Source organism: Hemitrygon akajei, chromosome 9 (genome assembly GCF_048418815.1).
Source record: "Hemitrygon akajei chromosome 9, sHemAka1.3, whole genome shotgun sequence".
NCBI classification, from domain to species: Eukaryota; Metazoa; Chordata; class Chondrichthyes; order Myliobatiformes; family Dasyatidae; genus Hemitrygon; species Hemitrygon akajei.
In genome coordinates this window covers 121339665-121411753 of record NC_133132.1, presented here as the reverse complement: position 1 = coordinate 121411753, position 72089 = coordinate 121339665, and positions in this window count along the sequence as shown.

Here is a 72089-nt window from a genome sequence, read left to right as displayed (position 1 = left end):
ATTCAACTTTTTTTCCCAATGTCCCATACACTTGTTGTAGCAAAACTACAACAAAAATAACAATTTTCACAACATATATCAGTGATAATAATCCTGATTCTGATTGTGATTGAATGGATGAGGAACCTCCAACCTTAGATACACATGTAACAACATGGTTCCAGAATAGGTGTTCAGAAATTTGTTGGGAAGAGTTCGTTTGCATTCCAAGATGCATTTGTCATTGGGAGCTTGTGACCTACCAGGTGTGTATTAAATACTGGATATATGATTTCAAATGGACCTTCGCAAGGAGCTTCAGCTCAGCACTGGGAGCCCCCTCTAGAAGCTAGACTTGAATTTATTTACCTAATCTCTTTGACTCCTAACAAAGCTCACAGTCCTTGCCCAATGTCCGCATCCTCTCAGTCCCAAGTGAAGGCACTCAACCCACACCCTGACTCCTTCCAAAGTCCCATAAAACTTGCAGCCTTGCTCCCTTATTTTCCTCCTTAAAACCTATATCTTTGATCCAAGCTTTGGCATCCACATATATTCTTAAGTAACTGGTTGTCACTTTTTATTGGACAATGTTTTATTAAAGACACTATAACTGTAAGGTATTCATTTGTAACATTTCATATTTGAAAAGACAGTAGGATTAGGGGCAGATGTTCAGTGAAAATAAATTTAGCTTAGGGTGAGAAAGTATCATGTCAATCAAGGACAAGATTTAAAGTCGATATTGTCAGCATTTTGAAGGAGCAAAGCTTTTGCTGCCTGAGAGTCAGCTAAAAGTTATGATTGACAGATTATAGGCTTTACTTCCTCAGACTTGAGCTATGATGGAATAAGTAAGCTTTCTCATCTATTTTTAATTTAGCACACATAAGCATTCATAAAATCATACTTACTGATGCTACAGATATCCCAAGCACTTTCTGTATTTTCCTGCTATTCATTCTGTTAGTGTACTACCAAGGAGACCTATCTAGCCACAGGATCTAGATGGGGGTCCCTCTGCAGTCTTCCACAGGGAAAGCCATTGCCAGGGTCAATTGCCTCCTCCCATTTGCAATTCAACTTCCTGAATATCAGAATGCATTCCGTATATGTAGAGACACATTGAATCTCCTCTGTGTGGCAATTCCAAGAAAAATGCAAAATACATTACCGGGATACAATGTACATTGGCTTTGCAGAAGTATTTGACTCCATCATACAAGTGGAGCATCCTTTTCAAATGTGGCTAGCTGCAGATATCTGACTCCATCTTACACCTCTTTCGTAATAGCTAAGTTGCCATAAATGTAGCTAGTGTTACTATAACAGATCTGCTCTCAATAGTGTCATGTGAAGTTGAATTATCACGCCACTGCATGTTTCGATTTTGGTGTGCAGCAATATTATGCCTCACCTCAAACAGGAGGGAGCTCACCTAAAGAACTACAATAAAACTCTATTAATCCAGTACACTTGAAACTTCAGCAGTGTGGATATTATTCCCACTGAGATTCCAACACATTTTAATTGATTTTAAAAAACTTTATGTACAATGTCCTGTGTATGTTACTCAAAATGGCTTCTTTGGTTTGTTACGAGTAGGAATGCTTCTGTGTCTGATAAGTGTTTCTCTCGCCGTTGTTTCGCTTTAGAATGGCTGATATGGTAATTGTATTCATTTGTTAATCAATGGGGAATGTTATTGTGTTTTGTGAGGCTGGGAACTTGGGGGAGGGGTTTTTCGCGGGCTTTTGGGGTGAAGAGAGTCGGGAGGAAGACGGACGAGGAAGGTGGACGTGCGCTGGACTGCTCGTGAGACCACCGGGGTGGTCCCAGGTGCGACGACGTGGCTGTCGGATGGTTCGTTGATTGAGCTCCGACGATGTGCACTACACTGACTGAACTTTGATAAGTTGGCGCCTTTTGTTTTTTTCTTTCCTTGTATATATATATATATTGTATTGCCTAATACTTCTTTAGTTAATGTTAGTAAACTCTATAAAGTGTATTTCATAACGGTATTTGGTGTGAAGTTGATACTGTGGACGGCGCGAGGCATAAACTCGATTCTCACAGCACCTGCGTGTACGGGAGGTGGGTTGGTGTGTGGCTGGATCTCCTTTTCCCCTAGACATATACCAGCCTTTTGGGTAAGTGTTACATTTGTGGGGTGCTTGTCCTGGATTGGATTGTCAGGGGCTGTGGAATCGCGCAGGCAGCAGAACGGAGATGGACAGAGATAAGATTGTTAGCTGGTGCAACGCGTTTTGGGAGACACGTTAGTGCGGGGGTTAAGTTTGGTGAAGGGTATGGGGCAGGTAGAATTGGTAGCTAGACGGTGTGGTAAAGAGATGGAGTCTAGCTGGGTGTTGGTTCGTACGAGTGCTGACGTCAGGACGTTGGAACTGCCGGCGACGGTCAGTGTTCCGGGGGAGGAGGGGCTGTGGGGGCTCCACCCCTTCTCTGAGGATGAGGCTGAGGAGACATCGGAGGAGGAGCTAGAGCTAGAGGAAAACCCCAGAGAGGTGGCCGGCACTAGTAAAGGGAGCAGGGAGGAGGGAGTCGTGACTAGGCCCCACCCCCCAGGTAGGGGAGAAGCCTCGGAGCTGGCAGCCGCACTTAACTCCCTGGTGGGAGTGGCCGAGAGGCCACGGCTGAAGCTGGGGGTGTTCTCTGGAGCCAAGCCTACTCCGGACGGGGAGGTGGACTATGAGACCTGGATCGAGCATACGTCCTTGATGTTAGAGGAGTGGCCAGGCTCGGAGGAGGAGAAGAGGCAGCGATTGGTGGGAAGTTTGAGGGGTTTAGCAGCCAAAACAGTCCGGGAGTTGAAAGCTGAAAAGCCTGGGGCCTCAGTGGAGGAATGTATAGAAGTTTTGGAGGGAGCAGTTGGGTTGTCAGGGGAACCCTGGCTGCTTTTAGCAGAGTTCCAACGCCTGGAACAATGGAGAGGGAAAAAGCTCTCCGAGTACATATTTAGGATGGAGGGGATGCTCTCCGGGCTGCGGCGCCGGGGGGTAGTGAAGGCGCCTGACGTGGCTAGCGTGAGGATGAGTCAGATATTCAGTGGCTCTCTGGAAGAGGACAAGGTGGCGTGGACTATCCGGCAGGCTTATAGGAAAGGCCCTCCTCCATCGTTCGGGCCACTGATTAGAGAGGTGCGGGAGGAAGAGAGAGCTTTGGGGCGGAAAAGGGGCGCAGGCCTATGGGAGCAATCCTCAGCGATACAGGAAGTGGTGGCTGGGTGGAGGAATGACAACCCCCCGGGGAATAGGGAACCCCCTCTGGAGGGGAGGGACAGGGAAGGTACCCACTCTCAGGGGCGACCAGTGCAGTGGGTTGGGAGCGTGAGTCGTCCTGGGAGAGGAGGGGCGGCAGGCAGCGAGTGGAAAGAGGGGCATTTCAGGCGGGACTGTGGGCGGCCGAGGGTGTGCTATAGCTGTGGAGAGGAGGGACACTTTAGGTGGCATTGTGAGAGACAAGGAGTTCCGCGGAGGACAAGCCCCCCTGCGACTAAGAAGGGAGAGGTGTCGGGAAACTTAGGAGAGGCTCAGTGAGGGAACGGACTGGAGCCTCTGGAGGAACACGTTCCCAGAGATCAGCCAGGGGACCACCGGGTGCCCACCCCTCTATTCCAGATGGGCTGGTAGGACCCCGTGCCAGTGTGGGTCTACGGATAGAGGGAGTTTACGCAAAAGCCGTTCTGGATACGGGATCGCAGGTGACCTTATTGTACCGGTCTTTCTACAACCAATATCTAAAGCATTTGCCCATAACCCCATTTGACGCCCTGCAGATTGGGGGTGTGAGCGAGGGTGGCTACCCGTACGATGGGTACCTATCGGTGAGATTGGAGTTCTCGGAGGGCGATGTGGGAGTGTCTGAAGCTATTGAGATGTTGGTGTTGGTGTGTCCTGACCCAGTGGAAACCGGAGGTGCGGCCCTCCTGGTGGGGACTAACTGCCCCGTTGTGCGACGGCTCCTGGGAGCTTGTAAGGATAAAGGGGGGGAAGACTTTCTTGAGACCCTCTCAGTGCATCCAGTGTTTCGAGCAGTGTTCGAAGAAGGGGTTGTCTCCCTAGGGCTGGACCCGGAGTGTAAAAGAGGGACGGTGTGGTGTACGCAGGCGAGGCCCAAGGTGATCCGACCAGGGGAGGTAGCACTAGTGATGGGGACCCTCAGATTCCCAGGAGTGCCGACGGGCGAAGCCCTGTTAGTAGACACCCCGGTCGATCTTGAAGGGGAGACACGATTTCCGGCGGGGGCACTGGTGAGGCCCGTAGTGCAGAGACCAGGGGTGGTACATGCGAGGCGAATAGCTATAAGTGTCAGGAACACCACGGCAAGAGAAATCACCTTTAAGAGGGGAATGCCGCTGGCACATCTGTTCCCGGTGACGGTAATGTCTAGCGCACCAGTGAGGACCCCTAACGGGGAGGGATCAGAGCATCGAAGGGAGCTGACCGCTGAAGTCTTTAACTTCGGGGATTCCCCTGTGTCACTGGAGTGGAAACGCAGGCTAGTGGAGAAGATGCTGAAGATGGAAGCTGTTTTTTCTCGGGGCGAGTTTGATGTTGGCTGCTCCAAAAGCACTCGCCACACCATCCGGGTGACGGAAGACACCCCGTTCCGAGAGAGATCCCGGCGGCTGGCTCCGGCAGATGTTGAGGACGTGCGGCAGCACTTGTGCAAGTTGAAGGAGGCCGGAATCATAGCTGAGTCCTGAAGTCCTTATGCGTTCCCAATAGTGGTGGCACGGAAGAAGAATGGGAGAGTGCGCATGTGTGTTGACTACAGGACGTTGAATCGGCGAACTGTCCCTGATCAATATACTGTCCCAAGAGTTGAGGATGCGCTGGCCTGCCTGAGCGGTGCGAAGTGGTTCAGTGTGCTGGACTTAAGAAGTGGGTATTACCAGATCCTGATGAGTGCGGGCGATAAAGAGAAGACCGCTTTTATCTGCCCGCTGGGGTTCTTTCAGTTCGAATGAATGCCCCAAGGCATATCGGGAGCCCCAGCCACCTTCCAGAGGCTCATGGAGAGAACTGTGGGGTATATGAATCTGTTAGGGGTGCTGGTGTACCTGGACGATTTGATAGTGTTTGGATCGACTTTGGAGGAACATGAGGAGAGGTTGTTGAATGTGTTGGGCCGGCTTAATGAAGAAGGGTTGAAGCTTTCCCTGGACAAATGCCAGTTCTGCAAGTCATCGGTTAGCTACGTTGGCCATATCATTTCGCGAGAGGGAGTGGCTACTGATCCAACCAAGATAGAGGCCGTGACCACCTGGCCGAGACCCCAGAAAGTGGGCGCTCTGCGCTCATTTTTGGGGTTCTGTGGGTATTACCGGCGATTTGTGAAAGGATACGCCAAAGTGTGTCACCCGTTGACTCAGCTGTTGTGTGGCTATCCCCCGGTGGGAAAGAAAAGGACGGGAGACCAGAGGCAGGACGCTGGAGGATACTGGAACCCGGCGGAACCTTTTGGCTCGAGATGGGATGATCAATGTGAAGAGGCGTTCCGATCTTTGAAAAGGGCACTGACCCAGGCCCTGGTGTTGGCTTTTGCCGATCCCCAGAAGCTGTATGTGCTGCACACGGATGCCAGTCGAGAGGGTCTAGGAGCTGTTCTGTACCAGGAGCATGGCAAAGCATTGAGGCCGGTAGCCTTTGTCAGCCGAAGCTTGTCGCCATCTGAGAGAAACTATCCCACTCACAAGTTGGAGTTCCTGGCACTGAAGTGGGCGGTGGTGGACAAGCTGGGCGATTACCTATACGGAGCCAAGTTTGAGGTGAGAACGGATAACAATCCTCTCACTTATATTTTGACTTCGGCGAAGCTGGATGCCACAGGACATTGGTGGCTGGCGGCCTTGTCGGTATATGATTTCAGCCTGAGGTACCGCCCCAGAAGCAAGAATGTCGATGCGGATGCTTTGTCACGTCGGGAGCCGGGGGAACAGGAGAGGGACGAGGAGTGGGAGAGTGTCCCTGCCCCTGGAGTGAAGGCGATGTGTCAGTTTGCTATCACCGTGAAGGCCGAGGGAAGAGGGAGGCTGGAACGAGCCATGGACCATTTGGGGGTTTTTGACGACACCATACCCCTAGCTTACTGTGACCTGACTGCACTGCGGACTAAACAGTTGCCGGAACTGAGTCCGGGGAAGTGGCAGCTGCTCAGCAAAATGACCCGGGCATTGGCACAGTGTGGAGAGCGGTCGAGAGGGGGGATGGGGCGTTGGCTGAGAAGGCGAAACACCCATTCGTGCCTCTGTTGTTGAAGGAGTGGTCTCGGTTGAAGTTAAAGAACCAAATCTTGTACCGGGTAACGGCGCCTCCGGACCAACCCCACTGTTGGCAACTGGTCCTGCCGGAGGAGTATCGACAGGCTGTACTCCAGGCCTTACATGATGATTCTGGACACTTGGGGGTGGAAAAGACCTATGGATTACTCAAAGACCGGTTCTACTGGCCCCAGATGAGGGGGGAAGTCGAAGAATACTGTAGGGGCTGCAGTCGTTGCATCCGGAGGAAGACCCTGCCCGCGTTGGCGGCTCCACTGTCGCACTTGCAGAGTGCGGGACCTCTGGACCTGGTATGTTTGGATTTCCTGTCGATTGAGCCTGACACCAGCAACACCGCGAATGTCTTAGTCATCACCGATCATTACACTCGCTATGCTCAGGCATTTCCCACTAAGGATCAGAAGGCGACGACAGTGGCGAAGGTGTTATGGGAGAAGTATTTTGTTCATTACGGCCTTCCCAGGCGAATCCATAGCGATCAGGGGCGGGACTTTGAGAGCCGCCTTATCCATGAATTACTGACTATGCTTGGGGTTGAGAAATCCAGGACTACCCCTTATCACCCACAGGGAGATCCTCAGCCAGAGAGGTTCAACAGGACCCTGTTGGATATGCTCGGGACGCTGGAGATTGGGCAGAAAAGTAGATGGAGTCGTCATATTGGACAATTGGTTCACTGTTACAATTGTACTCGCAATGATGCTACAGAGTATTCGCCCTATTATCTGATGTTCGGGCGGGAAGCGAGGTTGCCCATTGACTTGTGTTTTGGGGGTGAAGTGGGTGAATTACCCGGGAAGTCCTATCTAAAGTATGTGTCCGACATGAAGAGGGAGTTACAGCGGGCGTACGAGTTGGCCGAGGCGGCGGCTACCAAACAAAATCAGAGGAATAAGATGCAGTATGATCGAAAGGTGAAGTTTGTCCAATTATTCCTTTTACGGAATTTGGGACTCCCTGGTAAGCACAAGTTGACAGACCGATGGGCGGCCAGCCCCTATGTAATAGAGAGCCAGATGCCGAACCTGCCAGTTTACCGGGTGAAACCTGAGGATGGGAAAGGGCCTATCAAGGTACTCCATCGGAATCACCTGCTGCCCCTGGGTCAAGTGGTGCAGGTGGATATGGAGCCAGAGTGGGAGATTGCGCCTGGTACAACGACTCTGCGAGGGCGCGGAGAAAGGGAAGAGCCCGCTGCTGAAGAGCGGGGACGGGTCCCTCGGCCGGAAATGGCTACTGATTCGGAAGAGGACGACTCAGATGAGTGGCCCCTGTACCCATTCGCTGGTGCTCCAGTACCAGGAGAGGAGGCTCCTGGCCCTTCCCATACTGAATTGGGTGAGAGGAGGGAAGGTCTTGAGGGTCAGATGGAGAGGCAGCCAACAGTGGTGGGAGAGAGGGTGGAGCCCGAGCGTGAGCCGGAGAGATCTCAGGTGAGGGAGGACCCCCGTGAGGAAGGGGGTGAGGGTCTGTCAGGTAGACCTGGGGTGTCCGAGACAGTGGGTTCACAGGTGAAGAGGGAGCCCAGTGGGGCAGAAGGGGTATGGAGATCTCAAGAGGATTAGGTGCCCCCCGGAGCGGTTGACATATGTGGTACCAGGAGAACCGAGTGTGATTTCTACTGCTCTGGGTAGTTATGTCACTGCTTTTTGCACCTGGGTTGGGTTTTGTGTGTTGCAAGAAGCTTTGGGGAACTCTAGTAATGCCATGAGGGCATGACATTTGCTGGTGGGGAGAGAATGTACAATGTCCTGTGTATGTTACTCAAAATGGCTTCTTTGGTTTGTTACGAGTAGGAATGCTTCTGTGTCTGATAAGTGTTTCTCTAGCCGTTGTTTCGCTTTAGAATGGCTGATATGGTAATTGTATTCATTTGTTAATCAATGGGGAACGTTATTGTGTTTTGTGAGGCTGGGAACTTGGGGGAGGGGTTTTCGCGGGTTTTTCGTGTGAAGGGAGTCGGGAGGAAGACGGACGAGGAAGGTGGACGTGCGCTGGACGGCTCGTGAGACCACCGGGGTGGTCCCAGGTGTGACGACGTGGCGGTCGGATGGTTCGTTGATTGAGCTCCGACGATGTGCACTACACTGACTGAACTTTGATAAGTTGGCGCCTTTTGTTTTTTTCTTTCCTTGTATATATATATATTGTATTGCCTAATACTTCTTTAGTTAATGTTAGTAAACTCTTTAAAGTGTATTTCATAACGGTATTTGGTGTGAAGTTGATACTGTGGGCGGCACGAGGCATAAACTCGATTCTCACAGCACCTGCGTGTACGGGAGGTGGGTTGGTGTGTGGCTGGATCTCCTTTTCCGCTAGACATATACCAGCCTGTTGGGTAAGTGTTACATTTACATAGACTGATTATAAATCTTGGTGAACCTGGTAAGTTTAAAGAGAGTGTGGTAAACAGAACCTCACTACTTGTCAAGAGAACATGGGAAACAGATCCCAGTGAGTTTCACGTGAGTGTGAGAACTGGGGTCCCAGTGAGTTTCACGTGAGTGTGAGAACTGGGGTCCCAGTGAGTTTAAAAGCAATGTGGGAACTGGGAACCTCAAGAGTGAATGAGAAAGCCAGAAACAGGGCCTCTGTGTGTGAAAGATAGTGCGGGGAGTGGAGCCTAGGTATTGAAAAGGAGCTTAAGAATCAGGGCTCTGGTGTGTTAAAGGGAATTTGGGATCTGGTGCCCTGGTGTATAAAAGGCAGTTTGAGAACCAGGGTCTGCATGAGTGAAAGGGAATGCATGAAAGGATGTGGGAATCAGCACTCACTGAGTCAGATGCAGAATCTTCAGGATTTCTGAATAGTCAAATAGCAATTATCAAAGTTTTACTATCATGTGAAACTCTTTGACTTACATCACCTCGACTATGGAACCAAGATTACCTCAGCTTCAATCATGGAACAGCTGAGTACAGGCAATGATCATAATTGTACACATTTGGAGACCACACTGCAAAATCATCTCAAACTCATTCACTGAAACATTTGAGAGAAAGTAGCAGATCAAAGGTCCACTGTCAACCTTCTGACATAGTGTGCATTGACAATGAAGGTTCACAATATGAGCCTGGACAATACACACCACTTCCCATTTCTTGAGAGATATTACTCACCAGTTCTACCAGTGTGCCAGACAAGGCTTTAACTGTCACAGTGTCTGAACATTGAACCTGACAAAATATTCATGGTATGCCAGTTTTCTGAAAAAGAGGTAGCTAAAGCACTACAGAACATCTATGACCCTTCTCTCTGCAATATCATCTGAATCCACTGACCGAATAAAGGAACTAATGCCATGTCTCCTCCCAGGTTAACAGACTCAGCATTGATGACATTCCTTAATTACATTTGGTCAGCTCTGATGGGCAGGCCTCAGAGTTTGGATTTAGACCGTAAGACATAGAAGTAGAATTAGGCCATTCAGCCCTTCGAGCCTGCTCTGCCATTCCATCATGGTTGATCCCGGATCCCACTGAACCCCATACACTTCCTGCCTTCTCGCCATATCCTTTGATGCCCTGACCAATCAGGAAACTATCAATTTCCACCTTAAATATACCCACGGACTTGGCCTCCACCACAGCCTGTGGCAGAGCATTCCACAGATTTACTTCTCTCTGGCTAAAAAAATTCCACCTTACCTCTGTTCTAAAGGGTCATCCCTCAATTTTGAGGCTGTGCCTTCTAGTTCTAGATACCCCACCATAAGAAACATCTTCACCATATCCAGCTTATCTGTCCTTTCAACATTCAGTAGATTTGGATGAGATCGCCCTGCATTCTTCTAAATTCCAGTGAGTACAGGCCCAAAGCTGCCAAACACGCTGCATGGGTTATCCCCTTCATTCCTGGAATCATCCTTGTGAACCTCCCCTGGACTCTCTCCAATGACAACATATCCTTTCTGAGATATGGGGCCAAACTGTTGACAATGCACCAAGTGTGGCCTGACTAGTGTCTTATAAAGTCTCAGCATTATCTCCTTGCATTTATATTCTATTCCCCTTGAAATAAATGCCAACGTTGCATTTGCCTTCTTTACTACAGACTCAAACTGGGAGTCTTGCACAAGGACGCCTAAGTCCTTCTGCACCTCTGATGTTTGAATCTTCTCTCCATTTAGATAATAGTCCATGCTATTGTTCCTTTACCAAAATGCATTATCATACATTTCCCAACACTGTATTCCATCTGCCACATTTTTGCCCATTCTTCCAATTTGTCTAAGTCCTACTGCAATTGCATTGCTTCCTCAGCACTACCTATCCCTCCACCTGTCTTTGTATCACCAGCAAACTTTACCACAAAGCCATCAATTGCATTATCCAAATCATTGATAAACAATGGGAAAAGTAGTGGTCCCAAAACCAATCCCTGAGGAAAACTACTAGTCTTTGGCAGCCAACCAGAAAAGGCCCCTTTTATTCCCACTTGCTGCCTCCTGCCTGTCAGCCATTCCTCTATCCACACCAGTATCTTTCCTGTAACACCACTGGATTTTCTCTTGTTAAGCAGCCTCATGTGTAGCACCTTATCAACAACCTATTGAAAGTCCAAATAAATGACATGAACTGCCTCTCCTTTGTCCACTTGCTGGTTACTTCCTCAAATAACTCTACGGATTTGTCAGGCAAGATTTCCCTTGACAGAAACCATGCTGACTTTGACTTATTTTACCATTAGTCTCCAAGTACCACAAAACCTCATCCTTAATAATAGATCCCAACACTTCCTCAACCACTGAGGTTAGGCTAACTGGCCAATAATTTCCTTTCTTTTGCCTTTCTTCCTGCTTAAAGAGTGGAGTGACATTTGCAATCTCCCAGTCCTCCAGGACATTTGTTCTCCGATTTCCTGAAACAGAATTTTGTTCTGAGTTCTGTCACAGCAAGAGACTACCAGAGAAGCAGAGGAACTGATTCAAGGCCCCTTTCAAATCCTCCATGAAGAAAGGAATTCTGGAGCATTGCTTAATGGAGAGTGAGAGAGCATTTGGTATACCATTGAGAATCATGAGTCCATCCTTTGGGAACACAGAAGTCTGAGTTGTTTATGAAAGGATTATACCATTTTGCAGACTTGCCAACATCGTGTCATGTCAAGCATCTCATGCCCCTCCTGTGGAAGTGTCTGTGGATTTCACATGGCCTCATCAGCCACCATAGAGCCCTCAGAACTGGAGTGGAAGTGAGTCATCCACATCCCTGAGACGCTGCCATGATTAAGCTCAGTATGTGACTGCAATTTTGTTTCTTCCCCAGTCTCCTCCTGCAAGTATAGTCGGCGAGATCAGTCCATTTATTTTTAACCAAGTCGCCTTGCATGTTATGAAAGATTGCTGTCATTGCACAAAGATAATTAAATTTAGAATAAAGCACAGTGCCACAAAAATCACTAATATCCTAGAGAATATTCAAAGGTGTTTTTATTTCTCAGAAAATAGTGTATTTAAATAACTTATACACCAGCAAAATCCACAGTCAACTATTCTATTTCAACAGATTCTATATTGGCAAGAACTCCAGTCTGTTACATAACATTTTGTCACCACCCGAGATGAACACCATTGCTTCCTCCTGTAGCACATTCTGAGACTGACGACATCGCGCTGAAGCTAACTTTTGGCTGATAATTAGAGCAGACGTTTATTATTCTGGGATCTGAAGTGTTTCTTTAATTATCACTATTTATTATCTTCCCTACCATTTAAGCATACTGAGTGAGGGAGGCTACAACTGAGAGACAGAGATTTGAAACATTTCTGACAAAGATTTATTAATAATGGAATCATTATCATGTTGGATAGTATTGCTAAGCAGGTAAATTTATTGTCACATGTAAGAACTCGGAAGAAATACATAGAGGGAATTTAATGACATTCTGGATGAAGATCAGAGTATCACTAAGAGATGCTAAAAGGAAAAAAAATTCACAAAGTTTCTATGCGCAACTTTAAGTATGACCAGCTGTTCTGTTTTATTTAAAAACAGTAGCTTCCCAGTGTTTACTAAGCATCCCTATTTAATTTCACAGAATAGAGAGATTTGAATTTATAGTTTCTTCGCTGTTCTATAATTGGGCAGGAGAGGTTGCAGTACTACTTACACTAATGTTTCCCAACCTTTTTTTTAGCCTAATGCCCCCGTAAAGCACCTCCATATTTGCCAACACCCTCTAGGGCACATTATACTTTCTGGTGGCCCCATCATGTAAAAACATGCCTACCATATGCTAACATGAAAAAAATGATTCTGCTTTAAATTTTTATTTGTCTTTAAACCTGGCTTATATATAGTACTTGTGCGCTGTACGACAACTTTGATATCGATGTGATCCTTGAACTTGATGTTTTTTAGCAGGTGTTGAAATATCTGGTTCAAGTTGTGACAACAAAAGCCTTAAGGCTCCACACATAACCATGTCTGGGTTGTTTCTGTTTTTTATTGTGAGTATGTGGTTCACTGCACTGAAGCCTCTTTCAACAAGGTAGGAGGATGGAAATGCTATAAAGAGCAATTTTGCTCTTCTCCAAAGACCAGGACTTTATATGACAGTATAGCCACATACTAAAAAAGCCAACATTTTTAAAAAGCATTTTTGCTCCATCACTCTGAATTTTGATAATTTCTTCTTGCAAGCTCTCTTCCTGTTCTTCCATCTTACAAATAAATGGGTTTATTACCCAGTGCATAATTTCCAGATCGTTCAAATCCTTGAATTGATTGTGAATATCTTTCTTCAGTGACTACAGGTGTAAGCAGTACTTTTGCAAATCATCATCTGTGGAACAAAATGCAAGACTTCCCATGCAGGGAAACAGTGAGAATATTCTTCTCCCAATGGTTTGCTTATACATTTCCAATTTTCTGATAGAAGAGAACATTGCACTTTTTGCTTGGATTAAGTTGAAATTCTCACCCTGCAATTTCATATTTAGGACGTTCATTTTGTCATACAGATTGTCTAGGTATGACACATCTCTACATAGAAATGTCACAACCACGGATTCAGCAGCGCAGTAGAAATAGCAATTGTGCCGGTAACAAGAAGTTCAACCTTGCTTCCAAAGCTCTTGTCAACTTTGAACAAAAATTCAACCACAGTGTCAAAAAGATCAAATAAATGTTTAAAGCAGCAGCCTTTTGACAGCCACACACTTCGGTGTGAAGATGCAAGTGTTCTAACTCTTCTTCGGTATTTTGGCATAACTGGTGAAATATTCTGCTATTTAATGGATGAATTTTAGTTTTATCGATAACAGATATTACAAAAGGAATGCTTGGAAGAAAGTCACTGGCTGAGGTTTTTGGCTGTGAGATGTTGATGATGAATTACACAATGGATTGCAAACAGACTTAGAATTTCTTTTTATCATAAATGACACTAAACCAGCATGGTGACATATCATATATGGTGGTCTATCTATTGCACAAGAAATCAAACTTTTTTCCTCAATATACATTTTGAGCTCATCGTAGATTGATTCTCCATTGATATTGGTTTTTAACTTTTTACAAAAGAAAATCTCTTCATAAACTTTTCCATTTTTGATAAAACATACATAAACCATTAGCAATGCCTCATTGTCTTGCACAGTTGACTCATACAGTTATATCCCAAATTCTGTTTTTTGTAGCTCTGTGCATAGTTGATACTCAACATCTTCATTCATTTCATCAATATGATGAGCCTCAGAGTTATTACTCAAAGGAATCGATTTTAAAATACTGCTATCCATTTTAGGAACAGTGGTGATACAACAGGCATTATTAATCTTTCACCAATTGGGTAAGATTTTCCACACTTTGCTATCAGTTTGGAAACGTTATAAGAAGAAATGAGACCACTATCAAGGTCATTTTTAGCTTTCTTGGCAAATGATTCAAGTGTACAATGCTTTTCATCTGCTTCTTTCATCTTTTGGAATTGAGTAATACCATAAGTAACCTTTTCAGAATGTATTTTATGGAAGTGTTCCTGCAATCTTGATGGTTTCATGGCTTCATTAGACAGTACAGTATTACAAATAAGACACATGGGGCATCACTAATTTGACAGGAATGGAATAAAACCATACTCCAGGTATGTAACATTGTATTGACACCCTTTCTGTAGTTTCTGTTTCTGGCAGGATTAGAATTCAAGGCTTCATCACCCTCAGACTCATAGGTATTGTGCCGTACGTATTTATAGACATTAGCGGTGCTAAATTAAAATTAAAAATTAACACAAACTGGATATGCATATTGGATGTTGATGACGGCAGTGAGTTGACATAGATAGAATGATGGTTGCGGCACACAAAGGGACTGTGAGGCGAAGATGCAGATGATCACAACAGCGATTATGTTGACAACAATTCCGATTGGAATCTGAATGTTAGTTGAGATAGAGCTGGTGTTCGGCAAGTTTCCTTTACGCTATTCCATTTAGCACGATTGACCAATCATGTAAGGTCTTATAATTATAGTGGCATCATTACGGTGCTGCTTACCACCCCCACCCCCCCATCAAGAATCTTGAACATCTCCTGATGGCTTCTATTTCCCCTAACATTTCCCCTTACGACATGTAACTGCCTCTTTGGGGTGTGGTAGTGCCCCCATTGGAAATCACTGACTTACACAAGCCATTAGATCTCAGGTTCAGCTCAATACATATCATATATTTATTTCTGAATCCAACGTTACTGATTTTATCAGTAATCAGTTGCCTTTGTAAATAGTACCACTTTCTACAGGTGACATTCCATGCTGTAATTATATAAGGATCAAAAGTGTGTCCAGTGGCTGATAGTTTCTGAGTTTTGTTTTGAATTGTTTTGCAACTAGAGAAGCTGAGACCAACAGCAGATGGTGAGGACCTTTGGAATATGAGACTCGATATCCCTAAACATGGGAACAGTTAATATTCAGCCCAAAGCTAGTGGAGCAAATAAAGCTGGAAGAGGAATTTCTCTGTACCTGAAATTCAAGGTTGACTAATTTCCCCTGCAGTTTGGTGGGTTCCAAGGTGGCTAATGAGGCCACTGAGAAACCACAGTTTCTTCTACAGGAGCTGGCTGATGTGGCGGGCGGTGAGCTTGTGGGGTGATGCATTTCTTCTATCCTTTATCTAGGACTTTGTGTGATCCTGATGCAAGGTTCCCAATAGAATCTTGAATGCTGCTTCTCCACTTTGAGTGATCATGGGCCAGTGGTTCCCAGCAGTAAATGGGCATGTTTGAGTCAGAGAGTTATATCGGACAGATACTGGACCTTCTGCCTAACCCATCTATGCTGACCAAGTTGATTCCCTGAGCTAGGCCTATACTCCTCTAAAACTTTCTGACCTTTCAAAGTTTTAATTGTACCTGCCTCAACCTCCTGCTCTGACAGCTCATCCAGCAACATCCCAGCAACATCCTTGCAGATTTGTTCTGCACCTTCTCTAGCTTAATCACATCTTCCCGATAGTGTGGTGACCAGAAATGCATGTGATACTCCAAGTGCAGCCTTACCATCGTTTTGTCCAGCTGTGTGACGGTACAGCGTATTCAGCTTCTGAAGGAAACTGTGAGCACATTCTTGAATACTTGTCTCTGTCTACGTTAGGAATCATGTATTTGCTGCAGGTCTATAAAGCAGAAGGAAATAAATGAGCTTGCCCCATTGGATATAACCTAATCCCAGTTCCTCTAGCCACAATTGGCCTGATCCCTGTAGATCTCTGACCCTAATGGTGTCACAGAGCTTGATCAGCATGTGCAGAGAAGATCCCTCCCTGCTGCCAGGTCTTCCTTTTATTTATTTGTGAAGAAGGTTAAGGTTGTAATATGTGAGAAGGCGATGGATAAACTGTAGCCATTCCACCTTAACCATCTGCCTGTCTGGATAGTGATAAGCAGGTCAACCCATTAGAATCACAATCAGCTTCTGGCAGCGTTTCATTCATAGGATATTGCCACCTGATTTTTTTTAGTTGTCTAGGATTCTTTAAAATGACTTTAAAGTTATTTTTGTTTTGTGTCATGCAACACTTCTGACTATAACTTCATTGTGGTGTTACAGTTGCACTCTAAGCTTGATAATGCATGTCGTGCTCTACCCCACCAATCTCACACAGATTTCAGGCACAACTTTGTGACTTCTGCCTCGATTCCTCAGTGCATTGGAAGGTGTTTCCAATAAAAGCAGTGTGAATGGGGGAATGAGAACAGGCACACACAGAGCCGGGAGATCAGGCAGAGGAAGGGCATGGAAAAGGAAGTGTTTGACTCCCATTTCCACCCAAGGATACTCAGGAAGCAATGGTCAGTTCTGAGCTTCAGTGAAGAACTGTTTGTAAAACATCAGTACTTAACAAGGGATATACTGACTGACATGTGCCATGGTGTCCCTTCCCTTATAACATGCAGGCTGAATTTCAGCACATAACAATGGGCACTGCCACATTACCTACAGCCAAAGCTGTGGGTACAGGCTAGTAGCACGTCACACCAATTTTGGAGATCTTGCATTAAGTTTTTAATGTAAGTCTTTCTCTTGAAAAAGATACTAGGATCTCATAGACAAGTACTTGTATGCAATAAATATCAGTTTAACAAGAAATGGGATAAATCATAAAGGGTTGTAAATCAGTTGCCCAGCTGGAAGCTAATATCCTGATGAAGATTATGCTGGCAGCCTACTTCATTTCAAAATGAATCTGACTGAAATGTGACAAAGAAATGCCATTTTTACCTCTGCAATTTCCCCACCAGCCCTCCTCTACAGGCGTCTCAGGGGTGCAACAGGAAGGGCAGCAGTTTAGCTAGAAGATACTCTTTATTTTTCTTAAGCAGTCCTTCAGGATCAAGAATGACTTGCTTCTACTCCAGTTTTGTGGGTAACTGGTGTGGCGCATCCTGGAGGTATGGTGTAACAATCTACAGGAGGAACTCAGTGAGCTAAACAGTATCTGTGAGGGGATAGGAATTGGAAAGGACAAGGAAAGAAAGAATGGTCCTTCCAGTCAAGATAATGCCTGTGTACAACACTCCTTTGGTCGATATCTTCTCAATAGATCACCTTGTTCAGTTCTTTTATGTCTTTTACATTTGTTTCTCATCTTGAATGGAGTCTGGAACTGTTGGAGACTGTGTTTTGCTGTTTGGAGACCATTTGGGTGCTTCAGTGCTCTGCAGTCTCCGAGATTCTGGGAGTGAGAGGCAGTATGAGTGAACCTTATGATGAGAAGGCTGCAGGATGCTGCACAATCCAACGTCTGATCCCATTTTGCCGATTATAGCTTCCATTGTTCGCCGATTGAAGTGACGAGGGTGATTGAAGCATTGAGGAGAGTGTGGAGGGTGATCACCGGCTGCCTGTCTTTTTATTGCTCTGCCACACTACCAGAGAGGGGAGAGCCTGCCACTGCAGAGAGTGTTGCCCAAGTTTTTTCTGCGTTTTGGATGTGGACTCAGACTGTAAAATCTTTTTTTTAAGTTTTATAGCTTCTATATTTTGTTTCTTCACCCAATTTTCACAGATTTTTTTTTTTGTACAGGGAGGGGGATCAGGGGTCGATATGCCTGATCCGTTCTGTTCATTTTTTGTGGGGGAGGAAGGATTTGGGATCGACCTGCCTGATCCATTTTGTTCATTTTTTTTTGCTAGGGAGGAGGGATTTGGGGGAGGGGTTGATGATTGTGCTGCCTTTCTATTATTTCTTGGTTTCATAGCTACCTGGAGAACTGAAGAGTTTCAAAGTTGTATACTTTGATAACAAAATTAATCTTTGTACCTTTAAATTGTTGATGTTTAGTGTCAAACCTCTGCATCAGGACTGAGAGTAGAGAGACAGGGTAGCCATTATAAAGAGGGAAAGGGAATTGTTGAAAGAGGAATCTGAGGAGAGGTGTAAGATAACAGGCAGGTGGTGTCAGCTAGGGGCAAGAAGCAGGGATGGAGTGTTAGAGACAGGACGCTCATGATAGAGCAGGCAGATACATGGCTTATGATAGAACATAGAACATAGAAATCTACAGCGCATTACAGGCCCTTCAGCCCACAATGTTATGCTGACCATATAACCTACACTAGAAACTGCCTAGAATTTCCTTACTGCATAGCCCTCCATTTTTCTAAACTCCATGTACCTATCTAAGAGTCTCTTAAAATACCCTATTGTATCCACATCTACCACTGTCACTGGCAGTGCATTCCATGCACCCACCACTCTCTGTGTGACATCCCCATTGTTGCTACTTTCAAGCACCTTAAAACTATGCCCCCTCATGTTAGTCATTTCAAACCTGGGAAAAAGCCTCTGGCTATCCACACGATCATCATCTTATACACCTCTATCACGTCACATTCTCCATCGCTCCAAGGAGAACTCCATCTGCCACTTCTCAGCCTAGTTCTGCATCTTATTGATGTCCCACTGTAACCTCTGACAACTCTCAGACAATCCGCAACACCTCTAACTTTTGTGTCATCAGCAAACTTACTAACACACCCTTCAACTTCAAAATCCAGGTCATTTATAAAATTTATAAAATTCCTCATTACTTTCTGAATGAGCCTTGCATAAGGAAACTCATCAAATGCCTTACTGAAATCCATATACACTACATCCACTGCTCTACTTTGTTACATCCTCAAAGAATTCAATCAGGTTCATAAGGCATGACCTGCCCTTGACAAAGCCATGCTGACTCTCCCTAATCAGATTATGTCTCCCCAAATGCTCATAAATCCTGCCCCTCAGGTTCTTCTCCAACAACTTGCCCACCACTGAAGTAAAACTCTCTGGTCTATAATTTCCTGGGTTTTCTCTACTCCATTTCTTGAAAAAGGGAATAACTTTTGCAAACTTCCAAACCTCTGGTACTTTTCCTGTTCCTATTAATGATGTAAGGATCATCGCAAGAGGCTCAGCAATCTCCTCCCTCAGCTTCCACAGTACCCTGGGGTATATCTCATTCGGTCCCATTTACTTATCTACTTAATACCTTTCAACAACTCCAGCACATCCTTTTTCTTAATGTCTATACACTCAAGCCTTTGAGTCCACCGTAAATCATCCCCACAATTTCCAAGGCCCTTTTCACTGGTGAGTACTGAAGCAGAGTATTCATTAAGTACCTCCACTACCTTCTCCGGCTCTATGCACATAGTTCCACAATCACATCTGAATGGTCCTATTCTCACATGTTCTTCACATACTTGTAGAATGCCTTGGGGTTTTCCTTAATCCTGTTCACCAAGGTCTTCTTATGGCCCCTTCTAGTTCTCCTAATTTCATTCTTGAGCTTCTTCCTGGTACCCTTATAATTTTTAGAGCTCTAATGGTACCTAGTTTCTTAAACCTTTTGTAAGCTTTTCTTTTCTTCTTAACTAGATTTTCCACATCCTTTGTACACCATGGTTCTTTAACCCTACCATCCTTTCCCTGCCTCAATGGAACATTCCTATGCAGAACGCCAAGCAAATGTTCCCTGAACATTTGCCGCATTTCTGCCATGCATTTCCTTGATAACATCTACTTTCAATTTGTGCTCTTAAGTTCCTGCCTATTAGAATCATTTTTCCCCCCACCCCAATTAAATGTTTCCCCTAGTTAGCTTATCTACATATTGCATCAGGAAACCTTCCTGAACACGCCTAATAAACTCAACTTCATCTAAATCCCTTGCTCTAAGGAGAAGCCAGTCAATATTCGGAAAGCTAAAATCACTCATCACAACAACCCTATTATTATTGCAGCTCTTCAGAATCTGCCTCCCTCTCCTCAATGTCTCTGTTACTATTAGGGGGTCTATAAAAAACACTCAGTAGAGTTATTTCCCCCTTTCCTGTTTCTGACTTCCACCCTCAATGACTCAGTAGACAATCCCTCCATGACTTCCTCCTTTTCTGCAGCTGTGATACTATCCCTGATTAGCAGTGCCACTCCTCCACTTCTTTTGCCTCCCTCCCTGTCCTTTTTGAAACATCTAAAACCCGGCACACTCAGCAGCCATTCCTGCCACTGTAACACCCAAGTCTCTGTAATGGCCACAACATTATAGTTCCACGTATTGATCCATGCTCTCAATTCATCCGTCTTATTTATGATACTCTTTGCATTAAAATAGACACATCTCAAACCATCTGGCTGAGTGTGCCTTAGCTCAATCATCTGCCTATCCTTCTTCATAAACTCCCTACAAGCTGTCACTACCTGTGTGCCAACTACCCCATACTCTGCCTCTTCACTTCGGTTCCCACCCCCCTGCAAACCTAGGTTAAACCCTCCCCAAAAGCATTAGCAAACCTCTCTCCCAGGATAATGGTTCCCCTCCAGTTCAGGTGCAACCCGTCCCACTTGTTCAGGTCACCCCTTCCTCAGCAAAGGTTCCAATGATCCAAGAACTTGAAACCCTGCCCCCTGCACCATCTCCTCAGCCACTCATTTGTCTGTGTTATTTTCCTGTTCTGACCTTCACTAGCTCGTGGCACCAGGGGTAATCTGGAGATTACCACCTTGGAGGTCCTGCTCTTTAGCCTCCTTCCTAACTCCCTAAACGTACCGCGCAGGACCTCTGTCTCTCTCCTGCCCATGTCATTGGTACCAACCTGTACTGCGACCTCCGGCTGCTCACCCTCCGGTTCAAGAATATCCTGCAATCACTCAGAGATGTCCTGGACCCTAGCACCTGGGAGGCAACGCACCATCATGGGGTATCTTTTGCTGCTGCAGAATCTCCTATCTGTCCCCCTAACTATCGAGTCCCCTATGACTATTGCTCCACCTGACTTCACCCTACCATCCCAGGCTCAGAACTGGCCACAGTGCTATTGGTCTGGCTGCTGCTGCCTTGCCCAGATAAGTCATCCCCCTCAGCAGTATCCAAAGGAGTATACCTGTTGCTGAGGGGAATGGCCACAGGGGGTCCTGCACTGACTTACTTCTCCCTTTACCTCTGTTCACCAATCTACTCCCCGAATTCTGCACTCTGGGTGTAGCCATCTGCTCAAAAGTTGTATCTTTCAATTGCTCCGCCTCCTGGATGATCCTAAATTCATCCAACTCCAGCTCCAGCTCCTTAATGCAGTCTTTCATGAGCTGCAGTTGGCTGCACTTCGTGCAGGTGTAGTCATCAGGGAGACCTTCAGCTTCCATGAATTCCCACATCCTAGAGGAGGAGCATTCCACTGCCGTAGCTGCCGTCCTGCCTGCACTGTCAGTTCTTTCATCCATTTTGGGCTTGGTGTGCTTCCAATCAATGTCTTCATTGTTCTCAAAACTGGAATTGCTTTCTCCAGATATCAGAGTTTCCCAGAGGCCAAGGGTCACATTTTTTCAAAAGAGTGGAAAAATTCAGCAGCAAATGTTGAAAGCAAAACAGTAAATGTTTTGGGTTCTGGCAAAAGACAGCAAAACATTGAAAGTTCTCTTTTCACACTTGCTGCCTGATTTACTGAGCTTTTCCAGCATTTTTCTATTTTTGTTTCAGATTTGCAGCAATTGCAGTTTTTATTGATTGGCATTTACCAAGCGGAGTTTGAGAACATTTTCTGTCCTCTTGATAAACTCTTCCCTTGACAGACATCGTTACCAGGCATTATCCAAGAAGTGGCTTGCTCAATGAGTGCAATTAGGTCTTAAGACTGTAGGTTTTGACATGGAAGAAGACATTGACGTTGGTTTGCTTATCTTTCCAGTGAATGGGAAGCTTGTAGTAGCTTTCCAGTGGCTTGAGGTACTCATCCTAGCCTCAGGGGGTATATAGGAATGCACTACTGTCCAGAAGACTAGGAGTTTTATGTAGGTCTAAGGTCTGGATTTTCAAACACTCTTTTCTTCGATTGATCAAAGGGCTCTGCTAACCACTGTGCAATGAAGATACAAGATTAGAAGATGACTGACGAAAGAATCCGAGCTGATTAAGGAAGAATCCCTCTCTTTTTAAATGAATGGCTCAATAAATCCACTTGTTGATAGATTGTTGGATATTGGTTCCACAGTAGCCTTCTAAAGGGAAGTAGTTAAATATTCGATGTGGAAAAATAGCAAAAGAGTATCAAATGTAGAATGGGACTATTTATTCAGAGTCCGACACATTTTCAATGGGACAAATGGCCTCTTTACATAATGTACTATTTTATGATTCTGCCAGATGAAACTAGAATTTGAGAGAATAGCTTCACAGCAGTGGTGGAGATAGCAAACATTCTGTCATTAAATGCACAACGGGTGAGAGATGAATGGAATATATTCATTCTGTGTCCCATTAATCTCCTTTATCACATTTGGCTCTTTGGTCTGCAATGTAGTTTAATGACAGCTTTTCATTCCCTATTGTCAGGATGTCACCTATACAAATCGAGACAAGAGACTACAGATGCTGGAATTTGGAGCAATAAACAAGCTGCTGGAGGAACGCGATTGGCTGAGCAGCATCCGTGAAGGAAAAGGATGCAGGAGCCTGAAGTGATTGGTGGGCTGAGGATGAGGGAAGGATAATGGTAGAAGGAGCCGGGTAGGGAAGGAGTAGGTTGGATTTGAGAGACATTGGTAAGAGTGTGAAAGAAGGAGATGGACACAAAAAATAGCATATACATACAGCAAATGATCTGAATAGTTTAAATGTTTCAATGGAGGAGGAGTGGATTTTCAGGGGCACATCAAGGACTGTGAAGCAAAGGAATGAGGCAGTGGTGGATGCAATTGATGTGGCTCTTCTTCCCTTCTGCTTCTGACTTTTCCCTGATATTCTTTAAACAGGGACTTCAGCTGTTTCTGCCATTTCTCCATATAGAATATAATATTCTTCAGCAAGAAACATGCCGGGGAATACAGAATACTTATAAACAGGCAACACTCAAAAACTCAGCAGGTTAGATGCGGCATCGTGTTTTGTAACTCCAAAACATGAAAATAATTGAAAGAAAAACACAGGAGCCTGGATGTGTATGAACATTACTTTTGTTTTTACTTTTAGTGAGACATTCAACTTTTGATGAAATGGCAGGATGACGTATGCCATATGCATACTTTTACATATATTCCATAATAAATTATTTAAGCAAACAATTTTTCCTATTCAAACAATGTATTACTGGAATATTAGACACACAACAGAAACAGTTAATGCTTCAAGCCTGGTGCCTTTCAGAACCCGGGAGGGAGACAGAGAAGGAGGTAGGACAGCAATAGGTGGATAAAGGAGAAGGTGATGGGAGAGGGATCTGTAAATAAAAAGAAATTTGTCTGCTACTGTGAAATAACAGGCAGTTAAAATAAAATTAAGTTTAAGTGTTTTATGTTGGGTTGCTACTGTTGTGTAATTGCCTTTGTTCCACCCATTTTACCACTCCTGCTTCCACTCCTAGTTGCATTGCTGCCCATACTCCTATCCCCTCTCCTTCTTCCTCTCTTCGCCACACACCTATGCCTATATTCTGCCGTGCCCTTCTCCCAGCCACACTCCTTGCTATGCTCTAAATCATAAACACAAGAGATGGTAGTGTAGCAATTAGTACAACACTATTACAGCTCAGGGTTTTGGAATTAAGAACCTGATCCCGGCATCCCCAAGTGCTCCGTCCAAAGACGTACTGGGTAAGTTAATTGGACTTTGTAAATTATCCCGTGATTTGTTTAGGGTTAAATTGAAGTTGTTGGGCGTTGCTGAGCAGCACAGCTCAAAGGACCTGAAGGTCCTATTCTGTATTGCACCGCTGAATAAATAAATAATGCTGGAGGATATCAGCAGGTCAGGCAGCAACTATGATGGAGGAATAAACAGCTTTGAGCCAAGACCCTTCATCAGGCCCGGAAAGGAATGGGGAAGAAGCCAGGAGCGTTATATACAGTATGTCACTGCAATGTGTGCTGCTCATTGATATGTTTTAATTTTGTTGGTAGAATTTGCAAACCATACTTTCCCATTACAATTGCACTGAAGTACATTATATATGTCACTTAGCCTCTCCTCTTCCTTTGCCAGACCTGATGAAGGGTCTCTATATCTGATCTGCTGAGTCCTTCCAGCATTTTGTGTACGTTCTCATGCTCCAAGCCACACTCACCTATTGCTCCTTTTCCTCACTATCCCAAAGCACAGTTGCCCTAAAAAGCAGCCACATGGAACTCCACTTATGATGAATGTTTCCCACAGTGGTGTCTGAACTGCTGAGATCTCCTGAGCAGAGGACTTCATTGGTTGCTTGTGTATGGTTACAAATAAGGAGAAAACTATAAATAGGACACGTACACAATGCTGGAAGAACTCAGCAGGCCAGGCAGCATCCGTGAGAAAAGAGTAGCCAATGTTTTGGGCCGAGACCCTTCATCAGGAATAGGACCATCTCTGACAAGCAGCCAGGGTCTCCTCACATCTGCTGATATTGGTATTAGTTGCTGGAGTTGCCACAATCTCTTCCTCCATCAAGATGATCATTGCAATAACATCATCAACATGAAAAGCAGTGTGAGCACAAGAGTGTGAAATATGGGAAAGAAACAATTTCTAAATTGGAAACTGGCCCAGAAAACTGGATAGCAAGAAGAACCTTTGATTCACTGAGAGCTTCAGTGGCTCTGAGAATTCTGCAAGCGGATTTAATGAAATGAAATATTATAGAATTATCATGCCAGGTGAAGAAAACATTCTGTAGCATCCAGTCGCTGTTTTAACAGAGGATTAAAATTGTCCCTCGTGAGTTGGCATAGTAGCTTTGTGTGCACCTCTAAGGTGGATAATCTAACCAATGTGGGCTGCTCATTGCTAATATTTTTTTGTTTTAATTTTCCTAGTAGAATTTGTGAACAAATCTGAATGTTAATGTCATGTTTTGTAACACTAAAACATTAAACTAATTGAAAAGGAAAACAAGAGAGCCAGGAATATGAGGGGTATAGATAGGGTAAAAGTAAGCAAGCGTTTACCAGAGGTCATAGCTTAAGGGTGAAAGGTGAAAATTTTAAGGAGAACATGAGGGGAAACTTGAGGGTCGTGAGAGTGTGGAATAAACTGCCAGCACAGGTGGTGCATATGAGTTTGATTTCAGCGTCTAAGAGAAGTTTGGATAGATACATGGATAGTAGAGATATGGAGGCCTATGGTCCTGGTGCAGGTCAATGGAATTAGACAATTTAAATAGTTTTGGCATGGACTAGATGGGCCAAAGGGCCAGCTTCTGTGTTTACTTCTCTAATATGAGGCTAACTTTGTTAATTTCTTAAGCGAGGGGTGCATGTATCACATGGTAGCGTGACGATATATGCCATTTGCATACTTTTACATATAACCTGCAATGCTTTATTTAAATGGACAAGAATGTTTAATCAAACAATATATTTACATTATTACTCAAATATTACTGAAATATTAAATACACATCAGTCCTCCCTGCTTAGCTATAAACTCCAACTTAATAGAGAATGCATCTCAACTTATATACACAGTATGTTATATGATACAACTATTATATAGCCGTCCACAGTATAGTAAATTTTAAATTGTCCCATTCAGGACTTAAGATTTAATCACTGTGAAGGTGTTTATTTGCGGGATAACATCTTTCCTGACAAGGGGATGGGATGGGGTCACACTGCTTGGTAGGTGAGACTTGTGGCTGTGAAACAATCTCAGGTTCTGGGCCTCGTCTCTGGTGGTTGTAGGAGTTGATTCCAGGGCTGCAGGAAGTATTACTGACAGCTCTGGAAGCCTTTCTTCTGGACATGTTAACATCCTGAACAGTGCATGGCAAGTTTCACTGGACGATGCAGATCATAATGTGTGAGTGAGTATGGTGCCTGGTGTCACTATTTCCTTTACCTTTTGGAGAGCCAATTCACACTGCTTTCTTCCTGACCTGTAGTAATGAGCTCGAGGGGAGGAGCACAGTAGCCAGGTCTGGCAGGAACATGTTCTAGTAGATGACAAGTCCTTAAAAGTTCCACAATTGTGAAATGTCCTTTGACCTTGAGGAATCCAGCACTGCTTGAATTTTCTCAGCATACTTTGTAATTCTTGTGCGTCAATAGTAAGTGATGCTTGGTTTAGACAATTCACCTTGTTGCACTGTGCTCTGAGCCCAGATTTTGGAGATGTTCTTCCTCGTCCTTACCAGTAACAATGATGTCATCCAGTGGACACTGAGTGCCTGGGCAGCCTTGCAGCACCAGGTCCATAGCTTTCTGCTGGAGTGCAGGTGGAGATGCTAATCCAAAAATAATCTTATTATAGAAATAAATCTTTTCATGAGTGCTTATGGTGAGAAACACTTAAGACTCTTCTTCCATTTCTATCTGTAAATAGGCCTCAGCTAAGTTAGCTTTGCTGACGTGTTTTCCTTGTTGGCCAGGAAGAACTACAGTCTACAAATCAATGAATTTGGATGAATCAAGGACAGTGGAAATAGACAAACCAATTGTCTTTGTTCTTGCCATGTGCTTGAAAGAAATGGAGATGGCTATTTTGTGAAACTGTTCTTGTAGCCCCCGATTTTGTGAACTCTGAACAGATTCTTGCTCTGGAATAATCCAGTCAGAGCAATTGAATATGGACACAAGGAGTTTCAGCTAATGACCTGCTAAACCTGAGACCATTTACAGATGAGTGACTATTTATGATGTAAAGAGGCAGGCTTGCTGGAGAAGCAATCTGTAATCTCATTAGAATCCGTGTCTGGGTCACCTAGTTTGGCTGGTTTGAATCAATCAGAGTTGAAAGGAACAACGACATGAGGTTTGTGTGGCAGAAACCATAGAAAATTACTGGTATTTGTCCTGGAGCAGAGCCAGTAAAAAAATGACCCAGGGAGGTCAGGTGACCTTGAGCCAATGGGGTGGAGATGCTTTAGTTGAACTGATGGGTAAGGCTATAAAGGTCAGAAGCTTCAAATACGAGACAGTGACAACTATCCAGCAACCAGAAGCCAACCATCATGAATGAGGAGGACCCACAGACCTATGGAGATCAGGACCACGAGGAATGCCTGGCCAGCATAGACACTTTTCCCAGGTATAACTGTTCTCTTCATTGACTGTTCGTGGAGGGTCAGGGAGTCATAGTGGGTCTGCACACAGGTAGCTAGTTTGTGAACACATGCTTTTTAGTTGAGACAATAAAGGTTACTTGTCAGGAAATGTAGATTTTCTCTGACCCTCTCTGAACACCCTCCGGAAAGTTTTGCAAAGATGTCCTCTCTCCTGGTTAAAGGGTATTGATCTATTTTCAGTAATGGGCTAATGGTGACCTTAAAATTGCCACAGATTCTAATAGGTCTATTCTTCTTGGCTATTGGGATCATTGGTGTTACCCATAGGCTCTATTCAACCTTGGAAAGAATTCCTTCAGCATGCATGTGATCTAACTTACTGGCTACTTTATCACAAATGGTATAAGGAACCAGGCAGTCAAGTCAAGTCAATTCAAGTTGCTTTTTTACTTACTTACTTTACTTTATTGTCACCAAACAATTGATACTAGAGCGTACAATCATCACAGTGATATTTGATTCTGCGCTTCGCGCTCCCTGGAGTACAAATCGAAGTAAATATAATAAAAATTTAAATTATAAATCATAATTAGAAAATAAAAAAGGGAAAGTAAGGTAGTGCAAAAAAAACCTGAGAGACAGGTCATTTATTGTCGGTTTTTTTATTGTCGTTTCGACCATAACTGCTGGTACAGTACACATTAAAAACGAGACAACGTTTTTCAGGACCATGGTGCTACATGAACAATACAAAAACTACACTGAATTACATAAACTAACACAAAAACTACACTAGACTACAGACCTACCCAGGACTGCATAAAATACACAGAACAGTGCAGGCATTACAATAAATAATAAACAAGACAATAGACACAACAGAGGTCAGTAGGTTGGTAGTCCGTTGGCTTGGGGGAAAATCTGTTACATAAATAATCAGCTGAATGGCGGCGTCCGGGATTCCGTCTGTTTCTGTACTCCCGCCAAGTATTTCGTTGCCACAGATGTAGTCCAATTTAATGTCCATTGGAGAGCAGAATGGATGGGAGATCCAGCATGAGGCGACTCCGAGGACTGCAGGCCTGATTCCCTCAGCAAGCCAACATTGGAGAGCAGAATAGATGGGAGAGCCGGCCAGCTAGGCCTTTCTTTTTTCCTGGCACGGACTCCTGCCCGCTCGCCTCACTTCCGCTTCCCCGCACACCGCTTACGCTGTCCCCACCTCTGGCCACCAGCATCAGGTGACTCCGAGGACTGCAGGCCCGATTCCCTCAGCAAGCCGAGGTCGCGCAGTCTAACCAGCAGATTTTCACGAAGGTTTGTTTTTGGGCGATCTCTATTGTAGCAGTATCTGGCAATGGTAGATAGTCGCTCTATTATCCATTGCCCTAAACCCTAATTGTGCCTTAAAATCAAATTTTAATTTAAGAAACTAAATTAAAGTAGCACCAGATCCGAAAGGCTGCTGCTGCCGTGTGTCACGCCGCCTACTGGACAACTTGGGTTTGCACAACTTGGGTGTGGCAACATTATTTTACCCTTGATATGTTTGAATTTTCAAATGCCATCCTTGAACACTGGTGTGGCATCATCTAGTAACTTGCTTAATTCTTTTTTGGTTTACTCAGTTGCAGTGGATGTGGCATGCAAATGGTGGATGGATCTCCAATCAAATTGTAATTATGTCAGCCAATCACAACCCCACAATGCTGGCCCTTCTGTTTATACCATATACAAGCCCAATGTGCCTTGTTGGTTGTTGTATGGCACTGTTATGAATGTCATTCCCACAGGACTTATATTTTCCACAGTATTAGGTTCTTAGTTGGATATCTTTAAAATGCTGTTCAAACTCATTCTGTGGAATGACTGAAACAGCCGAACTAGAGTCCAATTCCATTTTAATTAATTTGCTATTCACTTCTGGTATAAGCCATATTCTTTGTCTATTGTTAGTTTTCATATTGTCAGTCTTAAGGCTACTCAGTCCTGTATGTCACTCTCAACATTATCAGATTTTTCATCAACAGCATGAAACTGCAACTTGATTTTTTTAAAATCTTTTTCTCTTCCCTGCACAGTGCATGTATTTCTGTCTGCTCAACATACTCTTTGTGTCCGACTTCGTTGCATTTTCTGCAAGTCTCACCTTTAAATCTGCATTGGTCTGATGTGTGTGAGTCCTGCCACAACAGTAACACAATTTGTTCGGCCAATCAGGTTTCTTTTCAGATGTCAAAATTTTGTTCATGCTCACTTTCATACCTGACTACAACTCAATTGTTCCTCTGTCTGTTTCCATTCATACAACAATTTCAACTGCTCTTTTAAATGTAATTTGTGCTTCAGTTAGGTGCTGTTTTTGAATGTTTACTTATAAGATTCCACAATTTAAATGATCTGTCTGTGCATCATTAAACCCATTACTGAACTAACAATGCTTGGCCAATTTCTTCAATTCAGCCATGTACACAGAAATGGACTCCCCTTCATTTTGATTCTGCTCATGAAACCTAACATATTCTGCAATCAACAATGGTTTCACTTCTAAATGTTCATGCATTATTTTCACAATAGCAGCAAAGCTCATTTTGGCTGGTTTAGTTAAAGTGGTCAAACTCCTAAGTACTGTATCCTTGTGCTTTTAAATCTACTGTGCTCAGCAAAATTAGTATTTGCTTCTCATCAGCTATTCCATTTGCTTTAAAATACAGCTCAATCTGCTGAGTATACAATATCTAGTTAACTGTTGTGCAATTAAACTCAGCAACCTTTTTAATGTAGCCAGTATTTCATTTCTGCTATCTTTTAATGATTATTATCACTGGTACTCACTATTTATGAACCCATGAATTCTGTTCTGCCTTTTTTTTACCTGATCATCTTTCTTTTTGCAAAGAAAAGGTACTGAAAAAGAAGTGTTCACTTCTTTTCAACTCGACTGTTTCTCATTGCACTTTTTCTTAACTCGAACAGATCGCTGCACTTTAACAAGTATGTAGTCATCTTAAGTTCATTTTAAAAATACCTCATTGGCTCTGTAATGACTTTTAACTGCAAAACATTAAGCTAATTGAAAGGAAAGCAAGAGAGCCTGGATACGAGTCTAACATTGATTTTTCCTTTAAGCAAGGCACGCACGTATCATGTGGTAGTGTGAAGATGTATGTCATTTACAGACTTTTACATATAACCTGCAATACTTTATTTAAATGACCAAGAATGTTTAATCAAACAATATATTTTCATTATTACTCAAATATTACTGAAATATTAAATATGCAACAGTTATTATCTCTTCGTGGCCATCCTTTCTCAATATTTCAATATTTGAAATCATTATGTATGTCACATTTGGACCAGGTAATAACATTATGTTATTACAGTTTATGGAAATGAGAGCTACAAAACAAAATTGTATTTTTCCTTTCTCAGTTATTGGCTGACATTTACATAGTGAAATCTGTTCAGTCCAATTAACTGGCTTTTCAGCAATCTAACCTTTTATAGCTAAAAGTGAGAAATGTATTATACTTGTAACAATCAATCATAGTGATTGGGAAAGACATTTTGACAAATTGCTTCACAGAGCAGCTAATAAGATAATTCTATTAATTTTAATACTACCTTCATTCATGCCATGAAATCAATTATATACATCTTGCTTTCAGAAAACTTATGAAGCCCATGCAATTTTGATTATTGCACTATGAGATTGCACCTCGAACAAACACAGGCTGAACATAGATGCAAATGTTATTAATGTCAAAGTGACATACACACAAATTTGACCATAAATTAGATCAATGACAACACGAGTGAATCTGCAGATGCTGGAAATAAATAAAAACACAAAATGCTGGCAGAACTCAGCAGGCCAGACAGCATCTATGGGAGGAGGTAGTGACGACATTAGATCAATGACATGTGTTTCAAAAGTTGCTTGTTATAACTGAATATTATTTCAGTCTTTGTCCATGAAATATTCGTGAATATCTTTCCATCGTGTGCTATTTTGAAATTGCAATCATTTCTTTGCCCTTTGTCTTAACAACCAGTACTTCTCAAATAATAGTGGTGCTTTTATTATTTCATCTCATATAATACCTCTGATTTTTTGTGATCAAACCTAAAGCATTCATCAGTGACCTCAAAAGGCTGTCCAAAAATATCTTATGGGTTAAGGGATATGGATTTTCTCTTACCGATTTCACTTACTCTTAGTCATGATTCAATGTGATTCCTGGCACCCAGGAACTATGATGTCAATAAGTTTGCACAGCCAAAGATCTCACAGACATCAAACCAAGAAGGAAAACATATTCTTTTTAATTAATTCCTGAAATATTATATAGAACACTAAATAATGAATGTGATTGAAATTGAAATTGGAATATCATAAACTTTTAAAACCTTAACTATCATTATATTTCCAAATATCTATCTGAATGAATTATAACTTGCATAGATAAATAACGAGTAGGTAGATGTTGTTTTAGGGACAGAGTTGGCAGAATGGTAAAAATGAATTGATATATTACTAAAATTATTTAGATATCATGTAAGAAAACATAATAGTTTGGGGTTTCTTATGATGCCTTTGTCCATTCATCCCTCCCCACTGATCTCCCGCCTGGCACTTATCCCTGCTTTGGAATGTGAGCTGTCCAATGAGGGGAGTGCATTTTTGTGCTGTATACCTGACATCGATGTGAGCTGTGGCCTTTGTTCAGCAGGAGATGAAGAGAGAAGACACACAAGAGAACTGGTCATAGGCTTTGACCTGGTGGGGGACCGTGCTTCAATGGAGCAAGGTGCTGAGGTCTACTGAGGGTTGGTGAATATGTATGACTTTTGGAAGAATTGAACTCCAACTTGTGCACATTTGACTGTTTAATATAATGGGCTCTTTCTGGATTTTTCTTTCTTTTCATTACTAACCCTTTAGTTAAGCTAAGATTCCTTTAATTGTATGAAATGTGCTATCTGTTATTTCTTGGCAATGAATTGTAACAGGGTAGCAAATTACACAGCATCCACACAAACTGAGGCAAGAGAGCCACCTCAATCTCATGGGTCTGGTGGGTCTAGAATGTGTATTCCTTAGATGTATACAGCCAAGGAAATCAGGTGGTTTCACCGCCTTTAGAATACTTCTTCTTTGGGGCGTATCTATCCTGTGCCTTCCGAATTGCTCCCAGAAACTCCAGCTTTGTTACTCTGTCATCGTCCCTGCTAGTGTTCCTTTCCAATCACCTTTGGCCAGTTCCTTTCTCGTGTCTCTGTAGTCCACTTCACTCCACAGTAATACTGATACATCAGACTTTAGCTTCTTCCTCTCAAATTGCAAGGCAAATTCCATCATAATATGATCACTGTCTCTGAGGGGTTCCTTTACCTTAAGCTCCCCAATCAAATCCAGTTCAATACACAACACCTAATCCGGAATAACTGATCCACTAGTGGGTTCAACCATAAGCTGCTCTAAAAAGTCATCTCATAGATATTCTACAAATTCTCTCTCCTGGGATCCATCACCAACCTGATTTTCACATTCTACCTGTGTATTGAAATCCAAAGTTCAAAAACGTTCAAAGTAAAACTTATTATCAGAGTCGCCACATGCATCCCTGAGATTCTTTTTCTGCAAGCGTACTTAGGAAATCTATAGAACAGTAACTGTAAACAGACTCAATGAACAACAAACTGTACAAATGGAAATATAAATAAACAACAAGAGCATGAAATAACAAGATAGAGAGTTCTTAAAGTGAGACTATCGGTTGTGAAAACACCAGAAACAGATTGAGTGTAGTTAGCCCCTTTTGGTCAAGAGCCTGGTGGTTGAGAGGTAGTAACTGTTCTTTAACCTGATGGTGTGAGCCCTGAGGCACTTGTACCTTTTACTTGATGGCAGCAGTGAGAAAAGACCATGGCCTGGGTGGTGAGGAACTTTGATGATGGATGCTGCTTTCCTTCAGCAACATTTCATGTAGATGTGCTCAGCAATTAGGAGGGTTTTACCCATGATGTACTGGGCTGAATCCACTACTTTTTGTAGGATTTTCTGCTCAAAGGGATTGAGCATAATCCCTCAAGGGGATTGGCCCATAACAGGCCAAAGTGCAGCCAGTAAGCACACTTTCCACTACACATCTATAGACGTTTGCTAAGGTTTTTGATTACCTGCCGAATCTCTGCAGACTCCCAAGGAATTAGAGGTGCTGATATGCTTTCTTTGCAATTATACTTATATGATGGGTCCAGGGTAGGTCTTCTGAGATAGTGACACCCAGGAATCACTGACTACCTCCACCTCTAATCCTCCAAGAAGTACCGACTCATGGACCACTAGTTTCCCTCTCCTGAAGTCTATAATCAGTTCCTTGGCTTTATTGACATTGAGCAAGAAGTTGTTATTATTACACCGCATAGTCAAATTTTCAGTCTCCCTTTTGTATGCTGATTCATCATCAACTTTGATACAGCCCACAACAGTGGTCTCATCAGCAAACTTGTATATAGTGATAGTGCTGTACTTAGCCACACAGTCATAGGTGTAAAGTTAGTAGAGCAGGGGCTAAGCACACATCCCTGTGGTGCTCCTGTGCTGTTGGAGATTGTGGAGGAGATGTTGTTACGGATTCAAGCAACAATAAATATATGAGTTAGGCAGGGGTTTTTATAACAAATAACACCTTTATTAAACACTGAAAACAAACCCCCCAAAAGTAAACAAATCACCAACGTAACCGGAAATCAGCTGCTGTGCGGCAGCTTAAACAGTTCTTAAAGCAAGGCAGCTTAAACGTTTCTTAAAGCGATGTTGCAAAAACAGTTCTTCAAAGTAGTATTGCAGAAGTTCAAAATGCTCACAGTCCATTTAAGGGAGAGACTTTTTAAGACGATTTAAATTCTCTGTCACGTCGTGTTGCTTCGGTTCCCAAATCGAACTTTTCCCACGAAGAATTTTACGAAGATGGACAAATGAAACGGCTTAAAGGCACTGACCTTTCCTTTACAGAACTGTTCCCAATCTTTTCTGCTATTTCACAGAGATTAACACGAGAACAGTCAATGAATTCCTTTCAAATAAGGATCAAACAAGGTCGAACCTGTTGCACCGTCGAAATCGATTCTCCTCGATCTTTTAACTCCCAAACTCCGATCTTCACTCTCCACTGATTCTCAACTAGCAGTATTATAAAGAAACTGCTGGCAATGACCCTTTAAACTTTAGGCATTAGACAAAACTTCATCTTTCAACTAAACTGCGTCATAACATTAAATCACGCAGTGGCATGAAGTCAACATGGCAAATCCAGCCACGAACTGCCCCTCCCCACAGGGAGGGGTCCTCCTTTTATACCCTGTAAAAAAAACCTGTCACATGACCTCTACTGGCGGGAAAATGACCTCACTCCACCATCACAAGACCCTTACCTCAAGTCCAGTATAGCTTCAACCCCAATCATGGGACAAGGGTACCACTGTCATGTGTCACGGGTACGTAACAATGTCATTGCCAATCCAAACTGACTGGGGCCTACAAGTGAGGAAATCCAGGATCCAATTGTACAACTCCAGGTCCTGGAGTTTACTGATTAGTTTTGAGTGGATGGTGGTATTAAATGCTGATCTGTAATCGATAAAGAGCATCCTGATGTATTCATCTTTGCTGTCCAGGGTTGTGTGAAGAGCTGATGAGATGGCTTCTGCTGTAGACCTGTTACTTCAGTAGGCAAATTGGATCGGATCCAAGTCGCCACTCAGACAGGAGCTGATAAACTTCAACACCAGCCTCTCAAAACACTTCATCACTGTGGATGTAAGTCACTGGATGATAGTCCTTGAGGCAAGTTACCCCGCTCTTCTTGAGCACTGGTACAATTGAAGCCTGCTTGAAGTAGGTGGGTACCACACACTGCCCGAGTGAGAGGTTAAAGATATGCATGAATACATCAGCCTGTTAAACGGCACAGGTCTTCAGTACTCAACCAGTACTCCATCCGGACCAGATGCTTTCCTTGGATTCACTCTCTTGAATGCATCCTGCATATCATCTTCAGGTCCTGAGACCAAAGAATCATCAGGAGACACGGGGGTGTGCAATGGTTCCTCCCTGTTCTGGTGGTCAAAGCGAGCATAGAAGGCATTGAGCTCATTTGGAAGCAAAGTTCTGCTGTCCCCTATGTCTCAAGATTTAACTTTGCAGGAGGTTATGGCATTCAAGCCCTGCCACGCATACCAAGCTTCCCTCGTTGATTCCAGTCTCGTCCGGAATCTCCACTTCACCCAAGAGATGGCTTTCCGGAGATCATACCTGCACTGTAGCATTCTTGATCTTCAGTCCTGAATGCCTCCAATCTGCTTCTCAGCAAATTCTGTTCATTCTGATTGGGGTAAGCCCTGAATGATTTCATGGGGACACACTCATCTACAAATGACCCCAGTGTAGTCATTCAGGTCTTCAGATGAGTTCTTGAACATGGCTCAGACCACTGACTCAAGGCAATCCTGTAACTGTTCCTCTGCCTCTCGTGACCACCTCTGAATTGTCTTGATCTCTGGAGCCCCCATGACTATTGTAACCTTGCCCTTTTTAACATTCCTTTTCTATCTCCCATTATAATTTGTACCCTATGTCCTGGCTACTGTTTGGAAGCAGGTATATAACTCCCATCAGGGTCTTTTTACCCTTACAGTTTCCTAACTTGACACAGCAGGGCTCTGCATCTTTCGATCCTACATTTCCTCTTTCTGAGGATTTTATTTCATTATTTTTACTAACAGACACACCCTCTGTCTACTTGTCTGTCCTTTCAATACAATGTGTATCCTTTGATGTTAAGCATCCAACTAAAATCTTCTTTCAGTCACAATTCAGGAATGCCCACAGAGTCACTCCTGCCAATCTCTAGCTACACTATGAGATGATCTACAAACGTACAATATGGCAGCTTAATGTTCCAGGGTTCTGATGTTTCAGACTTGATAGAGGCAGAGGGATGAAGGGTTGGGGGTGGCATTGCAAGTCAGGGAAAATGTTACAGCAGTGCTCAGGCAGGATGGATTAGAGGGCTTGTCTACTGAGGCCATATGGGTGGAGCTGAGAAACAGGAAAGGTATGACCACATCAATGGGGTTGTATTATAGACCCTAATGCCCTTCCCTTGGATAACATTGGTGGCGTGGAGTGGGGAGACTTGCAGCTTGGGCAACTGCTGGTCTTCCATTTAAAAAAACCTTGCCCAGGTTGCGCCCTGGAAACGTTCCAAGGTGCAAATCCATGGTCTATCGAGAGTAACGGAGGCCTACATTATAGACCACCCAATAGTCAAAGAGAATTGGAGGAGCAAGTCTGCAGAGAGATAGCAGACAACTGCAGGAAACATAAAGTTGTGATAGTAGGGGATTTTAATTTTCCACATATTGATTGGGACTCCCATACTGTTAAAGGTCTAGTCGGGTTAGAGTTTGTAAAATGTGTTCAGGAAAGCTTTCTAAATCAATATACAAAGGTACCAATTAGAGAGGGTGCAATATTAGATCTCCTATTAGGAAACGAGTTAGGACAGGTGATGGAAGTATATGTAGGGGAACACTTTGGTTCCAGTGATCATAACACCATTAGTTTCAACTTGATCATGGATAAAGATAGATCTGGTCCTCAGGGTGAGGTTCTAAACTGGAAAAAGGCCAAATTTGAAGAAATGAAGAAGGATCTAAAAAGTGTAGATTGGGACAGGTTGTTCTCTGGCAAGGATGTGATTGGTAAGTGGCAGGCCTTCAATGGAGAAATTTTGAGAGTGCAGAGTTTGTATGTTCCTGTCAGGATTAAAAGCAAAGTGAATAAGAATAAGGAACCTTGGTTCTCTAGGGATATTGGAACTCTGATAAAGAAGAAGAGAGAGATGCATGACATGTATAGGAAACAGGGAGCAAATAAGGTGCTTGAGGAGTATAAAAAGTGCAAAAAAATACTTAAGAAAGAAATTAGAAGGGCTAAAAGAAGACTTGAGGTAGCTTTGGCGGTCAAGGTGAAGGATAATCTAAAGAGCTTCTACAGGTATATTAAGAGCAAAAGGATAGTAAGGGATAAAATTGGTCCTCTTGAAGATCAGAGTGGTCGGCTATGTATGGAACCAAAAGAAATGGGGGAGATCTTAAATGAGTTTTTTGCGTCTGTATTTACTATGGGAACTGGCATGGAGTCAATGGAAATAAGGCAAACAAGTAGTGAGGTCATGGAACCTGTACAGGTTGAAGAGGAGGAGGTGCTTGCTATCTTGCGGCAAATCAGAGTAGATAAATCTCCAGGACCTGACAGGGTACTCCCTCGGACCTTGCAGGAGACTAGTGTTGAAATTGCAGGGGCCCTGGCAGATATATTTAAAATGTTGTTATCTACAGGTGAGATGCCGGAGGATTGGAGGATAGCTCATATTGTTCCATTGTTTAAAAAAGGCTCTAAAAGTAATCTGGGAAATTATAGGCTGGTAAGTTTGACATCGGTAGTAGGTAAATTATTGGAAGAAGTACTAAGAGATAGGATCTACAAGTATTTGTATAGACAGGGACTTATTAGGGAGAGTCAACACGGCTTTGTGCATGATAGGTCATGTTTAACATTAAACATTAGAGTTTTTAGAGGAGGGTACCAGGAAAGTGGATGAAGGGAAGGCAGTGGATGAAGGGAAGGCAGTGGATGTGGCCTACATGGACTTCAGTAAGGCCTTTGACAAGGTCCCGCATGGGAGGTTAGTTAGGAAGATTCAGTTGCTAGGTATGAATGGTGAGGTAGTAAATTGGATTAGACATTGGCTCAATGGAAGAAGTCAGAGAGTGGTAGTGGAGGATTGCTTCTCTGAGTGGAGGCCTGTGACTAGTGGTGTGCCATAGGGATCAGTGCTGGGTCCATTGTTATTTGTCATCTATCAGTGATCTGGATGATAACGTGATAAATTGGATCAGCAAATTTGCTGACGATACAAAGATTGGAGGTGTAGTGGACAGTGAGGAAGGTTTTCAAAGCTTGCAGAGGGATTTGGACCAGTTGGAGGAATGGGCTGAAAAACAGCAGATGGAGTTCAATACAGACAAGTGTGAGGTAGGACAAACCAAGGTAGAACATACAAGGTAAATGGTAGGGCACTAAGGAGTGCAGTAGAACAGAGGGATCTGGGAATACAGATACAAAATTCCCTAAAAGTGGCATCACAGGTAGATAGGGTAGTAAAGAGAGCTTTTGGTACATTGGCCTTTATAAATCGAAGTATTGAGTTGGAATGTTATGGTGAAGTTGTATAAGGCATGGGTGAGGCCAAATTCAGAGTATTGTGTGCAGTTTTGGTCTCCGAATTACAGGAAGGATATTAATAAGGTTGAAAGAGTGCAGAGAAGGTTTACAAGGATGTTGCCAGGACTTGAGAAAGTGAGTTACAGAGAAAGGTTGAATAGGTTAGGACTTTATTCCCTGGAGCGTAGGAGAATGAGGGGAGATTTGATAGAGGTGTATAAAATTATGATGGGTACAGATAGAGTGAATGCAAGCAGGCTTTTTCCACTGAGGCTAGGGGAGAAAAAAACCAGAGGACATGGGTTAAGGGTGAAGGGGGAAAAGTTTAAAGGGAACATTGGGGGGGGGGGGCTTCTTCACACAGAGAGTGGTGGGAGTGTGGAATGAGCTGCCAGATGAAGTTGTAAGTGTGGGCTCATTTTTAACATTTAAGAAAAACTTGGACAGGTACATGGGTGAGAGGTGTATAGAGGGATATGGTCCAGGTGCAGGTCAGTGGGACTAGGCAGAAAAATGGTTCGGCATAGCCAAGAAGGCGTGCTGTAATGTTCTATGGTTCTATGGTTCTATCTACTTTATTCCATATAGTGCATGGATTCAATTACAACACCCTCAGTCCTGCCTCCGTCGCCCTTTTCAATTTTGTCTCTATGTTACACTACATCTTATTCCACTGACTGCAATGTTGCCCTATCATCTGCCTGTCCTTCTTTAGAGTCACACCATACACTGCCTCCGTTTGTAAACTAAAAGCCCTATCATTCCAGTTCCCATCCCTGCGCCAAATTAGTTTGTACCCTCCCCAAAAGCTCTTGAAAACCTGCCCGCAAGGGTATTGGTTCCCCCACCCCCACCCTTGGGTTCAGTTATTGCTTTGAACTTTAAATTTTCAACTTTGAAACTGGGGAGTGACATCAGTGCTAGGGTGAATTATGATGGAAATTTCTGGACCAATTTCCTAACAGACAGAGAATGGTTGCAAGCACTTAAAAACATGCCGAGCAGAAAATGATTTTTATGTGCAATTTACACGTAAATGATATGTGTAAATGTCTCCAATTTCTAAGCAAATCAATTACAATGTAAAAGCTAGTTTTTCTCCATTGCCTCTTAAAGGCAGAAAATCAAGCCTTTACAGTTCCACTGCTTGTCATCTATTAATGGAATTTATTCCTCGTCAATTTGTCTAATGATTTACTGACCTTAAAATTCTTCATAGTTTCTAACTTCTTGAAGTAGTGAAATCATATCTATTTCACTCCCGGCTGTTTCTGGCAACTCCAAACCTGAATACTTAAAACCTGAGTGAGCAAAACATTTCTGAATTGTCTTGGCTGCCTGTCCTGCTGAGTTCCTCCAGCATTTTGTGCGTGTTGCTTGGATTTCCAGCATCTGCAGATTTCCTCGTGTTTGCATCTAAACTGCCTTAGTGCTTCTTCCTCACTAACTCATCATCATCAATATGTGCCGTGTCGTATGAAGAGGGTGATCAGGGTCTTTGATCATGATTGTTCTCAGCAAATTTTTCTACAGAAGTGATATGCCATTGCCTTCTTCTGGGCAGTGTTTTTACAAAAGCCATTATCAATACACTTTGGAGATGCCTGCCTGGCGTCAGCAGTTGGATAACCAGGACTTGTGATATGTAACAAATATTCATACAACCATCCATCACCTGCTTCCATAGCTTCACATGATCGGGGGGGGGGGGGAGCAGAGGGGGAGCATAACTAGATGTTACACCTTGCCCAAGGCTAGCAGAGGGAAGGATCGCCTTACACCTTATTTAGTAAAGGCATATCTCCGCCTCGCCACCCATCTCATCAATAGGACAAAAATCACTGCTTTTTGAACACAACTTAAGCTATTAGAAACTTCACTCAAAGCACACTGTTGTGTCTAATAACCATGCAAGCGATAATTTAAAAAAACTTCTCGGCAACAGCCTCCTGCCCCATTTAAGCAGCATAGTGTCCCAAATAATGGGAGTGAATCCCAGCTATTTTCTCGATTAGTTTTTATTCTTTACAAGTTGTCCCAAATAAGTGGGTGACCCAATTAAATGATGGCCCAATTAACTGGTGTCCACTGTGCTAATATCTGGGTTATCTTGTGTGGCATAATAACAAGGCCTGCCTAAAATACAAACTACCTCTAAAAGCTTCTATCATGTATTAAATGCATGCAGCTCATATCAGTGTAATTTCCAGTTACAACAACATAGTTAATCATGAGGACTGCTACAGAGGGGGACCTCAGGTGTAATGTTGTATGATGTTAATGTATTCCAATAGGAAGCCTGTGGACATAAGTAATACAAACCTTTTGCCAGGGGTTCACAGACTTGCAGCACAAACATTTTCTGGTGACCTTTATATGGTCTCTGTCTAAAATTATGTGAACAGGTAAAACTGTCTGCAATTTATGAAATCAGAGAAAGGCTGCGCACCAAAAAAAAGGATTATGAGGGAGGATTATGAGATCGAAGGCAATGGAACATTAAAAGCAATGTATTTGGATACTAACTTTAGCCAAGCAGATAGATTTATCTTTTGAGTGCAAAATTATTTCAGCTTCAAAGAAATCTTTCCACTAATGCAAATTTTTCCTAGGTGCTTTTCCTTTGAGAAATACGTTATTATCTATTAATAGAGTGCTTTATGGGAAAGTCACTACATACAAATGCTCAGTGGTTCTTGGGTTTTTCAATTTTAATGATGATTCTATTGAAGTTGCAGTGCACTTTATTGTGATGATTAGCTACTGAAATGAATAATGTATATCAGCTTTAGGCTGTGTTAATTTCACAAAGAGGCATTTTAATCTATTATATATCACTGCGGTTGGTGGATGGAGACTTCCACTGTCAGCAGAAATTCAAAGCAAAATTAAATCTAGCTTCTTTATTCTGTTACCATGGAGGTCCACCTAATTTTGTCACTAAGTTCAGCCAGTTGATTGTGGCTGAAGATAGGAAGATAAAATTGCCAAATCAAACAACAAACTGACATATGTCCAATCCTTTGCTTTAAATTGTGTCACATGCGTGGCTACTTGTTGTATATCCATCTCCCATTTCTTTCTCACTTGTCTTACCTGCGCTTTCTAGCAGTTAATGATCTGGGATTCAGAACCACAATTGATACTGCTTCCTCTTCTCTAGCTGAAGCCAATCCTAGGACCTTAGTTGTTACTTTTCTCGGTTATCAGAAAGAGGGAGAAAGAAGAAGAATGGTTCCTATTGTGAGACTCAGAATGGAAGAGGTGATGTAATGTAAGGTGACTGTAAAGTTTGCCATTGTGGCAGAAGGAGGAAATCACACCAAAATTGGAGGAACAGAAGGTATAAACAGAAAGACTGAGATAGAGTAAATTCCTAGATAGGATGATATCTAACATTAAACTTTAGAGTAAGATTGGGATTTTCAAGTTATCATGTTGAGTGGCAAAAAGCCTGTCGAAGGAGCAACTGCAAGGTAATGGATCAATGGGACTTTGTGCGGGAATTGGGATAATACAGATGGACTGAGCTAGAGTCTGTTGAGGACTCAGCCGAAATGATATTGGACAAAAAGCTTTCAGCCAAAGTGGAAAAATAAGTAGAGGAGGAGAGACTTTGGAATTGGGAATGTACAATAATCCTGGTTATAGATTTGATGTCTGGTGAGGAGCTGAGTTCCAAAATTGGTTGTAGTAACTTGGAACTTTTGAGCCTCTCTGAACTAGAAATATAGTAGTAAGTATGTTCATTTTGACACTGGTAGACATCAACATCACAGTGGCACAAGTCTACGCCCCAACAACAGACTACGATGATGAACAATTGAAGAATTCTATAAGAAACTTCAATATGTCATCGACAAGGTGGACAAAAAAGATAGCTTGATCATTCAGGGTGACTGGAATGCCAAGGTGGGCAGAGAAGCACGAGATGATTGGGGGCATCTCATCAGCCCCTCATGCAATGACACCTCCAATGAGAGGGGACTACGCCTGCTGGAATTTGCCAGTTATAACAACATGGTGCTGTCGAACACACTTGAAGAGCACAAAGCATCCCAAAGATGGACCTGGCATGCCCCCAATGGTCAACATCACCAGATTGGCTACATCTTGGTGCAAAAACAGCACAAATCTGGTATGAACAGACCAAAGACCAGAACATTCCCAGGAGCAGATGTGGGCAGTGACCATGCTCTTGTCATGATGAAAATCACATTTTAGGATTTGGGGTCCATACCAAACTTCCTCAACTGTCTGAGGTGAAAGAGGCGCTGTTGTGCCTTTTTCACCACACAGCTGGTGCGTACAGACCACGTGAGGTCCTCGTTGATGTGGATGCTGGGGAGCTTAAAGCTGTTTACCCTCTCAACCCCAGATCCATTGATGTGATCTAAGTTACTTTGTCTGTGAAATAATTGTTGGTGCCAGATGGGGTTGATTGTAACTCAGAACTGTTGATCTCTTGGGATTTTTGTGCACAACAGTATCTAGAGCTTCCAGAGAATGGTCCGAAAAAACAGAAAAAAAATCCAGTGAGCAGCTGTTTTGTAAGCAAAAACAACTTGTTTATGAGAGAGGTCAGAGAAGAATGGCCAAACTGGTCAAGCTGACAGGACGGTGCCAGCAACTCAAGTAACGTGGAGGATGTTTAACAATCAATTGCACAGAGTACAGGAAAGGTATGTTCCTTTTAGAAGGAAGAAAAGGGATGGAAAGATCAGAGAACTTTGGATGTTCAGAGAGGTGATGAATTCAGTCAAGAAGAAAAAGGAAGAGTAGGTAAAGCTGAGGAAGTTAAATAGAGCCCTTAAGTATTATAAAGAAGCCAGAAAAATGAACTAAAGAAGGGAATTAGGAAAGCCAGGAGGGGCTATGAAAGTCTTTGGTTAGTAAGATTACGGTGAATCCCAAGGCTTTCTGTACATTTAGCGGAAGAGGATAACTAGGAAGACGGTAGAATCATCAAGGATAAAGAGGGGAACATTTGCTTGGATGTGGAGAATGTGAGTGAGGTACTTAATGAGTATTTTACTTCAGTATTTACCAAGGAAAAGAATATGGAGATCTGGAGATTAGTGCTGAGTGTATGAATATGTCAGGGCATTTAATGGTCAAGGAAAAGGAAGTGTTGGGTCTCCTAATGAGAATTAGGGTGAATAAGTCCCCAGGGCCTGATAAGATTTACCCCCGGTTATAGATGGAGGAAAGAGATGAGATTACTGGGACCTTGACCAGCGTCTTTGTGTCCTCTCTAGCCATTAGCAAAGTACCAGAGGACTGGCAAGTGGCTAATGTACCACTATTTAAGAAGGGAACAGAGAAAAATCCTGGGAAATATAGACTGGTAAGTTCCACATCGATTGTAGGGAAATTGCTACAGGAAATTCTTAGGTTTAGGATATATGAACATTTGGAAACCCAAGGCCTAATTAAGGAGAGCATGCATGGCTTGTTGTGGGCAGGTCATGTCTTACCAAATGGACTGAGTTTTTTGACAAGGTGGCGAGAGAGATTGATAAGGTTAGGGCAGTGGATGTTGTCTGCATGGATTTTAGTAAGGCATTTGACATAGTTCCTCATCAGAGGCTAATCCAGAAGATTAAGATGCATGGGGTCCAGAGCAAATTGGCTGTCTGGATTCAGAATTGGATTGCACAAAGAAGTCAGAGAGTAGTGGTTAACGGGAATTATTCAAGCTGAAGGTCTGTAATTAATGGTGTTCTACAGGGATCTGTGCTGGGACCTCTGCTTTTTGTGATGTTTATAAATGACCTGGATGAAAATGTAGATGGGTGAGTTAGTAAATTGAGAAATTTGAGAAGGAGGAGCTAAAGTCAGCTATATCAGTATTACAGTGAAGTAAAAGTAATTTCATAGGCATGAAAGAGGAGTTGGACAGAATTAATTGGAAAAGCACACTGGCAGGGATGTTGGCAGAGCAGTAGTGGTAGGAATTTCTGGATGCAAGATATGTGCTGTACATCCCAAAGAGGAAGAAGTATTCTAAAGGTGAGGTGACACAATCATGGCTAATAAGAGAAGTCAAAGCCAACATAAAAGCAAAAGAGAGGGCATGTAATAGAGCAAAAGTTAGTGGGAAGTTAGAGGATTGGGAAGCTTTTAAAAACCAACAAAAGGTAACTAAAAACATCATTAAGAAGGAAATGATAGGGTATGAAAATAAGCTAGCCAATAATATTACAGAGCATATCAAAAATTTCTTCAGATACGTAAAGTGTAAAAAAAGAGGTGAGAGTGGATATCAGATCGCTGGAAAATGATGATGGGGAGGTAGTAATTGCGGACAAAGAAAAGGTGGATGAGTAAGTATTTTATATCAGTCTTCACTGTGCAAGATATTACAGTATGGTGGAAGTTTGAGAGTGTTAAGGGGCTAAAGTGAATGCAGTTGCTATTACTAGGGAGAAAGTGCTTGGAAAACTGAAAGGTCTGAAGTTAGATAAGTCACCTGGACCAGATGGTGTACACCCCAGGGTTCTGAAAGAGGAGGCTGAAGAGATTGTGGAGGCACTAGAAATGATCTTTCAAGAATCACTAGATTCTGGAATGGTTCCTGAAGACTGGAAAATTGCAAATGTCACTCCACTCTTCAAGAAGGGAGGGAGGCAGAAGAAAGGAAATTACAGCCTAGTTAGTCTGACCTCAGTGTCTGGCAAGATGTTGCAGTAGATTTTTAAGGGCATGGTTCTGGGATACTTGGAGTCAATGCATAAAACAGGCTGTAGTCAGCATGGTTTCTTCAAGGGAAAATCTTGCCTGAGAAATCTGTTGGAATTCTCTGAAGAAATAACAAGCAGGATAGACAAAGCAGAATCGGTTGATGTTGTGAACTTGGATTTTAAGTAGGCCTTTGACAATATGAGGCTGCTTAACAAGAGCCTGTGGTATCACAGGAAAGGTACTAACATGGAATAAGCAGTGGTTGATTGGTAGGGGGCAATGAGTGGGAATAAACTATGGTAGTGTAACACCTTACAATACTGACAACACAGGTTCAATTCCCACTGCTGCCTGTAAGAAGTTTGTACGTTCTCCCTGTGACTGCATAGCTTTTCTCTGGGGGCTCTGGTTTCCTCCTATATTCCAAAGATGTACAGGCTGGTAGGTTAATTGTTCATTGTAAATTGTCCTGTGATTAGGCTAGGAATAAATTGGGGGATTGCTGGACAGCACAGCTCAAAGGGCTGAAAGGACCTACTTCACACTATATGGCAATAAATAAAGGGAGATTTTTTCTGGTTGGTTGCCAGTGACAAGTGGTGTTCCACAGGGGTCTGTGTTGGGATCATTTCTTTTTACGTTTTACGCCAATGACTTGGATGATGGATTGATGGCTTTGTTACAAAGTTGCAGACAATACAAAGATAAGTGGAGGGGCAGGTAGCTTTGAGGAAGTAGGGAGGCTACAGAAGAAATCAGACGGATTAGGAGAATGGGCAAGGAAGTGGCAGATAGACTATAGTGTCAGGAAGTGTTTGGTCATGCACTTTGGAATAAGAAATAAAAGGGTAGATTATTTTCTAAATGGAGAAAAAATTAAAAAATCTGAGTGTAAAGGGATTTGGGAGTTCTTGTGCAGGATTTCCTAAAGGTTAATTTACAGATTTAGTCTGTAGTGAGGAAGGCAAATGCAATGTTAACAATCATTTCAAGAGGACTAGAATACAAAAGCAAGGATGTAATGTTGAGGCTTTATAAAGCACTTATGGATGTCCCACTTGGAGTATAGTGAGCAATTTTGGAATTTTGGAAATTTTCTTTAGACCATTCAACCTGTAATTTGTTTTCCTGATCCACACTTCATTAGATCTAAACACGTCTTCTTTATGAATGTCAAGCAAAGAAACTCTAATCCCTCAGCATCTGGAGAATAGTCTTCTTTAAATTTCCATCTGGAGTTGCCTAGTGATTGACGGAGTTCATTGAATTTAAATCCTCTTTATAAGGATATTTAAAAATGTACGGGCAGAGGAATCACAATGCACATTTCCGTTTGGTGGAAAGCAGCAATGCATTAATTCTTGGCTGCCTGATAATTATGAATGGAGCATCCATCCAACATGACCTGCATTACTTGCTGATTAGTTGTATTGGCAAGGCTTTAAACTGGATTACCATTTAAACCCAGATTTATCTTAAAGAGGGGAATGGATTGTGGATAAGACTGGGAGCAGGTGTTCCTCATTTGAAGCTGAGCTTGGCAACTGGAGCCAGGTGTGTGGCACCACTTGCGGACTGCCCCAGCACAACCTTGGGTTGTGCTTGAATATGCAGTTCTTTTTTTCTATCACTGCATATCATAATCAAAATTCTTTATAGTTTTTATGTAATGTCTGGAAAGGGATGGGAGTTCTCAAGGGATGTGCTCTTAAAGTGAAGGGGGCAGTAACTACTGACTTAGCACGATACTTCTGGTTTTGTTTAGTAAGAAAGGAAATTATGGATAATGTGTAATTCTTCACATTTGTATAATAAAATACTTTCTTATGGAAATATCTTGAAGCTATTAACCTTTTATCCAGTTTCTCACCACTCAGTTGGATATTGAAACATACTATTTCAAAGGCTAGGTATTCTGATGCCTAGAGTGGTACAACTCCAACACAGTTGGCAGGAAATTGCAGTTTTGCCTAGAATTCCTATTTAAATCAGGTCTATTTCACAGTACATAATCTGGAAGTTGATAAAAGAAGCATTCCTGTCCTGCATATGCAACATAACTTGTCTTTATTTTGGCAAGGTCAAGGTTAAAGAAGCGCATTAGTTTACTTCAGCCACCTTTCGAGATTCCTTGCTGTCAATGTAGTTCTGTAAAAAGCGACATTTCGGATTAACTGAGTATTTGAAATATGACATCTTCTATGTAGCCATATAATAAATCTTTAATTCTCTAATCCCTCAAGGCTTCTTTTCTTGTCCATATAAAATAAATAATTTTCAATTACATTTTTCCTAAAGCATTATTTGGATGACACTTCAACAGTGATTACGAAATAAAAGTTACTATATTGGAAATACTCAGCCAGCTGTGCTGCAGCACGGAAGAGAGTTCATGCTTCAGGCTGATAACCTTTTGCCAATAGTCTGAAGCACTGGCTGAGAGCATCTACATCAGTGACTCCTGAATGGTATATTGTTAGGGTTAACGGTGTCATAGAAAGACTGTAGGGCATCCTAAAAGACCCTTGAAGGTGGCAACTTGGATATTTAGAATGTTAAAGAAGGAAAAGGCGTGGTAGTTTTCATTAGCTGGGCATAGAATGTAAGAGCAGGCATGTTTTTGTACAGCTTTATAAAAATTGGTGGGGCCACATCTATAAAATCAGGTGCAGTTTTAGTCACCAAAGTACAGAAATGATGTGATTGCTTGAAGGGGATGCAGAGAAAATTCATCAGATGTTGCTGGGATGGAGCGTCTATTACAAGGAGGACTGGATAGTTTGCATTTGTTTTCCTGGAGAAGAGAAGGCTAAGAAGGGATATGATAGGTGTGTACAAAATTATGAGGGTCATTGATAATCAAAACAGTGGCTTACTTTTCTCCATCACAGAAGTATTGATAAATAGAGCCCATGGGTTTAAAGAGGGACTGAGAGGAGATGTGAGGATTATTTAACCCAGAGGGTGCAGTTGTAGTTTGGAATGCATTATCTGACAAATGGTTAGAGGCAGACACCCTCAACATATAAGAAGAATCCAGATGAACTCTCGAATCACCAGAGTCTAGTGATTCTAAGTGCTGGTAGACGGGATTAGCATGGATGGCTACTTGGAGGTCAGCTTGGAAAAGGTGGGCCAAGGAGTCTGCTTCTGCCGTACAACTCTATGACTCAATCAAGGGGGATATTTATACAGACAATAGTCCGCCCAGCTAATTATAGGAAGAATGTCATTAAGCTGGAAAGGGTATAGTAAAAATTTACAAGGGTGTTATTGGATCAGGAGGGCTTGAGGTATATGGAGAGACTGGGTAGACTGGTTGTTTTCTCTCTGCAGTTTTGGAGGCTGAGGGATAGCCATATAGAGATACATAAGATCTTGATGGTCATAGAAAAGGGTATGAAAGAAGTCAGGTGATTAAAAATAACAAGCCTCAAAGCATTGAAATGTAATGCATGAAGCATTTTAATGTGACAAGTGAACTCATGGCTCGAGCAGCTAGGGAAGGTTTGAACTATTTTGGCAGAGTGATAGGGCTAAGGATGGACAGTTGGTGTACAAGCAGATGCAGCGTGTACTGAGACTGTCAGGAACGACATGCAGACAATAGAACAAAATTGCAGTCATTCAGATGAATTGTAGTGTAACCTAGGGACAAAATCTAAAAGAGTGACAAATACAAGACTGAAGATATTAGATTTGGATTCACACAGTGTATGGAATAATGTAGATGACTTTATGATGCCATTAGAAATTGGCAGGTATGACATTGTGGAGATCTGTATCACTTTGACACAAAAGAGTCTTTTTCTGTTGATCTGTGTCAAAAAAAGCCAAATTAAATCTGCTGTGACTCAATGTGGTAAAACAGTAAAACATGAAAATTTTTGGGGGCGGAGTGTATACTTTATTTATGCACTGTATGTACATACAATCAATCTATATATGTAAGCTATCTTAAGTATTTATATCTACTCTTTTTTAAATTATTGTTTCTTTATCTTATTGTGTGTTCTTTGTGCTGCGTCTGATCTGGAGTAACAATTATTTTGTTCTCCTTTACACTTGTGTATTGGAAATTGTATTAACCAATCTTGAAGAGTCACAAACAAGAGAATATCTGCAGATGCTAGAAATCCAAGCGACACACACAACATGGTGGAGGAACTCAGCAGGCCAGGCAGCATCTGTGGAAGAGAGTAAACAGTCGACTTTCCCAGCCAAGATCCTTTATCAGAAAAGTAGAGTAACATTTGCAATGTTCTAGTCCAAAACCATTCCAGAATCAAGTGATTCTTGAAAGATCATTACTAATGCCTCCACAATCTCTTCAGCCACCTCTTTCAGAACTCTGGGGTGTACATCATCTGGTCCAGGTGACTTACCTACCTTCAGACCTTTCAGTTTACCATAACCTTCTCTCTAGTAATGGTAACTTCGCACACATCATGCCCCCAACACCTGAAACTTCCACTATATTGCTAGTGTCTTCCACAGTGAAACAGATTCAAAATACTTATTCAGTTTGTCTGCTATTTCATTGTCCTTTAAAACTACCTCTCTGGCATTGTTTTCCAACAGTCTGATATCCACTCTCACCTCTCTTTTACATTTGATGTATATGAAGAAACTTTTGGTATCCTCTTTAATATTATTGGCTAACTTAATATGTACTGTGTATTGGTCTTCATTAGTCAAGGATTATGATTGGGGTTCGGTAGTCAGATGAGGACAAGGGAGGTCCTATCGTGTGCTTGATAGCTGGAAGGTAATGTTGCAGCTCTACAAAACTCTGGTTAGACCACATTTGGCGTATTGTGTTCATTTTATGGTTGCCTCATTATAGGAAGGATGTGAAAGCTTTGGAAAGAGTGCAGAGGAGATTTACCAGGATGCTGCCTGGATTAGAGAGCATGTCTTATGAGGATAGGTTAAGTGAGCTAGGACTTTCTCAAGATGGAAGTAGCTAATGCGAGATGGTAAACGTTTTAAGGTGAATGGAGGAAAGTATAGGGAGGATGACAGCACTAGATTTTTTTAGAAAGAGAGTGGTAGCTGTGTGGAAAGTGCTGCTAGTGGAGTGATAGAGGCAATTATATTAGGGACATTTAAGAGACTCTTAGAAAGTCCCATAGAAGCAAAAAAAGGGAGGGCTATGTGGGAGGAGAGCACCAGATTGATCTTAGGATAAGTTAAAAGGACTACCCAACATCATGGGCTGAATGGCTTGTGATGTAATGTACTACGTTCTATATTCAAAACAACTGTGTTTAACGTAAATAAAAGGAATTACAATGGAATGAGGATAGGGTTGGTTAAAGTGGACTTGGCCAGAAGATGAGCAAGAAGGATAGTAGGAGAACACCGGCTACATTCAACTAAAGTGCATTAGAGTAAAGGAGAAATATTCTAGAGAAAGGATGAAACAGCTGTTGCTAGCTAATGAAGCTAAAGAGGATATTTCATTGGAAGGTTTCTGTATTTAATTGGAAGATTTCTGAACAGTCCATGAATCCGAGAAGCGCACTATTTAGTTTTATAATAAAGTAATTATTATGTCTTGCACTGTACAGTTGCAGCAGAACAACACATTTCACCATTGTTAGTGATAATAAACCTCATTCTGATAAGGAGCCAAAAGTTAGCAGTCGACCTAAGGATTGGGATAAATTCAGAATCTAATAAAGAACATTTTAAAAGGCAGTAGGGAGGAATATAAAAATACATAAAAATGAAAGAGAGGTCCAAGTGAACATTGGTTTTCTAGAGAATGTTCCTAGAGGGATGTTCTAAGGAAAATAGTTATAGGGAACAAAGATGTAGCAGAGGAGTTAAACAGATCTTACAGCCTTCTTTATGTCAGAAGATACTGTGAACATCCCATTAATAATGAACATTGTACAAATATGGAATAATGTTGGGAAGGAAGTTAATATCATTATTACTAGAGAATTAGCATTAGGTTTTGACAAAAGGCTGCTAAATGCCCTGGCCCAGATACCTTGCATCACTGAATTCAAAAAGAAGTGGTTACTGGGGAAATAGATGTATCAGCTACAACCTTCCAAAAATATTCTTTGATACTGAAGAAATGTCAGCAGATTGGAAAACTGCCAGTGTGTTAAGAGAGGAAGGCAAACAGCTGGCAACCAAAGGCCAATTAGTTTTACTTCTATAGCTGAAAAAATTGACAACATTTGAGGAGCAGGGGATTGGAGATAAGGAAAGGAAGTTTAGAAAGATGTGAGTTAAGAGATTTGGCTCTGCAGCAAAAACAGAACATTTTGAAAATACATAACAGGTCAGGGAGCATCAGTGGAGAGAAAAAATACTAGGAAAATTTAGAGATACAAGCAAGTTTTGAGTTGTAGAGGAGGTGAAGAGGTGGTGAGAACATAAGGAGTATCTATGATGGAGTAGAGACCAAGTGGAGACTGGATGACAGAAGAATCGTGGTGGTGGCTGTAAAAGAGCTGTGAATGCTTAATAATTAGACATAAGGCATCAGACATAGGAGCAGAATTAGGCCATTCAGCCCATCAAGTCTGCTCTGATATTTCATCATGGCTGATCCATTTTCCTCTCAATCCCATTCTCCCGCCTTCTCCCCATAGCTTTCACACCCTAACTAATCAAGAGCCTATCAACCTCTACCTTAAGTACATATAGTGACCTGGCTTCCACGGCTGCCTGTGGAAATGAATTCTACCAATTCACCACCCTCTAGCTAAAGAAATCCCTCCTAATCTCTGTTCAAAATGGACATCCCTCTATTTTGAGGCTGTGCCCTCTGGCCCTAGACTCACCCACCAAATGAAAAATCCTCTTCACTTCCACTCTATCTAGGCTTTTCAATATTACATAGTTTTCAATGAGATCCCCTTCATTCTTCTAAGTTCCAGCACATACATGCCCAAAGCCATCAAACGTCCCTCATATGACAAGCTTTTCAATCCCAGAATCATTTTTGTGAACTTCCTTTGAACCCTCTCCAATGACAGCACATCCTTTCTTAAATAAGAGGCCCAAATCTGCTCACAGTACTCCAAGTGAGGCCTAACCAGAGCATTATACAGCCTCAGAATTACATCTTGCTTTTATATTCTAGTCTTCTTGAAATGAATGCTAACATTGCATTTTCCTTCCTCATCACAATTCAACCTGCAAATTATGGAATCCTGCACGAGGACTCCCAAATCCCTTTGCACCTTGGATTTTTGAACTTCCTGCACATTTAGAAAATAGGTTATACTTTTATTCCTTCTGCCAAAGTGCAATACCATACACTTCCCAACACTGTATTCTCCTAATCTGCCTACATCCTTCTGCAGCCTCTCTGCTTCCTCAGCACCACTTGCCCCTCCAACAATGTTCATCTCGTCCACAAACTTGGCCACAAAGCTATCAATTTCATCATCCAAATTGTTGACATAAACATAAAAAGAAGTCGTCCCAACACAGACCCCTATGGTACATCACTGGCCACCAACAGTCAATCCAAAAAGGATCCATTTATTCCCATTTTTTACTTTCTGTCAATCAGCCAATGCTCTATCCCTGCTAGTTTATTTCCTGTAATATCCTGGGTTCTAATCTTGTTTGCAGGCTCAAGTGTGGCACCTTGTCAAAGACCTTCTGAAAATCCAAGCACACAACATTCACCAATTCTCTTTTCTCTATCCTGCCTGTGATTTCTAAAAAGAATTCCAACAGATTTGTCAGTCAAGACTTTTCCTTAAGGAGACCATGCTGACTTTGGCCTATTTTGCCACATACCTCCAAGTACCCCGAAACTACATCCTTAACAATCATTTCCAAATTCTTCCCAACCACCGAGGTCAGGCTATCTGGCCTATAATTTTTCCATGATCTCTTCAGCTACCTCTTTTAGAATCCTGCTGTGTAGTCTATCAGGTCCTGGTGACGTATTTACCTTCAGATATTTCAGTTTCCCAAGCACAATCTCCCTAGTAATAGCTACTACACTCACTTCTGCCCACTGACACTCTGGAACTTTCGGCATGCTACTAGTGTCTTCCACAGTGAAGAGTGGTGTAAAATACTTATTCAGTTCATCTACCATTTTCTTGTTCCCTAGAACTCATTTTCCAGTGGTCCAATATTTACTCTCGCCACTCTTTTTAGATTAGATTACAGTCAACTTAATTGTCATTGTGCCGAGCACAGATACAAAGCCAATGAAATGCAATTAGCATCTAACCAGAAGTGCAAAAGAATAGTGTTATTTACAAAATAACTGCAAATAAAAAGTGCTATAGCATATAGATATAAAAGTACTGAGACAGTACAATATGGGTGCAATACTGCTTAGCACTGTGATGTGAGGTTCAGCAGGGTCCCAGCCTCAGGGAAGAAGCTCTTCCTGTGCCTGCTGGTGCGAGAGCGGAGGCTCCTGTAGCGCCTACCAGATGGGAGGAGAGTAAAAAGTCCATGGTTAGGGTGAGATGCATCCTTGATAATGCTTTTCGCCCTGCCCAGGCAGCGTTTATGGTAAATGTTCCCAATGGTAGGCAATTGGGTGCTGATAATCCGCTGGGCAGTTTTTACCACATGCTGGAGTGCTTTGCGACCCGATACGGGACAATTGCCATACCACACTGAGATGCAGTTGGTGAGTATGCTCTCAATGGTACAGTGGTAAAAGTCCGTCAGTATCCTGGGACAGAGGTGAGCTTTCTTGATGCTCCACAGGAAATAAAGGTGCTGTTGCACCTTTTTGATCAGGATGGAGGAGTTCAGGGACCAGGTGAGATCCTCAGAAATGTGGACACCAAGGAATTTGAAGCTTGATACACGCTCCACTACAGCTCCGTTGATGTAGATGGGGACATGAGTGTGGCTCCTAGCATGCCTGAAGTCCACAATGATCTCCTTGGTCTTCTGGGTGTTAAGGGCCAGGTTGTTGTCGGCACACCACGCGGTCAGGTGCTGGACCTCGTCTCTGTAGGCTGTCTCATCATCTGCTCTGATCAGGCTAACCACTGTGGTGTCATCTGCGAACTTGATTATGAAGTTAGAACCATGTTCAGGAACGCAGTCATAGGTGAGAAGGGAGTACAGAAGAGGGCTCAGCACATAGCCTTGAGGCACATCGGTGTTCAGGGTGAGAGTGGAGGAGGAGGAGAGGTTGTCTAACAACAGATTGGGGTCTGTTAGTCAGAAAGTACTCTTTATATATCTGAAAAAAATATTTGGTATCAATTTTGATATTATTGATATTAGGAAGGGTAAGACGAAGGAACACATACCAATCCTCATAGAGGGATCGGAAGTGGAGAGAGTAAGCAGTTTCAAGTTCCTGGGTGTCAAGATCTCTGAGGATCTAACCTGGTCCCAACATATCGATGTGGTTATAAAGAAGGCATGTCAGTGGCTGTACTTCATTAGTTTGAAGGGATTTGGCATGTCAACAAATACACTCAAAAACTTCTATAGTTGTACCAAGGAGAGCATTCTGACAGGCTGCATCACTGTCTGATATGGAGGGGCTACTGCACAGGACCAAAAGAAACTGCAGAAATTTGTAAATCTAGTCAGCTCCATCTTGGGCACTAGCCTAGAAAGTACCTAGGACATCTTTAGGGAGCAGTGTCTCAGAAAGGCAGCACCCATTGTTAAAGACCTCCAGCACCCAGGACATGCCCTTTTCTCACTGTTGGAAGGAGGTACAGAAGCCTGAAGGCACACACTCAGTGATTCAGGAACAGCTTCTTCCCCTCTGACATCTGATTCCTAAATGGACATTGAAGTTTTGGACACTACCTCACTTTTTTTAATATACAGTATTTCTGTTTTTGCACATTTTTAAATAATCTATTCAATATATGTAATTGATTTACTTGTTTATTTATTATGTTTTATTTTATTTATTATTATTATTATTGTTTTTCTCTCTCTGCTAGATTACGTATTGCATTGAACTGCTGTTGCTAAGTTAACAAATTTCACGTCACATGCCAGTGATAATAAACCTGATTCTGATTCTGATTGTGATTATTGACTAGCTTAGCTTCATATTTCATCTTCTACAATTTATGTTTTTTTTTGGTTGTCTTCTGTTGGTTTTTAAAAATCTCCCAATCCTCCATCTTCCCACTAATTTTTGCTCTACTATATGCCCTTCTTTTTGCTTTTTTATTGTCACTTGTCAGCCATCATCATTACTTTAGAATGCTTCCTCTTCCTTGGGATGTATCTATCCTGCAGCTTCCCAATTGCTCCAGCTATTGCTACTCTGCCATCAATCTTGCTACTATCCCCTTCCAATCAACTTTGGCCAGCTGCTCTCTCTTGCCTTTGTAACTCCCTACACCCCACTGTAGTACTGATACATCTAACTTTAGTTTCACCCTCTCAAATTGCAGGGTAAATTCTGTCATATTATGATCACTGTTTCCTAAGGGTTCCTTGACCTTAAACTCCCTCATCACATCCAGTTCATCACATAACATCCAATCCAAAATTGCTGATCCCCTAGTGAGCTCAACCACAAGCTGCTCTAAATAGCCATCCCAGAGGCATTCCACAAGTTCTCTCTCTTGAGATCCTGGCATCAGCTTGATTTTCCCAATCTGTCTGCATATTGAAATCCACTATGACTAACGCAACATTGCCTTTTTGACATGCTTTTTCCACTTCACACTGTAATTTGTAGAGCTCATTCTGACTACTATTCGGAGGCCTGTGAACAGCTCCTCTCAGCGTCCTCCCACCCTTGCAGCTTCTTAACGCCACCCACATGGATTCTACATGTCTCCTTGAAATCCACAACATCATACCTGCCGATCTCTTTATTGCTTTACAAGACCATCTGCCTTATTTTGGATACTGTGTGCATTCAAATATGACACCTTCAGTTCTGTATAGTCCTTTTGAACTTTGTCTCCATTTACACTGCAACCCATCTCACTCTGCAATTTTGCCCTATGATCTGCCTGTAATTTCTGACAGTCTCACTATACACTACCTCTATAGCGTATTGTGGTATCCTCAGCCCTATCACTCCAGTTCCCATCCTCTTGTCAAATTAGTTTAAACCCTCCTCAACAGCTACAGCTAATCTGTCCATGGGATATTGGTCCCCCTCGGGTTCAGATGTAGCCCATCCCTTTTGTACAGGTCATTCCTTCCCCAGAAAAGATCCTAATGTTCCATAAATCTGAAACCCTGCCCACTGCACCAGTCCCTCAGCCATGCATCCATCTGCTAAATCATCCTATTCTTGCCCTCATTGGCACATGGCATGGGCAGCAGTTCGGAGATTATTATCCTGAAGGTCCTGCTTTTCAACTTTCTACCTCTCTCTAAATACTTTTTATGGGACATCCTTTCTTTTCCTTCCTACGTCTGGCTGCACACCCTCCCCCTTTAGAATGTCATGGACATGATCCAAGTTGTCACTGACCCTGCTGTCAGGGAGACAACATTCCATCTGGGTCTCTCTATAGCGTCCACACACTCTCCTATCTACTCCACTAACTATGGAATCTCGTATCACCACTGCACCCCTTCCCTTCTGAGCCGTAGTGCCAGACTCGGTGCAAGTGGCAGATTCGTCTGCCGTGTTCTTTTGATTGACTGCAAATGAGCAAAATCAGCACAGGCACCCACTGCAGATAATAGTCTGCTTTCATACAATGCTTTAGGTAATTGAATCCTCCAATTCTACATTTTCATTGTAATATTCTAGATGATTATCGATACCTTCAAATTCTACGTAGTTTCAAACTCAATGAAGTAGTGAAATCATTTCGTTTTCACTCCCAGTCATTTCTGGCATCTCCAAGTCTGAATGTTTGAAACCATGGTAGGCAGAACAGTTTCAAATTTTCTTACAGCTTACTTCTTGCCAACTACCAGACACAAACATTGCTGCTTTTTGAACACATACACATTCAACTGATGTTATTTAAGAACTGATCCCTCTACGCACAGTGCAGTATCTAATGGCCACCCAAGTGCATGTGACCGTGAAATTAACTACAAACTGTTCAGCAACAGTCTCCGACCACAACTAAGTGGCATAGTGTCCCAAAAAATGAAGGGAATCTTTCATTTTCTCGATTTAGTATTTGTTCTTTAAGAGTTGTTGCAAATAAATGCCGCCTGGATTAAATAGTGGCCCAAATAATCAGAATCCACTGTATTTCACAAATTCATGGATTCATATGGCACAGGAAGAGTCTCTTAGGTACAGCGTGTCTATGCAACAATCAATCCTGTTTATTAAGATGTTTGACCAGGCGACTTTGTGCTAGTGGAGCACTAAGGTACAATGGATTCTGGTTAATTGGGATACATCAAGACCAGTAGGGTTTGGCTCAAATATTTGGCCGCCCTAACCATCTGCCATTTCAGGGAAAGAATAAAAAAGTTATAAAAAAGGCAGACTACCATGTAACTGAGTAACAAATTATGTATTTAAATGAAATACAGAATAACTTACAACACTACCAATATTAGTATAGTATTGCTAGAGAGGAATTTATTGATTGTATTCTGGTATGTTCTTTGGATTGAATGTAAATAAAGTAGCTGATTTTTTAACTTTCTGCATGTTGACTGGGACCTCTGTACTGTAAAAGGACTAGATGGGATAAAGTTTGTCCAATGGCTTCAGGGAAGTTTCCTTAATCAGTACATAGAAGTCCGAGCGAGAGAGCATGCAATACTTGATCTGCTATTAGGAAATGAGACAGGGCAGGTGACAGAAGTTTGTGTAGGGGAATATTTGCATCTAGTGATCACAGTGCCATTACTTTCAAAGTACATACGCAAAAAGATAGGTCTGGTCTGCAAGCTGAGATTCTAAATGGGAGAAAGGCCAATTTTGATGGTATCAGAAAGGATCTGGCAAGTATGGGTTGGGACAGGCTGTTTTCTGGCAAAAGTGTATTTGGTAAGTGGGAAAAATAGTGTGGATAAATCCTCAGGGCCTGACAAGGTGTTCCCTCGAACCCTGCAGAAGGCAAGAGAAGAATTTGCCAGGTCCCTAGCAGAACAACATTGGCTATCCTTCAATCCTTTGGTAATTCACCTCAGCGACAGGTGAATTACCAAGGGATTGAAAGATAGCCAATGTTATTCTTCTGTTCAAGAAAGGGTCTAAAAATAAACCAGGAAATTATAGGTTGGTGAGCCTGACATCAGAAGTGGGAAAATTATAGGAAGGTATTCTCAGGGAAAGGAGATATGAGTATTTGGATAGACTCAGGCTGAATTGGGATAGTCAGCATGGGTTAGTGTATGGTAGGTTGTGTCTAACCAGTCTTTATTCCTTGAAACATAGAAGATTGAGGGAAGATTTGATAAAGGTATACAAAATTATGAAGTGTATAGACAGAGTAAATTTAAGCAGACTTTTTCCATTGATGGGACTGTAACTAGAGGTCATAGGTTAATTGTTAAATGTGAAACATTTAAGAGGAACATGAGGGGAAACTTCATCACTCTGAGGGTTATGATAGTGTGGAACAAGCTGCCAGCGCAAGTGGTGCATGTGAGTTCGATTTCAGTGCTTCAGGTGCAGGTCAATGGGAGCAGGTAAGTTTATGTGGCTCAGCATGAACTAGATGGATCGAAAGGCCTGTTTCTGTGCTGTACTTTTCCAAGACTCTTTGATTTTGTGAACAAAATCAGTGCTGACACTCAGTGCAGATAATGGATTCATTCTTTGCCTTCCTGCATGAAGTATTGCTGTAATCCAACAATAAATTTCCTGGCATTCTGTGTAGTCACTAGCTCAGTTTCAGTTGTGTTACCCTCATCATATCTTCCTTATATATGCCCACCTTTGTGTTTTGATACAACGCTTTCGACGACTGCATCCCTCAAATCTTCATTTTCATTATAACATTCAAGATGATTTTCAATGCCTTCAAATTCTGAGTAGTTCCTAACTTCCTGAAATAGTGAAATTGTTTCTTTTTACTCCCAGCCATTTCCAATATCTCCTAGCCTGAAATGCTTGAAACCACAGTGAGCAATGCAGTTCTGAATTGTCTTGTTGCTTATTTCTTGCCAATTTTTACTAACACACCATTCTGCCTGTAAAAGATTAACCCTTGCACTTACTTCCTTGGCTGTTGAAGAAGATGTCAGTAGATTTTCTTCAATTGCTTCAAGAATGTGGTTTACTAACATTCTGCAATACCATATCTTTAAATATCCATTGGCTGCATGAAGGATATTGTACCAGCAGGTGAAAATTCCAGATGGATGTTTCTCAAATATTCTGCATTAGGATGTGCTGCACAATTGTCAACAAGCAGAGGAATTTTGCTTGATTTCTGCTGTAGTTCCATATTCCAACTCATCAGCCATTTCTTAAAAATTTCAGAAGTCATCAATTAATTCCTATTAGCATTGTACTCAGTTGGCAAACTATCCATTCTCAGCCTGTTAAAGCTTCAAGTTTTAATGTGTCCCCAATAACCCACAATTTCTTTTTATTAGTTCCTGAAAGATTTGCACAACACAACACAGTTATGTGATCAATTGCTTTCTTTGAACCTGATGGTGTTGCATATTTTGAAAAAAGGGAACTGTCTGGCAGAGCATGATAATAAAAAGCCTGCATCATCAGCATTGTAGATATCATTTGCACAAAATGTTTAAAGCAAGTTGGGAGATTTGTAGATTTCCATGTTTTTTGTACTTACAGCATCAGCACTACCTTTCGCGCTGTGTTCTTTCTTGAATTGAATGTGGTGCCAACATTTCCATTGGGACAACCAATCATCTACTGCTTTAAAACCTTCATGACCCAGCTTCTTAGCTAGCTCCTCTGACTTACACGCCTCATCCAGTTACAAGGGAAAACCATTGATTGAGGGTCTCTTCAACATCTGGATCCTTAACTTCATGCTTTCGTTTTTGGGATGTTCTCTATTGTCCCTCGTATAATGCCATTTCTTCTCACAATTTACCTCACTGATATATCAAGCATGTAATTGTAGATTTCAGCACTCTAGCTATCTGTGCTGTCTGATGATGAGTCGTGTTAGGTGAGTGGTTTTTAAGAAGCCGTGGATGACTGCAGAGGTGCGTGCACTGCTGAGGACCCATGACTCTGCCTTCAGAGCAGGCGACAAGGCAGCCCTAACAACAGCAAGAGCCAAACTGTCCCAGGCCATCAGAGGGGCAAAGCGTGCACACGCCCAGCTAATCCACAGCCACTTCCAGGACGGCGGCGACACATGGCGCATGTGGAAGTGCATTCAGGACATCACCAACTACAGGACAACATCACCTGCCTGTGCTGGTGATGCCTTCCTCCCAGATGCGTTGAACAACTTCTATGCTTGTTTCAAGGCGGTAAATGACATGGTGGCGAGGAAGACCACTCCTCCACCCAACGACCAGGTACTGTGTCTTACCATGGCCGATGTGAGGAAAACTATGCAGGGTCAACCCACGGAAGGCTGCTGGACCAGACGATATTCCTGGCAGAGTGCTCAGAGGATGTGCAGTCTAGCTGGTAGGTGTTCTCTCTGACATCTTCAACATCTCCCTGAGCAGCGCCATCGTTTCTATGTGCTTCAAGCCCGCCACCATCATCCCCGTGCCGAAGAAATCTTCAGTGTCCTGCCTCAATGACTACTGTCCCGTTGCACTCACATCCATCATCGTGAAGTGTTTCGAGAGGCTCGTCATGAGGTACATAAAGACCCTGCTGCCCCCCTCACTGGACCCCCTGCAGTTCACATATTGTCCCAACGGCTCAACAGACGACGCCATTGCCATCACCCTCCACCTGGACAAAAAAGACACATATGTTCAAATGCTGTTCATAGACTTCAGTTCAGCATTCAACACAATTATTCCTCAGAAACTGATTGGAAAGCTGAAACTGCTGGGCCTGAACACCTCCCTCTGCAACTGGATTCTAGACTTCCTGACTGGGAGACCTCAGGGAGCATCATCTTCAACATCATCACACTGAGCATGGGGGCTCCCCAGGGTTGTGTGCTCAGTCCACTGCTGTTCACTCTGCTGACCCACAACTGTACAGCAATACACAGCTTGAATCACATCATCAAGTTCGCCGATGACACGACCATGGTGGGTCTCATCAGCAAGAACAACGAGTCAGCTTACAGAGAGGAGGTGCAGCGGCTAACAGACTGGTGCAGAGCCAACAACCTGTCTCTGAATGTGAACAAAACAAAAGAGATGATTGTTGACTTCAGGAGGGCACAGAGCGACCACTCCCCACTGAACATCGACAGCTCCTCGGTAGAGATCGTTAACAGCACCAAATTTCTTGATGTTCGCCTGGCGGAGAATCTCACCTAGTCCCTGCCTGGTTCGGGAATTGCACTGTCTCGGATCACAAGACTCTACAGTGGATAGTAAGGTCAGATGAGAAGATCATCGGGGTCTCTCTTCCCACTATTACAGACATTTAAACCACACGCTGCACCTGCAAAGCTGACAGTATTATGAAGGACCCCACGCACCCCTCACACGAACTCTTCTCCCTCCTGCCATTTGGCAAAAGGCACCAAAGCATTCGGGCTCTCACGACCAGACTATGCAACAGTTTCTTCTCCCAAGCCATCAGACTCCTCAATACTCAGAGTCTAGACCGACATCTACATCTTTTATTATTATATTGTAATTTGTCCTCTACTGTGCCTATTGTCTTGTTTATTAATTATTGTACTGTCCTGCACTGTTTTGTGCACTTTATGTAGTCCTGTGCAGGTCTGTAGTCTAGTGCAGTTTTTATGTTGTTTTACATAGTCTAGTGTAGCCTTGTGCTGTCTCACATAGTCTAGTGTAGTTTTGTGTTGTTTCATGTAGCACCAGGGTCCTGGAGGAACGTTGTTTCATTTTTACTGTGTACTGTACCAGCAGTTTATGGTTGAAATGACAATAAACTTGACCTGACTTGACTTGAAGTTGGTTCAAAAGATGAACTTCTTCAGCCAGTGTCAAAACTTTGTGTAGCATCTTGGCAAGGGTCTCAATTTTTTTTAAATCAAAATAAAAAAATATCAAAACTCACTGCTTTTTGAATTGGCATCCATTGGTTCAAATGGATAACATGACATGAGCACATGCAACTGACACAACTTTTTGCTCTAAGCATGGTATAGTGTCTAACAGCCACACGAGTGCACATGACTGACTGGTTTCTTCATTCAGGCAAATCAGTTACTTACCTTTCATGCCTTAGTCCTCTCTCCTACCCTGCACTGACTCTGCTCCCTCTAATGTCCCTCCACTCCCCATCACAACTATATTAAACATCTTGACCTGCCAGCCCCTCATCACATCCAACCATGTACAGTATGCTTTTAATAGAACTGCACATTCTCTTTGCCCCCTTCTGGCAATCAGATGTTGTGGTCTGGTGGAACCCTTGTCCTACTAGCCAAAGCACAGGCACCACCAATCATAAGGGTAGCAGCCATCCCAAATACAGCTCGATGGCAGACAGAAAGTTTGCAAATTCTGGTCAGTTATTCTAAAGGTCTTTAGTTTCAGTGGCTGCTGAAGTTTGCTGTAGAGTGGTGTGATCCATCTTTCAAACTGATTGTTGGCATCCTGCCTCTGCCCAGCCCTTTCAGATGCATTAAAATTTCTGGGACTGAAGATAACTGATAACAAACCTGGAATATCACTCCAATTTGTGGAAGTAGGATTTTGGTTTAAAATCTTGAAACAGACCCAGGCAAAAACATTTCAGAAAACTCTCTGTGGTCAGTCCATGAACTAAACTTCCAGATATAGCACAGACAGAAACTCTGAATAAACTGCTAAATGCTCCAGCTGGAAGACATTAGGACCTTTTTGTTTGATAGGCATTAAACCATAAGACCATAAGATATAGAAGCAGAATTAAGCCATACAGCCCATCGAGTCTGCTCCACCATTCCATCAGGGCTGATTTGTTTTCCCTCTCAAAACTACTCTCCTGCCTTCTCCCTGTAACCTTTGATGCAAGAATCCATCAAATTCTACTTTAACCTGAACCTCCACAGTCATCTGTGGCAATTAACTCCACAGATTCATCACCTTCTGGCTAAAGAAATTCCTCTTAATCTCTGTTCTAGCGTGACATCCTTCTGTTCAGAAGCTGTGTCCTCTGCTTCTAGATTCTCCCATTAATAGAATCATCGGCTTCATGTTCATTCTATCTAGGTCTTACAACATTTGGTAAGTTTCAATGAGATCCCTTCCCCCCCCCCCCCCCCCATTCTTTAAATTCCAGTGAGTACAAGCCAGAATCATCAAACACTCCCCATATGCTAACCCTTTCATTCCTGGGATTATTCCCATTAACCTCCTCGGGAACCTATCCAACGCAAGCACATCCTTTCTTAGATATGAGGTCTAGAAACTGCTCACAATACTCCAAATATGGCCTGACCAATACCTTCAGCATTAATCATTATTTTTATATTCTAGATCTCTGGAAATGAATGCTAACATTGCATATGCCTTCCTTACAACTGACTCAACCTACTAGTTAATCTTGAGGGAATCCTGCACTAAGACTCCCGAGTCCCTTTGAACCTCTGATTCTGAATTTGCTCCTGTAGTGTACTCAATATTTAAGTAATATTTGAGTAATATTGCAAACATATTGCTTAATTAAGCATTCTTTGTTTACATTCATTTTGGGTTACATGCAAGAAATACGTGAAAGGCATACATCATTATGCCACCATGTCATTTGTGAGGGCCTTACCAAAAGAAGGAAAGAAAAACAAAGTAAACAGGATCCTGTGTCCGGTGTTTTACTTTTTGATAAGTTTCTAGAATTACGGAACAGTCTAGTGATGATGAAAAAGTTTTAAATGAACCCAAGGCAACTACCTACCTGTTGAAGTGCAGCAAGTTTTTCTTCAGAAGGGGAGAGAGACTTACAAATTTAAATAAAACAGAAATCAGGTAAAACTAACGAGCAACGGGTACAACCACAGGTTCATTAACAGTGCGTACTGGGCGATGATAATAACAAATAAATATAAAGCAGTATGGCTGGCTACTTCTGAAAAATGGGCATGTTCAATTACACAACAGATAACTGGACGATATATACTGAACAAATTGTGCAATATTTTGAAGCAAATGAAACAGCCAATGAAAACAGTGGCAGTGTTGCAGAGTCCAATGGGTGAAAAGGCATACTGTTTGCTTAGACATTTAACTGCTCCTAACTGAAGCACAACTGACTTCTAAAAGACAAAGAAAATGGTGACATCAGACACTGTACTTACACATTATGATCCACATCATCCAACAAAGCTTGCCTGTGAAACCATGTCTTATAGTATAGATGCAGTCATGTCTCATGTTATGGGTGATGGAAGTGAACGCCCCATAGCCTTTGCATCAGGTTCCCTTACTGCTACAGAGAGTAACTACACACAGATTGAGGGAGAAGACTTGAGTCTGGTTTAGGTGTAAAACATTTCAACTAGTACTTGTATGGGAGAGAGTTTACCCTCATTACTGATCACCAACCACTGGTGTCCATTTTGAATACACACAAGGGTGTTTCACTAACAACAGCAGCATAAATGCAAAGATGGGCTCTATTTCTTGGAGGACACAAATACAAAATCAAAATAAATCATGGAAATGCTGATAAATTTCCTGTTTACCTTTGGGAAAGGAAATAACAGAAATTTTACAGAAGAGGACACTCCACTTGATGTATTCTCCCTAAGGCAAATCAAAAATCTCCCTATTGCAGCAGAGATGATCCAAAGGGAAACCAGGAAAGACCCCACGCTGTCTCAGGTCTACATGGCCGCCCAAAGTGGCTGTAACGTGCTGCAGAAATTGCAGCTTTCCCATTTTGTACCAGGCCGGAATGACCTTGCCTTTGACAGGGGTTGCCCTATGTGGGAATTGAGAGTTGTTGTACCATCCAAGCTGGAAGCTAAAGTGTTGGATGAGCTACATAATGGTCATCCAGGCTTGGTTGAAATGAAACACTGTCTCAAAGCTTTGTCTGGTGGCCTGCGATAGATCAGCAGATCAGGCAACACCATGCCAATATGTCCAGATAATGCCAAGAGCAGTGCCTTTTCATCCCTGAGAATGCCCTGTATTGTCCTGACAGATGACTTTCTGGATTTTGCCGGACCATTCATGGGCATAAATTTTTTGATAGTAGTGGATTTATCTACGAAGTCCCCTGAAGTGTTCCCAAAACCCTGCACTGCAGCCTCGCACACTGCTATAGATTTATGGAGAAGCCTCTTCTCAAAGCCTGGTCTTCCAGAACAATTAGTCAGTGATAATAGACCACAGTTTTCTGCAGAAGTTTCAGTCGTTCTTGAAAATCAATGAATTAAGACATATTACATCTTCACTGTACCACCCAGCTACAAAAAGCTTAGTGGAAAGGTTTGTCTAGTGTCTGTAGAAAGCATAAGATATATGAGCAGAAGTAGGCCATTCAGCCCACCGAGTCTGCTCCACCATTCAGTCATGGGCTGATCCAATTCTTCCAGTCACCCCCACTCCCCTGTCTTCTCCCCATACCCTTTGATGCCCTGGCTAATCAAGAACCTAACTATCTCTGCCACTCGTGGCAACAAATTCCACAGATTTACCATCCTCTGACTAAAGTAATTTCTCCGCATCTCTGTTCTAAATGGACGTCCTTCAATCCTGAAGTCCTGCCCTCTTGTCCTAGACTCCCCTTCCATGGGAAATAACTTCGCCATATCTAATCTGTTCAGTCCTTTGAACATCTGGAATGTTTCTAGAAGATCCCTCTTCATTTTTCTGAAGTCCAGGAATATAGCCCAAGAGCTGCAAGACGTTCCTCACCCTTTCATTCCTGGAATTACTCTCATGAATCTTCTCTGAACCCTCTCCAATGTCAGTATATCCTTTCTAAAGTAAGGAGCCCAAAACTGCACACAATACTCCAAGTGTGATCTCACGAGTGCCTTAAAGAGCCTCAACTCTTTGCTCTGCTCTTATATTCTATACCTCTAGATATGAATGCCAACATTGCATTCACCTGCTTCACCACCGACTCAACCTGGAAGTTAACCTTTATGGTATCATGCACAAGGACTCCCAAGTCCCTTTGCATCTCTCCATTTTGAATTCTCTCCCCATCTAAATAATAGTCTGCCCATTTATTTCTTCCACCAAAGTGTATGACCATGCACTTTCCAACATTGCATTTCATTTGTCACTTCTTTGCTCATTCCCATAAACTATCTAAGTCTCTCTGCAGGCTCTCTGTTTCCTCAACACTACCTGCTCCTCCACCTATCTTTGTGTCATCGGCAAATTTAGTCACAAATCCATTAATCCCATAGACCAAATCATTGACATACATCGTAAAAAGCAGAGGTCCCAACACCGACCCCTGTGGAACTCCACTGGTGACCGGCAGCCAGCCAGAATAGGATCCCTCTATTTTCTCTGTCTGTTTTCTGCCGACCAGCCAGTGCTCCACCCATGCTAGTAACTCCCCTGTAAAGCACTGCGAGCAATATCAGCGAACACACTACACTGAATCAGAAGCTCGCCAATTTTCTCTTTGCATATCACAATGCAGCACACTACAGAAGCAACAACTCACCAACTTTGCTGTTCCTGGGTCATCCCTGATACTTACACTTGGATCTCCTCAAACCCAATCTCAGAAGGAGGATGCAGGACAAACAGTTGAGACAAATTGCAGGTTCCTTAAACAAGGAGTTCTAATGTTTCATTCCTAGACAAGCAGTCCTAGCAAGGGACTACAGAGATGATCAAATGTGGGTACTTGGGAAGATTAAAGACAGAACTGGACCACTCTCCTACACAGTAGAGATTACACCTGATCTGGAGATGACAGGTCGATCAGTTGAAGAGAGCCGTGTCAATTGTTAGAGAAGAAAGGTGTCCAGAGCTGTCAGAACCACTTCCTGCAGTCCCAGAGTCAACCCTACACCCACCTCAGAGGAGGCCCCAGAATTTGAGATTGTTTCACAGCCACATGTCTCAACTGCCAAGCACCCCCACCCCACCCCACCCCATCCCATCAGGAAAGATGCTATCCCACAAGAGTAAGAAATCCTCCACAGCAGTTAAACCTTTAGGCCTGAATGGGTAAAATTTACTGTGCTGTGGATGTCTATACAGTAGTTGCATTATAAGTACAGTACTGTATATAGTATACTGTGTAAGATGACTAGACAGCAATATGTTATGTATTTGAGTTGAATTGCAGTCTATATTGAGCTGAAGTTTATAGCTAAGAGGGAAGGAGAGTAGTATATATAATATTTCAGTAATATTTGAGTAATATTGTAAATATGTTGTTTAATTAAGCATTCTTTATTTGTTTACACAATTCATTAAGGGTTATATGTAAGAAGTATGTGAATGGCATACGTCATTATGACACCATGTCATATGTGAGTGCCTCAGTAAAATAGAAATGAAAGAAAAATAAGATCCCGGCTCTTGTATTTTTCTTTCAATTAGTTTCTGGAGTTACAAAACATAACAGTTCCCCATATAGAAAATAGTCTACCCCTTTATTCCTTCTACCAAACTGCATGACTATTCCTTCCCACACTATATTCCATCTGCCACTTCTTTGCACTTGTTAACATGAAGACATCTATTTGCTATTCATGTATTGAATTGCTTCCTTGTCCATCTTGTGGTCCTGTGACTAAAGAATGAAAAAGCGATCATTCAACATTTTGATTTAAAAAGGGATTCAAAATTTAAATATTGCTTTCTTTGTTCAAATCCATTAGCTAGGAATGTACTTCTGCAGCTCAGGCATTAGGAATTCTCCATAGTTCATTCAACTGCAAGCTGGAAGGTATTTGAAACACTTGGAAATTCCAAACAAATGTAAAAGAGCATAAATACTGAAAGTAAAGGGGAAAATGCATAAAATGTCCACATATATCTCTGAGCGTACTTCTGCTTTAAGATTACTGAAAAGGTTTTATGAAGAGAGAAACATAGGGATTTCAGATATGGTTTTCAGCCTGGCTGCTATAAAAGTTTGGCTTTAGGAATACTAAGGAGACAAATGATTCATACATAGTATGCTGATGAATTTGCTTTGAATTATTGGTCTTTTTGCAACAGACAACAGCAAGTTATTTTGTAATCGCAAAAAATAAATTGCAGATACAAATTAATAAGTCTCTCATTCTGTAATTGTGTTCACAATGTGACTCTTGTTTAAACCATGCATTATCCACTGTAAATAAGTTAAAATTGAAATGTGAGAGGATTTTTTCTGATTTTTATAACTAATGGCACCATGGCATAATAAAGGAGCATTACTCCCAATTGTTGAACAACCTCTCTGTGGTTTGTTTCCATACCTCTGATATCATCTGTATCTATGCACTACCAATGGGAAAAGGCAGGCCACATTCTGGAGATATAATGCGAGAGGTAGCAGGTTATGTCTATGTTACTTGTGAGCAAATCCAAAGAAAAAACTGCAGCTTTCTGAGCAGCTGGTATTTGAGCATTGGCAAATAATGATGTAAGTCAATGCTCGTTTCATAGTTAGTGCTCCCAAAACACACATTTTTTGTAATTGGTGTAATTAATAGATCCCTGATGAGAAGACATGAGTTATTCTGCAATTGAGACTGATTAGACTTTAGTAAGAAAAATGCCCTGTATGCAAGTGACATTTTGGATTCGCTGAAACTAAGTTTCCAGTAATTAGGCCTTTGTGACATCTTCCAAGCTGGGTTTACAGAATAATCACAATATCTTGCTAGTTACAGTGTGTAATTTTTATGAGTGGTAATAGATAGTAAATTAAGCAGGAAACCACAAATAAATTTTGTCAAAGTAAAAATGTCAAAATCTATTGCAATACAGTACAAAGTGCAAGATTTCTTAAAACAGGAATCTTTGTATACATTATACTATTCACTTATAGTCCCATACATAACTTACCGTGTAGAGGTATGGGGAAATACATACAAAACAAATACAAATTCAATTTTTCTACTCCAAAAGAAAGTTATACAAATTGTAAATAAGACAAGTTATTATGAGCCAACCAATCCACTATTTATTCAAGTAAACAATTTAAAATTCAGAGATTTTGTAGATTTTAAAATAATACAAATTATGTATAAAGTATAAAATGGACAGCTACCACAAAGTATCCGAAGGTTGTTTAAAATGAGAGAAAGTCAACAGGATTTGAAAGAAACATGTATATTTCAAAAACAAGTGTAAAAAGTCATTGTATTTCAGTCAGAGGGGTGAATCTATGGAACAGTTGTAATAAGAATTTAAAAACATGCACTACACTTAACAATTTTTTAAAAATATTTTAAAATAATTTAATGAACAAATATAAAATGCATGATTTTAAATGAATGGGAGTAATGTAAATAAATGATGTTTAGAATTGGATTTTGTGTTAAAAGATTATGAATTTTTTTGATTTTGATGTGATGATTGACGCCAAATAGGTTGTTGTATAAGTAAGAGGGGTAGGCGTAATAAGCTGTAGCTTCAGCCTACACCCTTTCGGTCTGTTTTAAAGAATATCTATGTTTTTTGTTGTAATTTTGTCCTATGAAATCATCATTGTAAATGATGTTTTTTGTTATATTTGTACTAACCAAAATAAATTAATTTCATTCATTCATTCATTCATTCATTCATATTGCTGCAGAGAGGTGAATAGACTCCTGACAAATGGAGGCATCAGCAAATCAGGCTGCATTCATTAGATTCCTGACAAATGGAGGCATCAGTAAATCAAGACTACATTCATTAGACTGAACACTGTGGAGCTGGTGGAGAAAAGCAATATACATTTATAAAGTGTGCATATGTATCCTTGGGCATTGAAAGGACTTTCCTTTCATGAAACATCACACATAATGCTGCAATCTCCCACACACAGCCATTTAGATAGATAGATAGATAGATAGATAGATAGATACTTTATTCATCCCCATGGGGAAATTCAACATTTTTTTCCTATGTCCCATACACTTGTTGTAGCAAAAACTCATTACATACAATACTTAACTCAGTAATAATATGATATGCATCTAAATCACTAACTCAAAAAAGCATTAATAATAGCTTTAAAAAAAGTTCTTAAGTCCTGGCAGTTGAATTGTAAAGCCTAATGGCATTGGGGAGTATTGACCTCTTCATCCTGTCTGAGGAGCATTGCATCGACAGTAACCTGTCACTGAAACTGCTTCTCTGTCTCTGGATGGTGCTATGTAGAGGATGTTCAGGGTTTTCCATAATTGACCGTAGCCTACTCAGCGCCCTTCGCTCAGCTATCGATGTTAAACTCTCCAGTACTTTGCCCACGACAGAGCCCGCCCTCCTTACCAGCTTATTAAGACGTGAGGCGTCCTTCTTCTTAATGCTTCCTCCCCAACACGCCACCACAAAGAAGAGGGCGCTCTCAACAACTGACCTATAGAACATCTTCAGCATCTCACTGCAGACATTGAATGACGCCAACCTTCTAAGGAAGTACAGTCGACTCTGTGCCTTCCTGCACAAGGCATCTGTGTTGGCAGTCCAGTCTAGCTTCTCATCTAACTGTACTCCCAGATACTTGTAAGTCTTAACCTGCTCCACACATTCTCCATTAATGATCACTCGTACATTATCCAAAGCTTTGAGAATGTTAGCACTGTACTCATGTTCCTCTGTACACACAGTGTAGTTAAGGTGTTCTTTTCCTTTTCTATTGTGTACAAATGTTAGAATTTCATTATGTTAACTTTTAATGGCGTTCTACTGGGCTTTCCAATATAATGAATGCAAAGAAAATTTCTTCAAAACAAAACAATATAGTTAATGAACTTCATTGCTGAATTATGGCTTCAAGGGAAACAAACTATTATGCTTAGTCACTGCAAACAGTGTGAGATGGCGGTCTGCAAATATTCAGTTTAAATTGGCTCATTCATCAAGAGGTCACAAGGATAACACAATACTCCTAATCTAATTGTAGATGTTTAATTTTCATTTGCTTTCTAGAAGACACAGTTCAGCTAATAGTCTGCTCATTCTAAATCTTGAGTAATTATGTTGCTCTTTCAACTCAGAAACCCAATTCTACTGCAATGAACTCAGACAAAAACTCTTTGAAAGTTTGTATTAATAGAATCATACTTCTGCTACATGCACCATAGCTGGAAAACAACCTGTCACTTCAAAACTCATTATAATTTTCCTTGGACATTTACGGTATTCAAGAATTTTATATAATTATGCATGGATATTGGAAAATGCAAGATGTCATTGTACATCACCCATCACCTTTCCATGTGCTAAAATCAGAGATAAATCTTTTATCAAAGAGTGATAAGTGCTTGGAATCTGCTGCCAGGGGTGGTGGCAGAGGCAAATACCTTAGGGACATTTAAGAGATTCTTAGATAAGCACATGGATGACAGAAAAATGGCAGACTATGTGGGAGGAAAGCATTAGATTGATCTTGGACAAGAGAAAATCTGCAGATGCTAGAAGTCCAAGCAAAACACACAAAATGCTGGAGGAACCCAGTAGGCCAGGCAGCATCAATGGAAAAGAGTACAGTTGAAATTTTGGGCCAAGACCATTCATCAGGACTGGAAAAAAATGACGAGGAGTCAGAATAAAAAAGATACATTGACAGATTGATCTTGAGTAGGTTAAAAGGTTGGTACAACATTGTGGGCCAAAGGATATGTACTGTGTTATACTATTCTATACTTTAATTCTTATTTTTGAATAATCTACAGAATTCTAACTAGCATTATGCTTATAGATAATGAGCATGAATCATAATGCCCTTATATGAACCCAAAGATCCCATTTGCCTTTAAAGACTTCATTTTTG